A 72089-nucleotide genomic window follows, 5' to 3' on the forward strand; every position below is an offset into this window, starting at 1 on the left:
CATTGAGCAAAAGGAGCTACATATGAAAAGTAAAATAAAACAATATAAAATAATCAAATGAATCAATAAAATAAAGGTTAAGAGGCCCCTTAACAGATGCATTCAGGCCACAAACCCCATGAAAGCAAACCTATAAACATATGTTTTAAACAGGATTTAAAAGAGGATACAGTGGGGGCCCTAACATTTATAATTCATCCTGAGGGAGACATCGATGTTTATATTTCATAACAATCTATCCGATCGTTGTTGAGATGTCTCACTCAAAATATAAAATGTCAACCTCATGATGGCGCGAGAAAAGTCATTATGTTTCATCCTCAGGAGACCCTGGACGTCTGTGAAACAATGTGATGATCTGAAATGCATGCTCATGTTGCTTGAGACTGTTGAGGAAATGAATCCAATTTCCCTCAAGATTCCTATCTCACTTTCTTGTGATGGAAAACAATATTGTTAATGATGATGATGCCATTAGTGTACAGGATGCTCTGAAGACTAAAGAAACAAATACCGTGCTCTTATGGTCCAGTAGGATTGACAACAGGAAGATGCTGATGCTGTGGTCATAAAAGTGTCTGTCAATCATCTTCTAATAAATAAAAGAATGGTGATCATTAAACAACACCAAAATTACCAATCCAAGATGGATACACACAGTCCTGATGAGGACACAGGTTAGCTGAGTTTTTACACTAACATTAATATTTAATGTTAGTGTAAAAATGTTAAAGAAAATGAAAGTTTATATATATATATTTTCTGTAAATTGTATCTCGCTAAATAATGGCCTTATGTTAGTTTCCACACTGCCAGGAATATAATTCTTAATCCCTTTTTATTTATTTCCCACCCAAGGTCTGTAAATGAATTAAAACGGTGTCATTTATATGCATGCATCCTTAAATCCCTGCAGCGCGATGACAGAGACACCGGGCTCTATATAGTTCTAGGGTTCCCACATTTCAAAGAACTAGGCTGTTTTTAAATGTAGCTATAATACATGTAAGGTATTCTAATGGCACTAAATGAATCAGCACTCTCTGCCAGCCTGAAGCTATTTGTACTTGTTCACACTGTAATAAAATGTCCTTCCTTACAGCATGAGAATATATATAATATATAATAGTAGCCTTAACTCTCTTATTGTTTTTGGATATCTGCTTGGGAGGCTTCTTGGGTTCATCTTTATAATTATTGATAAACTACATACAAATTGTGTGGTCTATATTAAATGACTGTAGGTCCTGTAACACATGCTGTCTGGGGGAATGCCACTTTTCAATATGATTTAGGTATATTTCTAAAAAAACTTGGAAATAAATGTTGTGAAATGATAACACAGTTTGCATTCTGGGGCAGTGTAGTTGGCCCAGCTGCAGCAGCCTCGGGGAGGCATGAACTTCAGCAGACAGCGTGAAGGGAGAAAAAAAAGCTCCTTTGACGTCAGCCACGTTAGATTTCAGTAATCCAAGATGGCGGAGGTGAGCGGGTTGCTGAGCAGAAATCACTTCGAGCCCAACTGCAAAAGCCGAGTCGTTGACGAAGGTAAACCGTTGATTGTTTCGAGTAGATATATACGACAAGGGAACAGATCACGGAAGGTGAAGCAGAGGAGCGGGGGGGGGGGATTTAACATTTAAAGTTGTTTTTGTTTCTGTCGTCTTTTGTCTTTGTGAGTGGCAAACTCGCTTTCCGTTAGCCGCTGTTTTCAGTTGGTGTCATGAAAAATGTGGTACCCCCTGCCAGAATGTGTCTCCTCTCGCGCAAACAACGTGTTAACACCGTCCAAACTGTGTGCTCCAGTCACATGCATGTTGTCAGAGTGTGTGTTTTCTCCTCTGTAACTTCTAAAAAGGAACTGTTGTTGACTCTGAGCCGGATACAACGTGTATCCGCGACACCTGTTGGCTCATTTGTCCGGGCCGTCACTTTCACCTGGCCCGCAGCCGGTCTGTGGTCTCGTGTCTGTAAACCTGTCTGGAGCTGCACACGCGCCCTGTTTTGGCTTCACGTGCATCGTTTCTGAACTTTGAAACAGCCCGCTTTATGTTACTTCAGCTTTCTGTTACAGGGGTTTCAGCCTAACTCACTACGTTAATCTTCTCATCCTGCTAATGACTTGGATATTTTTAAATACCCTATTATTAGTCTGTTCAGTTCGCCAGCAGACTTATCCACGTAAATGCCAGGCTAATGTTGTACTCTGAATACAACTAGTTTATACATGAGTGTGTGTGTGTGTGTGTGTGTGTCACACCTGATGCTGATTGTTCCCCAGACTCTGTATGGTGTTAATATTCAATATCATGATGGATATAGTTACTCACAAATGTGTTACCAAGCTTGTATAATTATGTGTAAACTATGTCTTTGCTCAGAGTTCTTAAGCTTCAGTGTTTAAGGTGTTTTTTTTAATCAGATTTAAGACTAAATATACAGTTTGTATTGGTAAATTAGTAACAATACATTTCCCTATCTGTGACAACAGTGCTGTCCTTAAATTGGATTTAAAGCGGTAGGCTGTGTTGTGACAACTGCTTTCTGAGCAAAGAAATAAATCTACTTCTAAGGATAAGTCCTGTGTATAGTTAACCGCAGTACTGACTGAAAATTGGCAAAACCTTTGATCCACAAACGGTTGAAGCAAATATCTTAATTCAAACTGCTTTGCATTTTGTAAAATGAGACCCCTTGGGCTCTCAAAACTTATGACAGCTGTTTTTTTAAAATAATAATACAAGTTGTTTTTCATCAAGCAATTAATTAATTGGAAATGTTTATTTATGTTTCACCTGAAAAGAGAGCAATCCCTGTTCCCCTGCCAAAACAAATCTACTCCTGCACACTATAACAGTTATTGTACCCTTTCTCTAAACCTTGTAAAGACTGGTAAGCAAACACTAAATTGTCAGTCTCCAAGGCTCATCACTGAGATCTGTTCAGGAGTATTTTATCATGATAACCCTTATGTCTACTTTCATAAGGGCCAGCTGACTCTGTGGAAACAACATTCACTATCCGTGGCTGCTCTTAATCTGCACTTTGTCCTCACAGACTCCTGGTTGGTTTGCTTGCTGCAATAGAACATTTGCCCTCCTTGACTCTTGTCCAAGCAGGCCGTGGCAGGTTGTCTATTGGCACTGGTGTGCAGGGAAGTTCATGTACCTGCATCTTAATGGGCTACAGTGGATTCCTCGTCCTTATTTCATAAACTCTGCAGCCTGCCGTCTTGATAATAAACACATGTTCCCTGGTCGGCCAAAGGATTTTTTCCAAATAATTTTAAATGCATAGCCCGTGTGTCACAAGAGAGTGTTGTGCTTGAGAAGCACTGGTAATAATAATTAGTATTGCAACAGTAGAGAGAACCCTTTAGCATCAATTTGAGCTTTCTAAATGGTGCCCGTGTTCACTGATGCGGTCCAAATGTGAAATGTCTTACCAACAACATCAGCACATATTTAACATATTCTTGCGTGCAGAGTATTTGTCACTGACTAAACTGCGGTTGTGCGTTTTCCTTGCATGCTTTAACTGCACTCTCAAAGGTTTGTTTAAGTCTTCATTACTCTCAATCCAGAGAAGCCTCTTTACTAAAGTATGAACTCTCCCATATTTAGACAACGGGTTAAGTTAAGTGGACCATGCCCTTATCAAAGCCTGCCTCAGATATAGTGCAGGAGTCCAGGGAAGGGAGAGCTGATTTGGGACGCAGCGCTGAAATGTAGGCTAGCTTGCGTAGACACACTCTATTCTTGCCATGCAAAGTTAAAGATAGACCCCCACGTGTATGTTGTTTATGTGCAATGTTTCATTCTTTGTGAGCGGGATGTACTGAACAAACCCATCTCATCCCTTGACAACTTCTTTTGTTGGAGTGTGCGCCATGCTGGCAAACATGTAGGCCAGTTAACTTCTGCTCAGTGCCTCCATAAGATAAGAAGCAATGGAGCTAATTTTAGTTCTGCCCTCGTTTTCTGCAAGCCGAGTAGGACAGTGCATTAGCCACTTCATCATGAAGTGTGAGTGTAGCAGTGATCAGCAGAGATAATGGGTTTTCACTGGCTGTTTATGCCTCCTTGCATGCTTATTGTGTTTTGTCTCTCACACACATTCTGCTGCAACACAGACTCCTCGCAGTCCCCAGCAGAATAGTGTCTTTGTGTGGGTCTGCTCTGTGGCCGCAGTCTGTTCCACTTCATCCTGTGAGTGCTGCTCTGGACTAGATGGGAATCTGCACTGCCACAGATGGATGAAATCTGCAGGGCTAATTTGTGTGTAGAGCAGATTACTGTAACTGCTCTGTGCTGGCAGCATTGCTGCTATCCTTTTGGGAATTTATTGCACTTCCAAGTTGATATTTGAATGCCCCATTTGCAGTTGTCCTCTTCAGCAACAATATCACTTAATGTTCTCACAGCTGCGCTCCAACCACTTTGAAATGGTCCGGACAGTGTCGGCTGCTGCCAGTGCAGAGCCGGGGATTCAAGTAAGCCACCACTTTTGAAAAGTGTACATAAAACAAGCATAACATCAACTAAGATGTATAATCTTCTTTGTGACATGGAAGAAAATAACATCATGACGTTGGTTTTACGGTTGCTGCAGTCGATAGGTTTTCTCTACTTGTTAATGATCTGAGTTGTTGTTGTTGTTGTTTCACCCCCGTGTCCCTGGTTCCTTGGTTTAGACCGGCAGATAAACAGCGCCCAGCCCAGGGTTGTTTTCCCCGATAGTAGACCATTTATCATTCATTGAAAACACCCATTTGAAATGTAGTTACCGTGAAAACTGATACGTGTCCTCACTGCTAATGTAACACATGTGCACTCTTACCTGGGGCCATGCACATTTGTAATAAACTTGTTTCTACAGCATAAACTCTCTTTATGCTCTCCCTGTGTCAACACACAAGGCACAACTGTTATTGCTCTCTCAATTTGAAACAGACTTGGAGACATTTGCATCAAGCTGCATGAGAAACAACTCATGACTTCCATATGCAGCTACATCTTCAGTTGTGGATGTGTTGCTGTGTTTTTGGTGTTTTGGACTGTTTGTCGGACAAAAAAAAAGCAAGTTGAAGATGTCACCAAGAAGATAATCAGCAGGTTAATCGATCGTGGAAATCTTTAGTTGCAGCGCTTATCAGCATTTGTGTGGCTCATTGGTGAAGGATAAATTATTGGTGTAACGTGTGTTCATGGCGGTTGGTGTTCACTGTAGACCTCTAATGCGCCATCAGTTTTTACATAGAGGACAAATGATTACCAAGTGCTGTACTAGTTTACTGTTGGACACAGGTGGAGTACCCAGGGTGTGTCTTTTGTTCCGACACTCTTTTCTTTAGGTAATGTCGGCACAACATATTTTGTCTTTCTGTGGACGGTCATGTTGGTTGGTCGAAACCTAATTTATAAGTGGTGAGCGATAACATCTTGGTACAGTTGAGTCATTTGAAAGATTTGAATGAGCAATGCTTGGGGCTTGTTGTCCTACCTGTTCAGTGTCAAGTGGATTATGGGCAAGGGATCTCCACTTGCAGTACAGTGCGTACTTCAGGGAGTGGCATCTCAATCCTGGTCCAGAGATGGTTTCTAGGCTATATCTGGAAAGAAGGGTTACAAATGTTTTTATTTCCTTCTGCCTGTTTTCATTACCATTGAATCTATTGTGTCATTTTCTTTTAAAGAATACGTTTCCTCAACAGTATAAACTGAATATCTTTGACTGTTGTTCAGACGAAACAAGACATTTGAAGACGTCACCTTGGACTTTGGGGAAATTGTGACCGATAGTTTCAGCTCTGACATTTTATAGACCCAACAATAAACTGATTAATCCATAACATCAAAGGTGAGGGAAACCACCCTTAGTAATAAAGCTGCCAAGACTACTTGTCTGCATGCGTTTCAGACTCAGCACATTTGCTTATACTGCAGTTTTGTTACTGTGACAGGAAGGAATCGTGCCGTTTTAGAGGAAACTCGTGCTTTAGATTTGAAGGAAAGACTTTCACAGAAGCATCACAACGGCTGAGAATAAGTGTGAGAGCACTGTCCTCCTAACTTTTGTTTTCATGTGTCCTTCTTGCTAGCCCTTTTGTCATTTTCAGTGCATGGCTATTTTTGAGATTGACCTACATGAGTAGTCCAGAGTGGGTAATGGTATTTAGCCCTGCACAGAATGCTGGAAAGATCTACAATTTGACCACACAGGGCATTTTACTTTCTCTTAAACTTCTCAGAACAAATGACAATGAAACCTATTCTATCATTAGAGAAGTGTTTTTTAATCTTGCTCCATGACCCTGCCTCCACCTTCTTCTCCTTCTCACTTTACGCCCATATGTGTGTACGCTAACATGCAGCATGATGTTATCTCACCCGTGTAATTTAATCTTTCTGTCTCGACTTTGTCCGGCTATCTAAAGGCTTGAGTGGTGTGGAAGATGTCCCCATTTTTCGGGGTGGGAAGAGGCCTCCTTTAGCCCGGCCCGAAGGCCTGGAGGATGAATTGCTCCCCAGGCACCGCAGTCTCAAACTCGGGCAAAAATGCCAGCCTCACCTCCTCACCAGATGAGCAGACTCAGGAAGAAGAGGTGTGTACATGTTGATGTATTTCCTGCCATATATATTCTATTGCCTGTCTTATTTACAAGCATGTGCACCATATGAAACTAAGATTTATCTAGGAGAAAAATGTTTTAGAGTACAAGCTATACATTTTAAGGAAGGAAAAAATGGCCATTTTGTGTATTTCACATTTAAAAGTGTGTCTGTCTTTGCTGTACACCGGGCTCCTGAATGCATTCACCCTAATTTCCCCCAGACGCTTTATTTGCTGATCTGAGCTTTGTAATTTTCAGTTCCCTGTCTCGTCCGTGAAACCAGCCTCATCATCATTGTAATCACTTAAATGCTTTCTCGATGCCAGGGAAAGCCCCTGATTGATACCAAACTCATGTCTTCAGGCTGTGAAGGAGGAAAAGAAGGCCAGGCCCATCCAGATCGTCGTGGCCAATGAGGATGAGCACAGCTTTGAGCTGGACACTGCAGCGCTAGAGAAGATCCTGCTGCAGGATCACGTGAAGGATCTGAACGTGGTGGTCGTGTCCGTGGCCGGGGCCTTCCGCAAGGGCAAGTCCTTCCTGCTGGACTTCATGCTGCGCTACATGCACAGTCCGGTGAGATGAATAATGTGGAGATTTTCATTTGGTTTCTAGACGTCCAAGGTTTTTATTTTTGATAACCTGAACAGTGGTGCGATTTATTTATTGAAGAAGTTGCAAAGAAATGACGAATATAAGATGACATGGTCATGTTCTTTTGAAAGAGACACAACTATGTGTATAGTAGGACTGCAAATAACTCTTTTGGTCAATATAAGTTCACCACACACAGAACAATGTGACGTCTTCAGGTTTCTTGTTTTGTTCAGTCCACATTTCAAAACCAAAAAATATATTTAGTGTTTCTTTTTCTTTAGCAATCAATTATCAAAGTAGTTGCCTGTTAATTGATTCATCATCAACTGCCGCACAATGTCAGTGAGATGAGTAAAATAACTTGTTCACACTTGTACTCGTTGTAAACGCTCCTGCTGATGGTGTGTTAACATGAGCTCATCCTCCCTCTGGGGCTTTATTGTTGTGTAACATTCACAGTTGGTAGAGATTGTGAAAACAGGTGGGCTCGATGAACAAGCACAGCAGATGACATCACAGCCAGTATTGGCATGTGTCACTGTGACGAGCAGAGACGAGACGAGAGGCGCAGTAAGGTGCATGAATAAGACGCGGTGGTTTAACCGGTCTCTGCCTTCTGAGAGGGAATCTCACACACACACACACACACACACACACACACACACACTAGAGTTTCGACTATACAACAACTGTGTGACTTGTACTCTGACACAAGTATCAACAACTACTCCTTCAGAAGGAGCCAGGATCACCTTACACTCACTCGCACATACACTCTCCAACACACACACACACACACACACACACACACACACACACACACACACTCAGAGGAAAGAAGGGGGAATGTTTTTCTCACAGCTGTTAGGCAGCATGAACGTGGGCATTCATGCAAGTCTGACCAGATCTGCACATTTTCCTCCCAAACACCGATGCTATTTGTTCAGACTGTGGTTCTTTATATTCCATTCAGCACGGATCTCATGTTCTAGAAACCAAGAATCAGTGTTCATGCGTGCTTTGCATTGCAAATCAGGTATTTGTTTGTGAGGCTTGTTTACGTATGTGGTCAGTGGATCTCCTCTGTTGTCGGGCGGAAATAAAAACAAGGTCGCATTGTTTTGCTTTAATTTCACCTTTTGTGTTTTTTGTGACGAGGGCCGCTCATAACGACTCTGGGCCTTGTCCTGCAGCGCCACTAGTCTTGTTACCACAGTGGGTCCCAGAGTGATCTGTTCACACCAGTTACTGTGTACACACTATACTTAATGAGAACATGAGGCTGAGGGGATAGCTTGTGTTGACTGTGATGCTACACGGCTGCAAATTAAATACATTTAAAAAGAGGAAATGTCAAGACCAGTTTCACCGAGGTCTAATAATCATCCCAGTGAGCCGTTACCGTCTCAGTCATTATTGTACTTTTACATGAGTTTATTTATAGGCTGGTCCAAGTGTGGCCTCCTGATGGAGGTGTTCTCTGACAGTAACAGACAGACTTACACAGGAGTGAAGAATATTGGTTGTAGTGCTGGACTTGTACTGTTATCTGACCCCCTCCCTGTCTCCTCACTCTAACCCTCTGCAACAGGGTGAGTCGTGGATTGGAGGTGATGATGAGCCCCTCAAAGGGTTCACTTGGAGAGGAGGCTGTGAGAGGGAGACCACAGGAATTCAGATCTGGAGCGAAGTCTTTGTGGTCGACAAGCCTGATAAAAGCAAGGTAGAACGATACGTGGACTTCTGCAGAGTCTGCTAATTATCAGAGTTGTTTTCTCATTGTGATGTTTACAAAAACACGCCCCGCTCGGCCTACAAGCTAAAGCTGGCAGCATATTACATTTGTTTCATCTCGTCCCAACAGGTTGCTGTGCTCCTCGTTGACACTCAGGGAGCATTTGACAGCCAGTCCACCATAAAGGACTGTGCTACTGTGTTCGCCCTCAGCACAATGACCAGCTCTGTGCAGGTGACACTTAAATGCACGTTTTGCCTGGTAGAAAATATGCTGTTGCTTTTAAAATGTTCACATTTATGTGTTTTCTTTCTTCTCAGGTGTACAACCTCTCCCAGAACATACAGGAGGACGACCTGCAGCATCTACAGGTTGGTGTCATGTCTCCTCCGCCTCCCAGCGAGAAGTAGCACCAGAGTTACAGTAACTCCTGCTTCCTGATCATAATTAGTTTTTCTCTCGTATGTAGCTCTTCACAGAATATGGCCGGCTGGCAATGGAAGAGATCTACCAGAAACCTTTCCAGGTACTGACTCTGGTGACTGTACATGCACCTAGTCCATAACATCTACCTACAGTATACAATTAAATATGTATATATTATTATCATCTCGGCTTTAAGTTTTCTTTCCTAAATCCAATATATTGTGTGTTTCAGACCCTGATGTTCCTGATCCGGGACTGGTGTTATCCTTATGAACACAACTACGGACTGGAAGGAGGCAACAGCTTCCTGGATAAAAGACTACAAGTGAGAATCCTTTATATTCGCTCACTGCTCCCGTCAGACACGCCACCTACTTAATGTCGTCTGTTCACTCGTGCGCAAATATGCTCAGCGGGACGTTTGTGTACATATTCCCAAAGTCAATGACGTGAAGGAAAAAAGCAAACACTTTCACTGTCGGACCTAATAGTTTTCTGCTGACTCAGGTGAAACCGAACCAACATGAAGAGCTGCAGAATGTGAGGAAGCACATCCACTCCTGCTTCTCCAACATCGGCTGCTTCCTGCTGCCACATCCGGGCCTCAAGGTGGCCACCAACCCGTACTTTGACGGCAGGCTAAAAGGTGAGAAAACGGGAACACTAATGAACTCGTGATGAAGAGTGATGGCTAAAGCATGCCGGGCTGAAATGTCATGTTTCAGAGGACAATCACGGTACACGTTTGTGTGTTTCAGACATCAATGGTGATTTTAAGAGCTCGCTGTCCAAGCTGGTGCCTCTCCTGCTCGCCCCAGACCGACTGGTGGAGAAGGAGATCGGAGGCAACAAAGTCACCTGCAGAGATCTCCTGGAGTACTTCAAGGTCCTGCAGGATTTTAGTTAAAGTCCAGTAGTTTTCACACGGATAGGTGACATGTTGATAAACGTAAAGCCTCCTGCTTCCTGCTCTGCCTACGTAGAAGTAATCATTTGAAAAATAACAAAGAAAAGCTTCAGGGTGAATAACCGACACGCATGGTTTTGGTCCCGTTTTGGTGTCCCGTAAAGAAGTGACGACACGATGTTAAACCAATGAAACGGTCCTTTTTATTTGGTCAAAGCACACACAGCTTGTGATAATAACACAAGTGTGCTAAGTCTCACTCGCACTGATTTAAGTTTCAGTATTTAATCCCATTTCTTTAGTTTTTTCAACACCACCCATTGTGCAATATTTAACAATGTGTGTGATGATCCGTATTTTACATTCTTGCAGGCTTACATAAAGATCTACCAAGGGGAGGAACTGCCTCACCCAAAGTCCATGCTGCAGGTTAGTTACTGTCTGACGGATCTTAAGGATGGATCTCACTTTTTAGGTTTCATCTTGAGTTTCATTGTCTTCTCCTGTTTGTCAGGCGACAGCAGAAGCCAACAACTTGACTGCTGTGGCAGGAGCCAAAGACATGTACGCCAAGAACATGGAGCTGGTACGGACACGTTTTTCTGTCACTATCATCATGAAGCACAATCGATTTCAATAAGCCACATTTACATAAGACAAGGTGTCTTTAATGGAGAGCGGAGCGTCGAACCACTTCATATGTAATAACAATCCTGCAAAACTCACACTTTCCTCCTTCGTCCCATTTCAGGTCTGTGGCGGGGAAAAGCCATACCTCGCCCCGGCCGACCTGGAGCGCTTCCACGAGGAGTTTCTCGAGCACTCGGTGCATTACTTTCGCTCCGTGAAGAAAATGGGCGGCGAGGAGTTCTGCCAGCGCTACCAGAGCCAGCTGGAGGTTGAGCTGGACGAGGCCTTCTCCAACTTCACCAAGCACAACGACGGCAAAAACATCTTCTACACGGCGCGCACACCCGCCACGCTTTTCGCAGTCATGTTTGTCACGTACGTGGTGTCCGGAGTGACGGGCTTCATCGGCCTGAGCACCTTAGCGGCGCTGGCTAACCTGGTCATGGGCGTGGCGCTGATGTCGCTCTGCGCCTGGGCCTATGTGAAGTATTCTGGAGAGTTTCGGGAGGTGGGAACGCTGATAGATCTGGTGGCTGAGACACTCTGGGAACAGGTGGGTCATCTGTGAGAGGAGGAGTGTGTGTGTGTGTGTTCAGGTTATTATACATGGTGAGAACCAATATTGTGTTGTTATTTTTAAAGATTTGGCTTGAATGGTAAGATTTTCAACAATCGGATGGCTAAAGGTTGTTGTATCGGATACTTCATGATGGAACTGATACACTTCTTCAGGCCAAATGTTTTAGTTGGATCTGGCAGTTGGTAATGTGTTAAATATTCGGCAGATATAAAAATATTTCAGTATCGCCGTATATGTCGAAACTGAAGAAGTAATTTAACCACAGAAAAGCCAAATTAATCTATTTTAATCATACAAAAACAATGTCTATTTAATAGGTTTTTTAGAAATGTTTTATTTACTGCGATATGTAACTGAGAAAAGTAAATATCACATTTTAGAAGCTTGAAAAGGCCAATATTTGGCAACTTGCTTAAAACATTTAAATGATCAATAGTTATAAACAAACGTTGGAAAATATATTTTGTTGCTAGATTAAAGTTGCAGCCCTGCAGCACATAATCTGTCCACCAGAGGGCACGGACACTTTATCTTTCAATACTTCCTGGTAAATAGCCAAATGTATGTGATCCCTCTCAGAAGTGTTTGTAAAACATATCAGTTGTGTATATTATATTCTTACAGTCAAATTAAGTTTTTACATTTTATTGTTTTCCTTTCTCCAGGGATATAACAATATGAAGTGTGTGTGTGTGTTTTATTTACTTGTGTTGAAATTGGTTTAGTTGGAATTTCTTTTTATTTCTAGGTGTTTTTTAAAAGTCTGAGAAACAAGAATCCTTCCATCTCTTATTTCCTTCTGTCCGCTGCATATTTACGATTGTCTTCACATCCTCTCGTCCATCTCTGAATCACCTTTCAGCGCTCCCTCCACACTGAAACTCCATCAGCACCTACATTTATTTGCTCTCATTGCTCCTCCAGGAGCACAAAGATAAAGAGTGTTTGTTTCTTATCCGTTTGGAGTTCACAACAAACGCAGCTCTCGATGTCTCCTCTGACTTCTCCCTCCTTCCTCTGCTTTTGTGTCTCTTCCTCCCTCCCCTGCTTTACAGAAGACGCTCAGAAAGGTGAGAGGTGTCTGTTCCCATTTCTCTGATCCTCTGCCCGCCGTTCCCAACATCCTGCCTCATTTCCTTTTTACTTTCTCCACCTCCTGTTACCGGACCCTGTGTTCTTTTCTTTCCTTTGGTTCAACATCTACAAGTCTTTCATCTCTTTACCTTTTTTTATTATGCCGCTGCCAGTAAACACATTTTAATGACATACTATACCATGAAATGCTATATAGACACACAATACTATAACATGTTTATGGCATTCTATACTATGATATTTTATGACTTGACATTTGCATGCCTTCACGTCGACAGCCGAGTCTAATAAGATAAAACTAAGTTTTGGATAGATATGACTCCCGAGTCTCTTCCCCAAACGTCCGGATCAATCGTCCTCATCTTTTTTTCCCCTCTTCCTGCTCCAGTGTTTTTCTTCCTGTCTGTCTGGTTCCATGTTTTAACTCTCCCGTTCCTCCCCGCTGTCCTCTCAGGTGTTTTCCAAACTTTTGGAGCCTGTCAGGAGCCGCCTGGCTTGGCCCGTGTCTCTCCTCCCTTCGCTCCCCTCAGGAGCGACGCTGGGACTCAGAGCTCTGTCTCCGCTCAACAACAACTACAAGAAGATGAACTAGCTTCCAGATTTACAGACTGTTAAACTTCCTTCTTACATCCAAACTTCCGCAGTGTGCTGGCTTCTTTATTTAAGACACATTTCAGTCCACTGGTGCTGGATCCTTACACGTTGTCTCCTGGACATCCTGAAGGATCTCCGGACCTCAGACAGGAAGTCTTCCCAAACGGTGTTTAATAATCTTGGATGGATGATTCTTTTTTTCTTTTAATGTTTTTTTTCAGTTGAGCTTTTGTTCAGATGTGACTCTTGTGTTGTGTTTCTGTGGTCGCCATGTTGGAGACTACACCCTGTTGTTCCTTTATTTGACCTTAAATGTTTTTCTTCCCTAACCTCCTTTATTTTTAATTTTCTTTGTCCTCTTTATAAACCGTGTTTCACATAACTTGATTTATTCTCACACAAAATACTCTTTTTATTATTTCTTTACAGGTTTTGAAGCCACTAAGTGAACAATATATGGAAGACAACGTCAGACAGACGGTGGTTAACTCTATCAAAGCCAGCTTGACAGAAAAGGGCTCGCAGCACACCAAGTTAAAGACTCACTGACGCTCTTCCTCCTCCTCTCCCCGTCATGTTCCTCGCCCTCCTGCCCACTCGCTCAATGTGTTCAATCCTAGAACTGTGGAACTAGTTCAACACCAAAGCTGACCCTCTTTTAGCCCAAACCCCCCCCCCTCCTCGCTGTCTGCCCTGCTCTTCATCGCCCCCCAGTGCCTCAGAGCAGAAACTGCACGTTCATGAGAGGACCGAGCAGAGAAGTCGGCGGCGTCTCCTCTTGCCAAAACAGGAAGTGGTCTTCTCCAGTGTGCCATGCTGTGATGGCTGCGTCTTGTCTTGTAGGCTCTCACACACACACACACACACACACACACACTTGCTGGTAGCGGACTGCACTCGCTTCAGGATTGAGCTGTAATTCAGGGAACACTGACAACGCCGTGGGCAGCTGTTATCAACAATGGATGCAAACTGAAACACTTTTCTGTGCATTTAATGGTTTTGTCTTACAGGCGCAGTTTACTTTCTCTTCAGCCCGTTAACGTTTCTACAAGCACAAGAGACTAATCGACTAATAATGAGGTGATGTCGTGATTTATTTTTTTTAAGTTTCAGTAAAATCAGGAACAGATTTGATTCTGCTGAAGTGAAAGTAAACTGAAAACCCTGTCGGGGACAAGTTGGAGAGGCTTTTTTAACTGTCAAGTCTGTCTTGGTAAATGTATCTGTCGTCTCCATAAAGCTGAACTCAACAGATGAGTGCTCTTCTGACATGCTACTAGTTCACCTGCCTGCCTCTGTTCATTGCTCACACTACGTTTGGACGATGCGTTAACCAGGAAATATTAAACTCTGGGCTCAGGTTGCTTCTAGACGTCTTTCTGTCTTTCCCTTTAATATTTTGTGATTGTAATCCTGAAGAGAACTGTAGGAAGCTCCGAGCCTCTCAGCTGATTTTTGACGTGTTTTTAATGTAGGACTGACGTGTTTTATCTGGCCTTTAGTGTCTGGTAGCAGACCTGCCGGTGTTTGGCCCTCTGCAGGGTGTTAAGAGCTACTGTGTTGTAGCATTAAGCTAGCTAAGAGCTTTTAGGTAGCCAGGTAGGACTGTCACGTTGAACCATTTTCTCTTCCACCGCCTTTCATGAAAGCTGCACTAGCCCTGGATGTTTCCACCTCAATTATTATTATATTATTATTTTTGGGAGCCGCCTTTTACTTTTGGGTAGTTGGAGATGTACGTCTTTGTTTAGCTCAAACTTTGAAGACAACTTTTTAAAGGAATAGTTTGATATTTGGGAAGAAATGCTTTCTTGAGTTGGATGATAAGATTTTTACCACTTTATAATCTGAAGGATGAACATAAAGCTGCACACAGCGGCTGAGACGCTTAGCTTAGCATAGCTTAGCTTAGCATAAAGACTCGAGGCAGGGGGAAACGTGTAAAAAAGTTAACAAATCTGCACATCTAAGGCTCAATAATTAACGTTACATCTTGTTGTTTAATACTTATACACTAATATATATAGTATACAAACAGTAATGAAACGTTAAGTGAGCTTTACACGGGCTGTTACCAGTCTTTATGCTAAGCTACTTAACTGCAGCTTCATATTTAATCTTCTCCTCTAACTCTTTAAGTGAATCTCCCAAATATTTGTAACTATTTCTTAAAATAACGAGAATCGACTGCCTTTCTGTCCCACTTCCTCTCGAGCCGGATGAATCTAAATCAGGACACTTTCAGGAGCGTGTTATGAAATAGACCTGAACAGCTGCGTCGCTTCTTTCTCGTTGATTCCGTCCACATTATGTCTCACCTCAAGCACCGTCTTTCTCTGTGTTCACATATTACGAATTGGGCATGTATGTTGGATTAAATATTTAAATAAACTTTGTATACATTTTATAGTGAGTCAGTTGACGATGGCTGTTTTTTTTCTTGATTAATTTAACCGGTTTGTTTCAGAATGATAAGTTGCTGCTGTAGGTTTTACATAGTTTATCTCCTTTTCATGAGGACTGCCGTTAATAGAAACGTGTGAATATTTGGATTCTGTTTTGATTGTGACGAGTGGGTTGGAGACCGTCTGTCTTGCCTTTTAAAGATATCTCCGGTAATTTATTTTTGAATAAAATGTTTACCTTAAGAATAAATCAATTCAAATCTTTTGGCTCCTTTTCGTCTGTTCATTTAGGGATTCTTTCTTTCTTTCATGTGAACCAAGTTACCAATATTTTGCATATAAACAAGTTTGAATTGTTATTTCTGAGCAGTTATTTAAAGGTTTACTGTAAAATAATATTATCTGAAAACAGTAGTGTGCTGTTTGAAGGTGTTCCCCTCCCTCAATGAGGACAGGTCAGCCTGTATGTATCCTGAGAGGCGTGGCTGAGGGCACACGACAACAATAAAGGGTTCCTACTTAATATGGAAAGTATAACATTTAATTGAGTAGTTTCCAGGTATGGAAAAGATTATTGTCCTTATTGTTTTCTGAAATAATATTCTGACAGCCAAAAGTGTTACCTGTGAGCAGCACAAGAACTGTTCTCTGGATTTAAAACAATTTAAACATCTAGTATCATGTTGAGTATGCTCTGACAAAGTCTCAAACTCCTGTTAGTTTATTTTAATAAATGTGTAAGTAATGAAGAAAAACTAATTGGGCAAGACTAAAGTTTTCTACTTGTTTCACAATTTTAAATCCTTAAAAGTCAGAGCAGTAATACTGAAGTAGAGCTTTCTGAGCAGTTACTCCGTCGCCTTGTTTCACAAAGGTCACTGAGAAGTTGAAGCTGCACGAACACTGAGGCGTTCTGGACAGTTAACTTCATTATTCAGTCACATGCAGAGGCAGCACAAGGAACATCAGCGGAGGAGCGCAGCCAGTTTATATTGTACATTTAAGTGAATTAAAATGATGTCTTCCTCTAATGCTGACATGTGGAGCAGTGCGTTTCCATAAATGACCAACAGGAGGAGCCAGATTCTTAAAAATACAGTTTTATTTTATCACAGAACTGTTTTAAGCTGCAATATAAGTAACATTTTCATGGTCCTTGACTTCCATACCAACCAAAACACAAAGTACAGAAGAACAGACCGACGTTGTGCTTTTAAACAAACAGGCAGTTAGGATGTATACAGCTGGTGTTATGAATAATAGCGTACAACTAAAGCAGACTTTCTTTAAAAGCATTAAAAAAAAGCCACACAAATATAACACTGATAGGCACCTCCCCCTTTCGTGATAATAAAACTAACTCAGCGAGAGCAAAGTGGTAAAGTTTGAAAAACATACTAAAAACTACTTCTGGTACAAAACGTATCTTACATGAAGTGAAATGAGAAATGTCACAGGCTCGAGAGCTAAAGCATGAGATTAAAGTCTCCTGATCTCACTCACAAATGGCACATTTCACGTCACTGACGGCTTCATATTTTTCCGCGTTCAAAAATACATTGTGGCAAAAGCTGTTTATCAGGAAGACAGTAAAAACTTCATGATGTGGGCTGAAAATCAAGACTCTGTGCTTTAAGATAAACCAAACAGACCCACGCTGGTACTTGTTCATCTAAAACTACAAAGAGACAAAGACGATGAATATTCTGCAGTTAGTGGCTCAGATTGGGGATTAAAACCTTGCTTTAGGATTTAGTCCGTCCTTACATTCTAGGAGAATGTACTGATTCGTCGTGAGGAAGTTTACAAACTTAAGTGACCCGAGGAGACACTGAAAGTAGAGCGAGGGAGCGAAGCGGTTTACACACGACACATTAATTAGCCGCTTGATGGGTCGTGACCTCCCTTCAAAGTTCATCATTTTCCCATGTTGTCTTCATGTATTTGGCTTGATCAGAGTTAAAAAGCTGCAACAGTCCAGAGTGAAGTCGTTGAGGATACTTTACAAACTGATGGGTTCAATTTACTGGTTTATGTAGACGAGCCGAACACCAGAATCTAAGAGCCTCATTCATAGAAATGTGTCGACACTTTATTTACACACCATCATAACGGCATATGATTTCTAAAGAATGTTTCAAAGGAACTAAGAAATGTAATATTTGATCATTTTGTGCAGAAGAACGTTTTAAGAATGAGGCTCTAGGATACTCTGTGTGCAGCTCGTCTTCATCACCAGCTTTGGGATATCTGGGAAAATTAACAAAACACACCTAAAGAGAATTTCTGCTTCCTTCTACACGACGAGTCCACGATCACTGACTTCTCTACACTTTTGGTTTTCAAATGGCACTCTGTCCTTCTTCTTCTCAGAGACACAACCTGTTATATCTATGGCATCGAGTTTGGAGGAAGACAAATATTCAGTAACGTGTTTCAGCTTATATTGTTGGCTGGGTGAGACGAGTCTCTGCTGTACATGTGAGAAGACTGAGGTCCTCTAGTCTTCTAGTCTGCTGTGCCGTCTCAGCTCAGTCGGAGTATTTGAGGGCGGGGTCGTCTAATCTATGTCTACTGAAGGGTCTACTGGAGGTTTTAGACCATTGCTCGGAAAGCAAACGAGATTCCGGCGCCCAGTGCCAAGCCGAGGGACAAGAAGAAGGCCATGATGGCCCCCGCCGTCTCCGCCTCATGCTGTGGCACCTTCCTGTACAGAGACAACAGAGGGACAAAATTCATTAGCAAGGAGCATCATTATGGGAGATATGCTTATTCACTTTGTTTCCAAGAGTTAGATGAAAGGTGTCATTGTTTTAAGTGGACGTGTTTGTTTCTTCTTTAGAACAATCAGACTCTCTTCACATAGTGCCCCCCAGTTTCTCTTGGACATACAGTCATGAGAGTGGTCTCAAAGAGTCAGTCTTAGTGTACACATTCTGTCCAAGTGTAGTTCTTACTTGGGTCCGAAGCACATGCAGAGACTGGCCAGATATCCGTTGGAGAAGGCGAAGAAGATCATGAAGACGATGTACAACGCGTCGTGGCCGAACAGCACAGGGAGGTGGTCACGAGGCTGGACGTTACACAGCATGAAGAGCGGGATGAAGACGATCCGCAGACCCACCAGGACAGGAAGCCACATACTGTCTTTACCCGGCTGGAGAGAGAAACAGGGACTTTAATTATTATTAACACTGTAACATACACTTATGTTAGTATATGTGTTAGGGTTGGGCTGGTTGGTTCATTTGTTCATTTTATTTTGCTAATTTATTGGTCTGCCTCTGAAGAGCAAGTGAGAGCCGCCCAACCATAATATGTGTGCTGGTGCAGATTAGTATTTGTGCTTAAGTGGCAGAAGCGGGGACAAAGTTGTTTGCAGACACGACTGATAAAAGGACACATAACTCTGTAGCCTAGAGAGAGAGAGACACTAGAGACAGAGGCAGAGAGAGAGAGAGAGACGAGAGAGAAGCGAGAGAGAGAGAGAGAGAGAGACACTAGAGACAGGCAGAGAGAGAGAGAGAGAGAGACAGAGAGAGAGACAGAGGCAGAGAGAGAGACGCGAAAGAGACAGAGACGCGAGAGAGAGAGAGAGAGAGACGCGCGAGAGAGAGACAGAGAGAGAGAGAGAGAGAGAGAGACAGAGAGAGAGAGAGAGAGAGAGACGCAAGAGAGAGAGAGAGACAGAGACGCGAGAGAGAGACGCGCAAGAGAGAGAGAGAGAGACGCAAGAGAGAGAGAGACAGAGACGCGAGAGAGAGAGAGACGCGCGAGAGAGAGCGAGAGAGAGAGAGACGCAAGAGAGGAGAGAGAGAGAGAGACGCGAGAGAGGAGAGAGAGAGACGCAAGAGAGAGAGAGAGACGAGAGAGAGAGAGCGATAGAGAGACAGAGAGATAGAGAGAGAAAGAGACAGAGAGAGAGAGAAAGAGAGAGAGCGACAGAGAGAGAGAGAGAGGAGAGAGAGAGAGAGAAAGAGAGAGACAGAGAGAGCGACAGAGAGAGAGAGAGAAAGAGAGAGAGCGACAGAGAGAGAGAGAGAGAGAGAGAGAGAGAGAGAGAGAGAGAGAGAGAGAGAGAGAGAGAGAGAGAGAGAGAGACAGAGAGAGACAGAGAGAGACAGAGAGAGAGACAAAGACCCTCTCTACCATGTGAGCTACCGGGTCCTCCTCCATCAGGTCAAGGAAAAGTGTTTAGGAACAGACTGGAGTCATGGAGACCAACAGGATCCTGATCAGTGTGGTCTAGTGATGGTAAAGAAGCTCACATGGTCCTGGAGCAGCTGACTCGTGTTCTCTGAATGCACTCATTACAAGCTGCATTCCAGTGCAGGTCAGTCAGGGTTAACTAACTGTACTCAGCTTGTACAGAATTAAATAATTCAATTTGATTACGTCCTCTGGGTCGCAGGTAATTACATTTGTTTGTAAATTTGTTATTTTCTGGACAAAGTTTTAAAGAGATCTAATCTAATATCTGACATGGAGGATAAAACACTAGAGAGCTGGAGATATTATGGACCAAACATCATTTGTTAAAGGCTTGTAATAGAAATGCCTTCATGACAACTAACACAACACCCAGATGTGTAGCAGCGCTAAGTGGTCCTTAGCAGTTCAATAACCTCTGAAGTAGTCATTGTTCATCCAGATGTGCACCTAAGAGGGAGCAAACCTTCAAAAACACCACAGTCACTCTTCTCTGACCCCCAAAACCACTTCCTTTACACAACACACACACGCTTTTTGGCCAAAATAAACCTCTGATCTCAGCAACAAAACTTGTCTCCTTTATTTTCAGCCCAAGCTCTCGGTGATTTATTCCTGTGTAAACATTTTGTGCAGCCTGAGGTTTCCATTAAAGTGCGTCTGTTGTCCATAGCGCCATTCGCCAACTAGACAACAGCAGATCACTAAATATTTTGAATGCGGTCATTTAAAATGGACTCTAAAGCAAATGTGTTTATAAACTAGTGCTGTTTCTCAATTGATTTGTTGATGGAGCTGCGTGAGGAAAGCATTGGTCACTGACATACAGCATACATTCAGTAACTCTAGGTCCTCTTGAGAGTACCAGGCAGTGGTGACAAGTTTTGTTGTCTGACTAAACCTGCAGGAAACTTGACAGTTCATTGGGACTGAGCTTGTGATTTTTAAGCCCTGAACCCAAAAAGGAAGTGCAAACCTCCAGAGAAGGTGAGAGAGGCAGAGCCCCAAGTGTTGTTACTGACCCACATACAGACGGCCGTCAGACTCCTGCCAGCCCAGTCCATCAAGTTGAAGAGGAGGAAACATGAGACGGGGATGAAGTAAGTTTCTGAAAAGGGAGCAAAACAAACAAGCTGTTGTCAACCACAAATGTATTTGCTTGAAACAGAACCTCTGTGGGCTTTGCAGTTTGGACTCACAACAGTTACCATGTGTTACAGAGTCACAGCAAAAGATCCAAGTCAATCCAAACTAGTGTTCAATTAAAGCCTTCCAACACATGTACGCCTTATAGATCTTATCTTGGCCTGTTTGCTCCCTCTCTATTAAATACAGCCTAAGTACAGGATACAACTCATTCATTTATTGATCATCTATAAAGCCATTAGTCTCTCTCTCTCACACACACACACACACACACACACACACACACACACACACACACACACACACACACACACACACACACACACACGTATTTGTGTAGGTTTTGGAGGGAAACTTATTCCTAAAATGCTTAAAAACGAATGTTTGAACTGGGACAAAATAACTTGCCAGTGATTGCTCTCAAACGTCAGATTATCGAAGTTTACCGGCTCTGTATAGACGTTAGAAATGACTCACCCCAGGCGCCTCCTTGTGCTACTGTTGACTTGACATCCACCGCTACGGCCGGGAATGTCCCAATGGTGACAGTGAAGATGAAGCACACTGACAGAGCCATCACCCAGATCTGATAAGACAAACATATTCAATATTATGTCACCAGTTGAATCTCTGTCATACAGGTAGAAGCTGGTTATTACTGGTTTAACTGCACATACAATGGGTTTTTGGCATCCATTCATTTGTGTGCATATGTTACAATGCGAGAAAGTCATTTCACCTGTTTGAAGATGTTTATCACAGACACAGTAGGTTTGGGCTCTTCCTCTGTCAGACTCACCACCGGTCGCTTCTCCGCAGGACTATCTGAGGAACAAACAAACAAACAAACAACGCTCTATCATTATGTTGGTCAAGTGACACATGGGAGTTAAAACCATCCTTCCCACATTCGAGTGGGTGTACACACAAGATTTAAATTGTTGTGCAGCATCGGTTTCCCATTCCACTCTCACTCTGTAGTAATTAATGCCAGAGAGTCACACGAGTCACACAAACTGAGAGAAACACTTTCAGTGGGTTTGGCTTCCATGATCAGTGTGTAGTAAACAGCAAACCTTTGGGAGAAAGGGAGACGCTTCATTCATGGATGAATCACATCGCCTGTGTTGTAACTGCATGTACCTTTTTTGAGTAAGTCCATCTTGTTCTCCTCATCAGCCTGACGGTCTGGCTCCATTACTCTCAATGCAGTACTGGAAAAACTCCTGTTAAAAACAACATAATGAGCCAATTGCACTGAGCCAGTAGAGCAAAGATAAAGAACACAGGGAGCACATCATGCTATCATTAACATTAAATATAGCACTTATCTAAAAGCATTCTGCACTTATCAAGTTTACTAAATGTTCTCTAAGAATATACAGATTAATGAGAGCAACACGGGAATGCATTTGAAATATCTCATGATAAAAAGACATAAAACGATGTTTGGTTTGGAGAAGATGAAGATGAAGTCTCACCATCCTGGGCAGAACGAGGTAGGAGAATATGGCCAGGAGAATAACAACGCAGGCTGTGATAAAGTACCCGAAAGCGCTGTCCTGCAGGGCTGATCCGGCTGCAGACAAACACAAGATGCATCGGATCATTAGTGTTGTGAAGACTATTTTAAGTATTGATTAAATATTCCTCTTTTCAAAGTAAGAACATATTTGTTATTTTCATTATCAATTCAAATGAGGAGCTGGAAGCAGCAAATGTTTTCCATTGTCCTTGTTAAATCACCAAAAAGACTCATTGATGAACTAAATAGTTTAACTAGCTCATAATCGACTAATAATTTCAACTCTAGCCTCAAACATTTCCATTAGGTTGAATAAAAACTTATCAAGTCTCAACAATAATAACCACAAACTATTTATTTTGGTGAGAGATTTGTAACAAGTTCGATGTGATAATAACGGCATGAGTGCGTCAGCAGGCAGAGGACGGCAACAATCCTGAGTGCCAGAAGAACTTCCAACATTTGGCTGACCTTCACCCAAAGCAAAATTCATCATTTTAAATGGAACAATGTTCGGGTGTTTGTGTTTCAAACTTTTACTTCAAAGCAGAAATAAACTTATTAGCTACAAAGTTTGAAATGTCTGTCACTAATATGGAAAGTCATATTTCAGCAAACGCCTCCTAAAAATGTAATGTACAGATCTGGTAGATGCGTCGTGTTGTGAGGTGTTTTTGTCCTTTTGTCTAGCTGTAGCTATTTGTCTAATGATAGAAGAAGAAGAAGTGTGTGAGAGACGTACAGGCCAGTGCGCAGATCATGGAGAAAGCAGCGAAGGTGCCGGCCAGCCCCTGTCCACTCATGATGGGCGTGGTGTAGGAGGCAGGCAGTATCCCCGCCAGCCCAAACAGACTGCCCTGAAGAATCGCCCCGAACGCTGGGAACAAGACATGATGTTTCACACGTTAACACACATTAACCCACGGCAACAGAACAAGAGGCCCATAAAATATAAACTGCTGACACCCTGTCTGAAAACAACATGGAGCAAAGGAATTGTTTTACATAACTGTTAAATAACCATTTTCTTTCTCTCACTTTACACTACGTTGTAGCCAATAAGGCTTTTTCATACAAACTTGCGTCACACTGATGGATTACAACCGTTTAAACAAAAACTTTGGAGTTTAATTAGCTGCAGAAATCCTCCAACATGTGTCCACTGAGAGGAATGTGCTGACATCCATATCAAAGCTTTAAGGTCACGAACGACCTCCCCTCAAAAATCAAACACGATGGGCTGTTCCTCATGAGGACCTGGGGTTCAGGACCGGCCCAACGGGGGTAAGGAGGGGGGTGAGCTTATCCCTGCTGCTCAGTGAGTCATTGTAAATAAACAAACACAGCGAGATTACAGACTGTGTTCTGAAGCTCAGTGTGGTACGAGAGAATGTGTGTGTGTGTGTGTGTGTGTGTGTGTGTGTGTGTGTCCATACTAAAAAGGGATTTTCCCCACACAGTGGATGCAGATGACGTTGATCAAAGACGTCGACACATGGAAATAATCATGATGGGGTCATAATGTTCAGTTCGCTGCATTACTTCCTTTTGTTCTGTCGCTGACTGTTGATTACTTTGATGAAGGTCTGAGACTTTGCCTGTCGTGAATACTGAAGGAGGATTATTAGTTTGCTATGTAGAAACTCACAGTTGATGCAGATAATTTTGATCATAGTGATGGTGAAGAAAGGCAGAGGGTCCATGTCCACCTTGACCAACACCGCCGTCAACAGGAACACCACCAGGATGACCACCAGACTGCCAGTGATCCGAAGCTTCTGAGAAATCCTGAGTGACAACCACAGGAAGAAATTAAATGTAAGCTTCATATCATCTAATTCTACACTACTATAACAAGTCAAGAACATTTACCGTTTACACAGTTTCTTATATCACATAAGTGTCAAAAAAAATATAGAGGCAGCCGGAGAAAACAGGATTTATTTTCAAATCTGAGAGAAAAGAATTTAAAAAGTTGTCAGTAGGAATAAAGTAATTATATTGAGGAAGCGAGGGACAGCGGGGGAAAAAGAACAAGAGATAAAGAACAAGATTGGGGGAACTAGAGAACATAAATAGCATTCCTGGGTGTGTTTGTGCAGGGGAAGAGTCGGCTGTGGTCGGGGTCCCCCCCATGTCTCTCTCAATCCCACTCTAATTAAAGCAAACATGGCATACAGACATACACATAACAGGATCATGTTACCTGTAGTGGTGACCAAAGGGTACAGATAAGCAGGAGGGTAGGCACGAAGAGTGGGAAGGAAAGGTGCTGTATTTTTAACCTTAAGAGTTTAACTTTAACTTGTTGTTGAAGAAGTGAACATACTAGACACATGGCTGGCAGTTATATAAAGCTACAGGCTCGTGTGTTTGTTGTATGAGATGTATGAATATGGGGCAGGGTGGAAGTTTGAAAAGTGCTATATAAAAACAATTATTTAATTATTATACCTCTGGTGCAGGAAGGAGTTGAGGCAGGTGAAGATGAGTAGAGGTACCATGGCGCAGAGCGTCATCACGTTGTTAAACTTTGACTCCAGCACGCTGCGACTATCGACCATAGTGCCATTTGCCATCTGAGAGGAGGAGGGGTCAGTGGACGTGTCCTTCAGCCTGCTTGTGAAGAACTAGAGAAAAGGATGGAGGAATGCACATTTAATACCATAATTCAGTGAGGTTGGAGTCACAAGTTTGCATCATATGAATGACAAGGAAGCATCATATAGTTTCACAAAACTAGAACTTTACTTTCTGTAAACATTTCAGGAAACTAGAGCCCTCTACACCTATTATAGTTCACCGAGAGGTGTAAATATAATAATACATAATATATATATATATATAATATATATATATATATATATATATAATATAATATATATATATATATACTATATATATCTATATATTTAATATATATATTATATATATTATATATATTCTATCTCTATCTATTATATTCTATTCTTATCTATTATATCTTTCTCTATCTATTCTCTCTCTATCTTCTTCTCTCCCCTCTTCTTATCTCTCTCTCTAGTAATAGAATATTATTGGGTAATTTATTAGGGGGGGTTAGAGGAATAATATAGATAAAAATAAGTACAGTAGATTATATAGAATATTATATAATTATGTGAAAAAGATAGTTGTATATTGGAATTGTCGGGAAATTTATATATAATGATTATCACTTTAGTTTTTTGAATTAATTTACAGTCATGAGTATAATTTGTTTGATTTATAAAAGTGTGAATAAATATAATGGGAAATGATAGATTAAGGTAAGAAAGAAATATATGAGAATTGTGATGGTAATAATTTATAAGAATAGAGGGTATTGGATAATAATTAAGAATATGATAGGAAGGTTAGATTTAAGAGGCTTTAATGGATAGAGATATTGATAGAGAATAAATTAAAGTAAGATGATAGGGAGGATTAAGAAGATAATTTAGATTGAATTATAAAAGGAGGGTGGAGAAGTTGATGGTTAGTATAAAGTAGAGTATTTTGGGGGGAGGGGAGGGAAAGGGAGATCTCTATATCTTCTATCTATCTATATCCCACAACCCCTCCCAAATCCTACATCACAGAATCCCTCCCTAAATGATGCACCACATTAAGCCTTTTCTAGTCAAAGTAAAGCCGTAGTCTGTCTGGTCCATGTCTTTAAAGTTACATCTTGTTTATCGAAGAACAAACAATGACTATAAGCTATTTGAGCTTTAACCAAACATCCCCCTACGGGTGGGTCCAAATGCAACTCCCCCTGGACAATGAAATTAAAATTCCACATTTTTAAGAAGTTAACCCCTTAAATCTTAGAAAGGATGGCTGGGAATTAGAGAGGCCAGGGGAATCCACCTGGCTGGAGTCAGGTCAGCCGTCCCGAGTGAAACCAGGTGCTTTTGGACAGAAAGCTAAACAAAGTTAGGTGACCTCTTTCTAAGTGGAGTTCAACCTTTTCATTAACTAATGGCTAACCACACGGCCACCAACAGGGCTCCTCCGTTTCACATCCATCCGTCTGATGTTACGAGGATTAAATGCAAATATTAAAATGTTCTTTGATGTACCATAGTTGCCGTCATGAAGAAATTCCACGGTAAGAGGGTTCCCAAGCCCAGGATGAAGAAAATAATCCATACTGCATTGTATCTGGGAAAGAGACAAAAGGAAGTTCACATGAAGTCATTCAACTTAATATCAACAAACAATTTAGAACAATTGGGTCCCATCCAAATCTAATTTTGCACATTTACATGTACAGCAACTAAAAATAGTATATTTACACTAATAAGTTTCCTTCCTTTGAAAAGAGTTTCTCTTACTTGTCCCGAGGTGCGTTGATGGCCGTCATGTTTCTTGTTAGACAGTCAGAGGCACGTGCTCAGTCAGGGTTTGATCAGGGAGGCACCAGGTCTGAAAGGAACAGATAACAAATGCATGTTTCCAACGTGAAAAACATGGCGGCACCGACATTTTTATCACCAGCAGCCATCCGTCTCTCCTTTCTATATTAAGATATTTTAATGAGCCAGGCAATGTGTGGGCCAACTGAACAATTAATAATGGGCTGCAAAATGTAATTGGAAGAGTAAATAATACAATAAACCAACGCAAGTTAAAACTGGTAGTTATAAAGTCAATATATGCCACATAGCAACTCATGTGTTGTGTTGATGTCTGAGACAAACCAGCCACAAGAACAATGAGCACCTAAATGCTCAAGCAAGCAAAAATCTTTCAAAGAAATCTTTCCACTTCATGGTTAACTTAAATAACAGTTGTGAAACTCACAAGACAACTTTCCCATCAGTCAGAAACACATACTTCCCCTCACAAATGTGCACATATTTTCTATCCCCATTAACTTTTAAAGAGAAACATATTTTATAAAAAAGTTACTTACAGCAGAGTTTAATCAGGAACAAGAGACTTCTCTTTCCTCTGGTCACATGCAACAACTAAAGAAAAGGCTGAACAAGCATGTTTCATTTTATACCATGCAGAGGTTTTGTAGGTTGACACCCCACTGTCTTCTCCTCATTGGACCTGCCCCTCTTCACATCTCAGTGTCCATCCCACCCTTTCCCCTTCACCTCAAACTCCCTTTTCTCCTCCACCCTTCCAACATACTTTTACATTCCAAGCATGCGTGGCGCTCTTTGGCATATAAACATCAACTCCTAGATTTCTTTAAATTTCAAGTAATGATTAATATCAGAATTAAATAACTGCAAGTTTGAAGTCTCCTCAAATCAAATCAAATGTATTTATATAGCCCAATATCACAAATTATACATTTGTCTCAGTGTGCTTTACAGACTGTACAGCATACGACACCCTATCTATAATCTAAAACAGCAATGTCTTACATTTTTCCTCCATTTCCCCCCCATGTTTTCTTCTGCCAACTCATTTCTCACCTCCTGTCTTCCACTCTCCTCTCCTGCACTGCTATCATTACAATTTTCACATCTGTTTTATTGTGCAACTCCTATTTTCTTGTCCTTCTTTCTCCAATGCACTTTTAGTACCTCCCATCACTCCTCTATCGTCTTTCATTGGAATCATATTGTACACCCAATTACCTCAACTACATGTATACAATCAGAACCTGGACAGGGTTCTGTCTGCATCATAATGGAAGAGAATAATGTGAACCGGTCCCCTTGGAACCCAAATGTATGTTTGGTTGTTTATTCTGTACACACGTCATCTATTGCACGTCTGTCCGTCGTGGGAGAGGGATCCCTCCTCAGCTGCTCTCCCTGAGGTTTCTTCCATGTTTCCCCCTTTAGTTGAGGGGTTTCTTTTAGGGAGTTTTTCCTTGTGCGATGCGAGGGTGTAAGGACAGAGGGTGTTGTTTGCTGTACAGTCTGTAAAGCTCCCAGAGACAAATGTGTCATTTGTGATATTGGGCTATATAAATACATTTGATTTGATTTGATTTGATTAAAATAAATTGGTGTTTTCCAAAAAAGCTATGAGCAGGACTTTCTTAATTCATTCATTCAGCTTTTTTGTTCAACTCCTGCATGCATACACCTACTAACTCTGCTTATGGGAACACCCGAGTGTAGTCAAACCAGATGACTGTCTTAATCTGATTATGTTTTATTTGTGTGCATGTGTGTAATAAAAGAAATTCTCTATACATTTCACTTAAAACTGTTTTTTCCACTAAAGTCCTTAATTAAATAAGAAAATACTTTTAATTTGTCATGTATATAATATACACAGAAGTATACAAAAAATAGGTTTTACAATGTGGTTATTTCATAAAGACAAGAAAACATGCTTTATTGTGATTTATATCGTTAAAGAAATTAAATGACCTACATTGGGATAGAAGATTTTGGCCATATCGCCCAGCCCTACTCTCATCTCCACCCTTAACTTATCCGACACCACCTCTCCCCTCTGTCCTAGCGTCTTCTCCCCTGGACCTGATGGAAGACATGTGCTCAGATAGCTGTGTGACACTTTCTCCAAACAGAATAACTTTTCTTCAGGACACAAACTCAGAGCAATTTGGCATCAAATCAAGCTAAACAACACAAGCAGTTTCTGAAGGAGACGTTTAGATGTTCTCAGTAAGTGCATTGACTCATGAGCACTAAAACGCAACAGCTGTAAATGAAATGCATCGAATGATCGGCCACCCATTGTAATAGGCTACTAAAAGTTCTATTCTTTTATTTATTACAATGCAGGTTTCATACGTGTAAAGCTTTGCAAGTGGGTTAAGCATGGCCCAGGACAGGAGGGCTCTGCAGTAAATTATTAAAACTGCCCAGAACATCATTGGTACCGATCTACTGAGCGTCAGTAATATTGGGGAGAAGAGATGCCTGCAAAGAGCCCGAAGGATATTAAAAAGGAAATGCCCACCCCGGCCTGATCACCCTGCTGCCGTCTGGCAAGAGTTACAGAAGTACCCGCTGTCGTACCTCCAGACTACAGAGCAGCTTCTTTCCTCAGGCTGTGAGACTCCTGAACTCATCCTCCAAACTCCACCGACAAACTACAACTGCCTTCTGTTGCCCAAATCTGTATTGTACAATGACGATACATGTCCTTGAACCTTGTTTGTTTTCAAGAAAACATTGTACAATGACGATACATGTCCTTGAACCTTGTTTGTTTTCAAGAAAACCTCACAGGGCACCATTAATACAAGGTAGACTCAGACAGATGATTAAGCACTGGACATTGGCAAAAGATTAGATGAGTTCCATGTTTGATCAGGCTGACATGTGGTCTCCCAGTAAGGACAGAGACTACTCTATATGAAGGGGACCACAGACACTATAGCCCATTCAGTATCATGAATCTAAACTATTCTGATGGAGCAGAGTCCCTCTCTGAGAAACAACTGTCTATGAGAACGGTCTGTATGGCATGCGAGAGAAAAACTGAAAAGAGACTGTTGTCAAGTCAATATTGGCTTCCTTACACGAGAATGTACCACAAGACCAGGCATACACTGAATAAAGACTTGAATCTAAATCCAATATATTGACCAATATTGGTGATCTAAGAGTATATATATATATCAGCCACAAAACATTCCAATGTAAAAGTGATAAAAGATATGTTTAAAGGTAAGGACGCACTTGCTTCTCATGGTCGATACCGATAAGATAACCAATGATTGTTTATGCACACCTGAGAATAAGAAAGGCTAAGATTTAGTAAAAACAAAGATGGCTAATTTAATATTCCATAGCTTTGACCTAACCAAATCTATTGTTAATACACACAAAATAAAACAGTTTCATTTATTTTTTCTAGTTAACTACCGGTACATAAAAAAACTGAAATGTCAATATCAATGTTGATCTAAAAAGTCTAAGTTTTAAGCATTCATTTGGTGGTTTTGACACCAGAGCATAAACGTTTCAATTGAGTATAAACTCAAAAGTAGCTGTTAGTATCCAGCTCGTCTCGTGTGCCTTGATAATGCCTAAGACAGTTTTAAATGGCCGTTTGAGAAACACATAGCCAAATAAGTAATTTACTGGTGCAGTCAGCCAGATCCCACAGCTTCGTCCAAACCTTATCATAGCCAAAAGGTACAAACACCACTACAAGTCCGTGTAAAACACACTGGCTCAGCCATGTCCCAGATTCCTGTAGGGTATGCCTCTCTCAACCCAACATGTCATCAAAACGAGCCCGCTGGCATGAGTTGCGTGGTGTTGAAAAGTTGCCCACCACACACACACAGGCACTTTGCAGTCTGTAGGGTGGTACAAAACTCCAGTTTGGCATCAGTCTGACACTTTAACTAGCTGGCCTCTCAGCGACTATAACGATCAGTACTCCAACGGAAAAAGATTTAACAGGAGTGACAGTAATTTATTGTTTCCTCCTCTAATGTCGAGGTAAAATATATGGTTCAAATCTTGCCAAATAGGGCCAGTTCAGACTAGTCTGCTTGCTATGGTCACAATTGAGTGCAACATTTTAAGGATGCAACTTGAAAACCTGGTCACATAATATTATTTGTGAAATGCATCATTCCTGTATGAGGCTTCTTGTTACAAGAAGACAATGATTTCCACAAGCATCTGCTGTTGGTTAGATGATTATTGAACTTTAATCCAACCGTGTGTTATGCAAGTGGAGTGCAAGTGTGTTAATGAATGACTTTAGTTTCTATTTTACTTTTCTTGACACAAATTAAGCCTCGTCTGTAAAGGATGCTATTGCTACCAAGAAAGAAAATTGGGTTATTTACACCTACAGGGTTCTAAAGGCAGTTTATAAACCCCAATATGTTTTGCAGACGACTTGGATGTCAAGTGAATCTACACGCTCATCACAAATGGGAGACGATGGTGTGGACTTCCTGCACAGTAAGTGGTTGGTATGCAATTTGTCATGGAGGTAACATTTCTATCTACAACTCTCCCCAGGACAACAGCCAGGATATCAGTGACAGGGTGCACAAAGAAGTGGACATAACAAATGAGGAGATAACCGTATAGTGCGTCCTATTTCTTTCACACAAGGGTAAATCTTAATGGAAAAGTACAAGAGTGCATTTTTCTAATCTCGCCAGCATACCTCTCATACAGGGTCGCCTTTATTCCCCGGCTGACACACAGAGTAGTTTGATGCTGGTCATATGATGAGGAGAAGGAAACACAACCCCTTTTCTAAAGGGCATTTCCCAGTGGTTAAAGATGACGAGCACTCTTATCAAAGTCATAGCGTTTCCTCTGCCCATGTTTCTCCAAGTCCAGTGTGAATCAGCATCTTGGTCATTTGAGGTTGTCGATTTTTTTATGTTTTCGCCGCGCATTTCTTTCTGCCCTCTACCTGGACGAGGATTATGGAGGCTGTGTTGGCAGTTACATACATTTTGGGTTCAAATTAAGGAGACTAATCTTAATACACCGCATGGAGACCAAAGCAAAAGGTCTTTGTGAATATTATATAAACAGAAATGGTCTTAAATAATACAATTATTATATTGTATAATATTTTTTATATAAGCGGATGGTACACAGAGCCTTGACGTCATATCCATTGGATGATGTCAGTAAATTTGAGTGACATATAGACTTAGTACAAGAAACACAGACGTGGGGGCGGTCATTTCTACATCACATGAGGTTCCCTGGTAATACTAGTCCCGTGCATATAGGTCTTAATTTGAGATTATTTCAAACGCAATTAACTTCAATTAAGTAGCAGAAACAAAACTAGGAACACAACATTTGATTTCTTGACCATCCCTTCAACATGTTCTATATTTATACTCTCATCACACTTCAATTTACAAATTATGCAATGTTCCTCCTTCAGCATTCACATGCAACACAGGCTTGTTTTCTCAAGATGGGACTTCCTAGAAGTAACAGAGGCAGGATGCACCACTACAGTGTAAGCAACAACAAACGAGATAATGATTATTCCTTTGCATGAGAAGCAATCAGTCTCTAGGTTCTGGGTTGGCAACAAGCTCTTGGGACCGTGATCAGAATTAGCATGACTTAACTCCTACTTCCTGTGCACAATTCGTACAACTGTTCACAACTGTACCTGACAGCCAAGTTTCCAATTTTACAGCGTTCCTAGGTCAATGATCAACACGCCTACATAAAACACAGCATACACAATAGCCCGAGGACATCCAAGGATACATCAAAGCTATAAACGTTGCAGAACATTGACTTTTACAGCCTTGATTCACATTTCACACTGCGTTTCCTCCTGCTGCTCTTCTTTCAAGGACAATATTACTGACTCTGTTCTGAAGAGAACAGATTAAATATTTCAGAAAAACTCAAAGTCCAACGACAGACAGTCTGGACCTTTACCTAATCTTAAAATGCAAGCTTCTCTAAAATATTACATCTTTTAGAAAAGCCTGAGTACAATGTCTCTAGAGGTCTGCTTTTAAATAAACAAAAGAGAATAATGAGTGACAGGATCAAATATATAGCTTTATTTATGTTGAGGTGTTCCCACTGTAGAAACCTTTGGTGTAAACCAAACGCAGAACTGCTTTTGTACCGACACATTTCCAGAACATACAACAGAGTTCAGACTAAAGTCTACTCTGCATTGTAATTCAATTTGTATGTTCAAACAACAGCAGCAATCATGCATCTACACCTGCAGGCACAAGTTAACCATCACTGATCTACATAGTACACTAATCAGTTGTTGGTGACTTGGCTAAACCTTTAAATGTAGGTACACCATGTAATGTCGATGTCACTTGTGATGGTATTTGCAGTCAGTTACCCTGGCAACGCCGACAGCAGTCATCCCTTGAAACAGCTTGTTTACCCTGGCCTTTCCTGTCAACCGCTGGCTTTATACTAGGGGCAAAAATAAATCCTAATGACTCTTTAGTCATAAATAAATGAGTAAAACTCAACAGATTAAACTATTTCTTAATGTGAACCAAAACTCACTTCAGGGAAAATAGGCTTTGAAAAGAAGGATCGTGACAGGTGGCCAAATACAACACCACATCCTCTCCACACAGACAAGAGAGGCATTGAGGGGATCCTAATGATTGACAAAGAGACCAATACAATTACCTCAATCAAACCTCTACCAACACCGACAGACCCTCTGGGGGTCAGAAATCCAACTACAGACTATGTTGCAATGGGATCGCTGGTAACCAACACAGAATATTTAGCTCACATACGTTACATGATTCACATCCAGCGATTGTCATGCTTTGTATAACTGGGATGTGATTCGGATGATACAAATAAAAGCAGGAAACATTGGCACAGAGACAGGAAAAGAGACTTTCGTAAAACACTAATGAGAGCGGCATTAAAAAAAGTCAACCCTGGGGGGGAAACTTTGCAAAGAAAACAAAATCTCATCCATGCCAGAAGAGTGAGGAAGCATAAAGGCTCTCCAAATGCATTGTCTTCTTGCAGACCCGCCCCTTTTGGCCCCAAATAATTTCCCGCCACTCAGAGAGAGAGAGAGAGAGAGAGAGAGCAGGAACAAAGCCTCTATCCAGCTGCCTGTCTCTTAAATTGGTTCAAGTGGTTTGGTTAAGTAGCTGACGGGTGAACAGGCAATAGCAAATCCACTCATCATCATGACTACTGTACAGTCAGCACGGATAGGACCAAATGAGTAAGACAAGAAGGGCAACGGTTTCCCTTGAGGAGTCAAATTTGACTACTCTTATCTTCACACGAGGTGTTACGATCCGCCAAAAGTGCTTTATTCTGCCAGCATGGACAATAATGAACGACATTTGTTTCCTGCTTTGCCATTCAACTCAGGAAACAGATGGGGAAACTTAACTCCCACTCCTAAAAAACACAGATGCTTGTGTGCACCCAGAGGTGGGTAGATACTGCTGTCCCATCAGCTGTTTGTTGGAAAACAAAGCCACCATTCTGGTGTGCTCTTCTTCTTGCTTCAGGGTCAACAGATTCACAAATAGCACAGACACGTGTGATATGGAGCAAAGCCAGGAAACACTCAGTCAGAGAGATTCGTGGTAATTTTGAGGAGTTATAATAATCCTATAATTCATTTAACTATCGCCTAAATTCATTAAAACATCATCCAACCAAAAGCCACTATTGAGTACCACAGGAACATTTTAAGCAACTAAAAGAATATTACAGTGACCTTCATACACAGGTGTCAAACCCACAGACATGCTTAGAAAGCTTACAATGAACCCTTTCTTAACTTGTTGTTCTGTCAGGTCCTGTGATACAATATCTTCCCACGTGCACATTTACCGATGCAGATTTCATTACAAGTCACACACGTGCTTTCCCACAGGCAGCATGCCACATGATTTATCATCGCGGTGAATTGAGACTTTTGAATATGGTCTTTACTCATTCAATTTAGGCACAAAGGTTCAACATGTAGAGCTCTACTTACATTATCATCACATTTCAATTGAACAGCAGGGATTCTGTGTAACACGTTAACTGATGTTTTCTTGGGGAACACATTTAAACATAATGATTAATACATTTAAGATATTTCAGCACCTGTTTGCCAGTGGAAATACAATTTAGGAACACTATTGTATTAATGGTATAAGCTGCTATACAACATGGTCGCTAACTGTAGTAAATATAGCCATCTAACCAACATTAATTAACTAAACTGCCCGTCCATGCGTGATGTTGGCGCTAAATTTGATTCCCAGTGTCAGTCAACAAAGGAGGCATGCGTCCAGCATCAAAACACTGGTACATATGTCTTAATCTGAGTCTCCCGGGGACAGTTTAAATACACCAAAACCAGCAACGGAATTGTACAAAATTAGCAAAACACACCTGAAAGAAGGCTAAATTCAAAATGAAACGAGTAACGGTTAACGGTTAACGGTTAACCGTTAACGTTGTTTTAACAGAAAAGTCGCCTGTTTTGAATTAAACCAGCCGCCATTCTTCACGGATAAAGGTTATAAATATATATATATATATATATATGTCTGTCACGTTTAGTTAACTTGTATTAAGCACACTGAGATGTCCTACCTTATCATCACAGTCTGTGGAGGCTTGTTGTGTCTGATCCAGTCTGTGTCCTCACATATCAGGGGAGCCTTTGGAGACCCTCGTCACGTTCAAGTGCTCCTCGTAAAAGTCATATTCGCAAATACGTACAATAAAATATGGATCCTGTCACAAAATAAAAAATCTTGTAATGAGTAATAAAACATTTCAGACAATCCTTAATTTTCCTTTTATATATTTATGTACGTTCCTTTTGAATATAGCACTATACAACGTGTAATAAAAAGAATTCCCGATTGTTCCTGAAGCCATCAGCAGACCCGTCACGAGAGGAGGCGGAGAAAATTCATAGTTTGATGCGGGGTGTCATCTGCTACCCGTGACTTTGTAGGTGGGTAGCAGTCTGCCAACTCTATTTATTAACACATCTGAACACTGACAATGTAATACATCAAGGAAGCAGCAAACTATGACTTGCAGTAAGTCAATTATATATAAATAAATATTATAAATAAATATATAAATGTTCACTTTGCCACTATATTGTCACTTTACCTTTGTATACTTAATTACTTAATATTTACAATTTATTTATAACTTCTCATTACGCATATACATATTATCGGTTTATTAATTTATAACTACAGTCTGCCATTTGTTATATTTTATACCTATATTTATTTGCTCTATTTTATGTCTTAGATTTTTACTTGCTTTTCTTTCATGCATATTAAATGAGCATTGTTAAAGATGACTGAGCACTGCGACGACCAATGACTGCTTCTCTGTAATTTTTGTTTATATGACAATAAATAACTTCAAACTAAATAACTAAATACCACCAAATGCAGTGATTGTGGTGATATGTAGTGTAGTGTAGCAGCTGGACACCAAATTGTCCTAAATAATGGCTTACTTCTTATTATATTCTCAAAAAACCACAATGGAAATAAACTCCAAAGTTGCATGACTCAACCCGTGATGAATAACTGATTGATTCACTGAAAATGACAGTTAAACACTTGTTTGTGCTTGTGTATAGGAAGAACTAGTGCGTAAAAAAGTACAAAGGGAGAAGTTTTCAAATGAATCATCTCACTAGCATTATTCACACTTAACTACACTGTTTTTCCAAATGCAAAAACAGTACTTGTACCCAGACTGAAGCTCAATGCGGTCAGTGTTTAACAATCTGAGGCATTTAGTCAAGGACAAAACAACACATGTAAAGGATAAAAGAAAGTCAGAGCTGTGTTTGAGGGAGCTTGTGTCATGTTTATGACATGACAACTTACAATCAGCAATTACAAAAATCTAATCAGTTTCCTTTAAATGAGACGGAACAATTGACTTACTTCAGCAAACATGTGCAATCAATTGATGCTATTATGCAACACAATGCCCAGCTGTGGATCTGTCTGAAAAGGACAAAGTAAACACATCACGATCCTCTCTGCTATTGCTTTTAGAGTACAGCTTGTTTTCGTAAGTGTCTGCGAGAACTGACACCGATGTATAATTTCTGTCTGAACCACCGTGCCGGGGCGTGTTTACTGTTGTTTTTTGTGAGTCTGGACACTCTTAGTTTGACTCCGCTGTTTGCTCATACAGTCGTTGTAGGTATACAGTCATCCACACCCTGTCTCCCACCCTCGTCTAAAAAAAGCCCTGTGGTTATGGACAGAAACCATGTGTGAAGGAGTGCTTGTCTGGCTACGTCCTTGCAAATCCGAACAAACCCAATAAGAGGACTGAGGGACTACTGTCTCTCTCTGCTGGTGTGAAGACACAAAACTACACTTTATTCCCATCAATGGCCATTTGAATATTTTTATTTCCTGTAGTTGAATATCTCTCCTAACTGCTCTCCCCAAGCTCTCGCCGTTCCTCTGACTATTTCTCTGGTTTGTATAGCCATAGGGCGAACGTTGTCAGCAGCGTCTCAGTGCACCAGGCCACAGCCATGACTGGGTTTTTCCATGGAGAGGAGACAGACACAGAAAAAAAGAGAAAAACATGGTGGCAGTGAAACACAAGACAAGAAAAGTGTTTTACGAGACACTTCCGTCATCAGACAAACACTGAGCATCGCGGCAGAAATTAGACATTTGGATGGGAATGTAGGAAAGACGACAGCAGATGACGAATGAACCGCCAACAGTGAAAACAGTCTCAACTGTAGCTCAACAGGTGCATGTGTGGTTGAGGTCTTTGCCACTAACTGATTTCTATAAGGCACCTGTGTAACAATGTATTCACAGGTAACCAGTGGAGACGTTTTTAGCCTGCAAAAGATGAAAAATAAGCCAAATCAACCTGATCAACGTATTCATACGACAGTACAAAAAGTACTTTTGTTTCTATGTAGCTTATCTACGTGGCATCAGCTATGTGACAAAGGTAAGTTAAAATAAGTCAACGTTCCTGGGTGAAAGTCCTGTGTTTGATTGACCCATTCCTCCACCCCGACTTCCTCCATTCGCTGACGATTATGTGGGTTATATACAAATTATTGTGCTTTACTGTTCGTAGATATAAGCACGGACAATGATTGGGAACAGCCTGACCTGATCAGAATCCCATTCCCTCGCAGTAGCTTGTAACACGTTGTCAAGAAGAATCTGCAGGAACATTCAATGGCCTCCTTTATGTTGCATCTGAATCTTCTGTCATTGAACTCCTTCACTTCCTGCTGACCCCAGACAGTTCCCTCTATTGCCATTTATAGAACACAGGTTTATGAGCAAATAAACATCATACATGTCTAATTCAAGGACATCCTGTGAAGTCTGTGGCATAAGAGGCGAGCTCGGGGAGAGGAGGAGGAGGGCATGACATGAATGGGCTGGAAGTGGCTTTCTGACCACATACTGAGATTTAAGAGGACAGAGGTAGAAAAAGGAATTCCAATGGATGGCCTCTTCAACCCCTCAGTGGCTCAGGAGACACAGAGGGAGAGAAGTAAATCCCATTTGGGATTAAGAATTTAGAGGCCTGGCTCCTCGGGGAGGTCTGGAGAGTGAAATCCCTCCTCAACCTTTACACAAAAGTGTGAGTGGTCTGCAAGGGTCAGGCTCTAGTATGAAATCCCTGTCACGATGGATGATCCACATATCTGCTACTGCACAGACAATGAATTCAGTGGTGCATTTAGGGACAAGAGCTACATTTGAAGCGGTCTATTATAGGATTTATCTCTTCAGTTGATGTCCAGCAATTTCAAAATTGGCATTAGCCCTGAAATTCTGCACTTGTGGTGGGAGGCAACGACAGAAATCACCCAAAATCCACAAAAACATCACACCCATCAACAGTTTGGTATGTGGCAAACGTTGACATAGGTTTAGATTGTGGGTGCAATCTTATCTAAAGAAAACGAAGCCACGTTGCCAAATATATTTTAGATTTAGTGTCTTTTACTTGTTTAGGTTCTAGGTTCTTGTTTCTCAATAACATCTATTGTGTTTCCTCATCAAAAACCTCCTTATTCATTTTATCAAGAACAAAACAAGTGGGATCATTCATATGATGTAAATGAGAGAAACTGAAACAGTTGAGTGTTCAATCTTCTTCCACTGAGTGCTCATAAAATGTAGGAATTATATAAAGTTCAGATTCTGTTATATGAGGAGGACGATTGTGTGCGCGTGCATTCCTTTCATTTCCACATGAGTTGTGGTGAAAAGTGTTGAGCTCTGTAGAAAGAGTTGGTGTCAAAGGTTTAATCCACACTTTCTCACAGGGGTTGAACATGTCGATGTTTAACCCCTGCAATCAGTGTTATCACAAGGTGTTTTGCATCATTAAATAAAGGGATAGTTTGGCTGTTTTGAAGTGGCGTTATATGAGGTTCTTATCTACAGTCAGTGTTTTACCTGCAGTAGATGATGGTCGGGATCATCAGCTTACATTGAGCCTAAGGTCAGAGTATTAACACAGAACGTTTAGAGTTTTATATTTGGAGAGCAGTACGGAGCCTTTGTTGCATATTGCAATTTAATATCGTGGCCAGTGAAATTGTTTCCACTGTTTTTCATCACGGTACAGTCTGTACCAGCATCTGAGTTCAGGGGTTTCATGTGTGTGTTTTTGTGCATATACATTATCTTCCCTACGTACATAAAGTCTGTTAAAGCACTTGCTGCTGATTGTCCCAGCTGGTAAAATAATCCAGTGATTTCTCTCTTTGTAAAGATCCTTATCAGTTATCCTCCTCCTGGCCCATCCCTTTATCTTATCGGAGGCCGTCAGCCATCCTGTGGGCCTGTCCTGATTTGGAAAATAAGCAAACAGGGGTAACTGAGTGCAAGCTCTTATTTTTTTAAGATTTTGGAGTGCTCCCCATACGATGTTTTCTACGGTGTGGTTATGTCCATTAAACATCCTGTTTGCCCATTTGAAATCCATTATTCAATTGTTCTCCATCTATTGTTGCGTGAGACGGCACCGGCTCATTAAACCTGGATTGTTTGCGACCCGCTCCTCTTGTTTGCCTGATTCTCTGGACCCTGGAGGCCATCTGGTGAAGCCATCATATCCACAAAGACGTACTCCAGGTTGTCATCGTTTAAGGAAACGTGTAAAGAAGTTAATAAAATAAGGAATTAGGTGATATTTTATTACAAGTCTTAAATTATTGTGTACTCGCCACTTTACTTCACATGTTCTTTTGCTGTAACAAAGTACATTTCCCCGATTAATAAAGGATTTCTGATTCTGATACTGAAAGTCCCGGTCTTCTGATATGCTGAGATCAGGTAATTTCAGACGCTGTCACCAGCTGCATGTAGACTGCACGGTAGTCTGACACCCATATGATTAAGTGCGATGCATCTGCCGCATGCGTGTCCCAACAACTGCGCGTGAAATGTGTCACAAGCCACAAACCCCAGTGAGCGTCACAAAATCTCTCAGTGAAGGGTTCAGTTCCATATTTCTAGTCAGCAAGATCCACTGGTACATTATCATATTACTACTAAAGTAAAACAACAATTTACTGAACACATTTCTTTCATATATAAATATATATATATACATATATCCATATATAAGATAAAACTTGACAATGTTTATATACAAATTCTAATTCCAATTGCTATTAAACACTTTGACTTCCTACACAAACAAGTTTACGAGCTGATTTAAAGGCAAATGTTTTCACATTGCAGTTTTTAGTTGTGCTCTGTGTCCCCATATGGCTCCTTCATTATACAACACAATGAAAGGTGAAACCTCAGTTTACACATGGAGACCTGACACTGGTTGGTATTTCAACACAACAATAAACAGAATAGCAAAGTAGCCTAACATTAGGCAGAAGCATGTCTGGTAAATGTATTTCTGTATAGTTTACGTGACACTTCTTTGAGTGCGGTCTAACAATTCAAGTCTGTCGACACTGTGGAGATCTTTGATCATTAGTGGAGCAAACATACTGTGTGTATTGATCCAGTGCTTCTTAGTGAACACTTGTTTAATCAACTCTTTATTTGTAAGTGAATGAAGACACAGTCCAATGTCTTTAAACTAAACGGACCTTCAGAAAGACTCCAGACCCTCCATCTTTTAGTCGGTTACCATGTGAGACAACGTGACAACAAACTCAGCATCAGGACACACCACACAGACACGCAAGCAATTAAATATTAGTGCTGTCTAGCACACATTTCCCAATAACATCTCAATATCAAAATAGTCCCTGAGCATTATTTTATTTCTTTTGAAACCCCCTCCAAAGTCATCAACACGTAGTCTGAGCTGGAAACACAACCAACCTCTGACAACAGTCATAGCCAGGAGAAGAAACAACAGCTCCAGCTCTGGGAATAACAATCATGATTTATGTCCAAAGACAATGTTCAGCACCAGTGCAGGAAATATTATGACCTTTATGCGGCGAGGTGGAAAGTAAGGGTGGATGTCAGGGTGGTGGCTGCGTCACAGGCAGGATATAACCACGGTCGTTCCCTAAGCTTAACCGTATGCCATGCACAGATGTTATAGAAAGGGTTTTGTTGAAATTGGCATCAATTAATTAAAGTTCTGTCCAAACTGATCCCAGATAAAGAGCATCTAAAAGTCCATTGCATTTAACCAAACGGAAATAATGCATCATTTTCTGCAGCTAAACTGTCTTCACAATCATTTATCAATTCTTATATCTCACCATATTCCCACAGGAGCTCAACAGACGCCCAGCTGTCTCCTACCAAACACATGCAGACACAATTAAGAGCCTCTTTACTAATCTGTGAAAGTGGAATATTGATTCTCCTGAGGAACTATTTTTAAACACTTTGTATGGCGTCACCCTGGATTAGCAGAGTAATTGGTTTGCTTCTCTATAGTGCTGTGTGTGTGAAAAGCTCTTTACTTCAGTGAGTGTAGGCGGTTCACTTTGACGCAGCAATAAAAACAAAGCCACTGGCAAAAATCAGGATTTTCCAATGTTATTTAAAAGTTTTAAATGGCTAACATGTGTTTTACATTAATCCTAAGAGTTCCCCTGAGCCAACATGGGGAAGTTATGTAATCTCATCCCTGATGAACCCTTTCAATCTTCATGTAGAAACATTATGACTTTACGGGGAAATAAACTGCATTAACTTCACCAGTGTGTGAAAATGTGTTGGTAAAAGCCAAACTGACCTAAATGCGCCTCCTTTATGTGTGTGTGTGTGTGTGTGTGTGTGTGTGTGTGTGTGTGTAAGATGTTTTATCCAACATGTAAAAACAAACCTAAGCTTATTTACTTATAGTAAGTGAATGAAGCCACAGTCCAATGTCTTTAAACTAAACGGACCTTCAGAAAGACTTACTTTCACAACAAACGTGCTGAAAGTATTTTATCTTGGGGATTTTTTAAATCAGTATTTTCTTTCAGATACTATACGAGCTCTCTCAATTCAACCCTAACCCTGTTTTCTATCTCCCCTCCATCTTTTAGGCCTCAGGTCGGTTACCATGTGAGACAACGTGACACTGCCGACAAACTCAGCATCAGGACAGACCACACAGACACGCAAGCAATGAAATATTAGCACTGGATTAATTATTCCATTAGTTTAGCATGTTAGCAACATTAGCACTAAACACAACGTACAGGTGAGGCTGCCTTTAGTTTTGCAGGTATCTGGTCATAAACCAAACTTTTGCACTAATTTAAATGTTGACCCTAAAAATAAACGTTAATGGCTGACCAACGTTATTACAAATCCTCCTGAGGGAGAATGTTTGTATACAATGTCATGTCCGTCTATACAACAACTGCTGGTATATTTATATCATAACTATAAAAGACCAAAGTCATCGGGACACATCATGGGAACCAATGGATGTTTGTAGAGAAAGTTCAAGTATTTGTTGAGATAGTTCAATCTTGACCTTGAGAGCTTTGATGCTAGAATGCCAAAAAAACAAAACAAATGTTTGTTTGTTCCACTTAGATGTGAGGATTGGCTGCTTTATGCTCCTTTATATTATTGTTAATGGAATATTCTTGATCTTTGGATCTCTTGGTCAGACAAAAGTCGTCATGAGCTCTAGGAAACTGTTAGTTTAATTCACTAAACAATTAATCAAATAACTGATTTTTTCAAATCAACAGATTCATTGATAGTCTACTTTCCCGCTCTTTCTGTGCCCTCACTAAATCTCCCTGATTCATCAGTTTTCATGACCTTGTGTGTCAGAGGGCGTCCGGTTGTAAACACAATCACGCTTTGGATTATCCAATCTTGGTCACCTGGTTTCACTCGACTGCATCACAATACTCTGCTACACAGTTATGTGCTGATACCACCGTCTGCTTTTCCTACAGACCTTTCTATTTATGGTGGTCAGAATGTCTCGGGACACTTGGTTCTGCGAGGAGTTCAGGGAACAGCACGACTGGGTTGAGGTTAAGATTGAGTTGAAGGTGGATTACAAGGCTGGTAGGGCCTTCAATGTCTTGCTCCCAATCCCAATGGATTAAATTTATAATGACAGAATGACAGTAAGGCTCATACTAACGATTAATCTGCCGATTATTTTCTTGATTAATCGTTTGGTCTATAAAATGTCAGAAAATAGTGGAAAATGTCCATCCCACTTTCTAAAAGTCTAAGCTGATGTCTTTAAACGTCTTGTTTTGTCAGTGCCAAACTCAAAGATATTCAGTTTAATATGCGATAAAACAGAAAAGCAGGAAATCTCCATATTTGAGGCTGAAAACCGCCTTTACTTCCATTTTTGCATGAAGAGTTAATTATCAATAGATTATCAAAATAATATATTTCTGTGGATCGATTTAATCAAAAGTTCAAAGCCCAGCGACACCAGCATCTTGAACCTTCTTCTCTTTACGTGCTCAACGCTGCTCACTGCATGTGACACATGACATCAACAGAACAGCTTATCACTGTGAGAACAGCAGCTTTCTAAAAGCTCCAGGACCGCTGCTAAGTTATCAAACAATTCACCACCAACATTGTATCAAGCACACTGAGGTGTGTGTGTGTGTGTGTGTGTGTGTGTGTGTGTGTGTGTGTGTGTGTGTGTGTGTGTGTGTGTGTGTGTGTGTGTGCTGAAAACATAGTACAACATAGTATCAAGTGTTTACATGGTACAGTAGTGGTTTTTGGCTCAATGGGGTCTATTCTCGGAGCTCTTTCATGCGGTCCCCCGCTGTGAGGTGTGTGTGATTGTGTGTGTGAGGAGGATCTATATTCTCACACTGTCACCTGCTGTGATGCCTCAACTCAGACTGTGTACAAGTCTCAACCTCTGACCCACAACAACTTTGAGTCTAAAGTCAGGTCAGCTTTCAACTTCCTCTGCAGCTACAACAACATGCGCACTGGATTATTGACAGAGAGAGATATTCCAGGTCTTAATATAGAGCAGTAAATCAACAGTTTACATACGTGTACACTTCTGATATCACATATCGAAATAGCTATCAGCAAATGCCCTTGATCTCACATCAACTGGCGCACTTTCAGCAGCGCACGCTGTTGGAGACGTGATGCGTCTGTCACGTCCAAAGCAGCGCACTGCGACTTTGTGACCATTTGACCTTGTCACCGTTTCATCTGGAGCTCCAGTAGCTCTACAGAATCGCCTTGAACTAAACATCTGCATTAGCCTAGCAGAGAATAGCAACGTGCACTTTGTGGACATCCCATACACTCGCTATCCCCGCCCCCCCCCCCGGGCTCAGTATTTTTAGCAGGCTGTGTCAGCAGTCTGAACACCGTCCTTTACTTTCTATCGCCGTCTCATGAGAAGCACACACTTACCCTCATACAACCGGCATGCGATGCCCTCACATTGAGCAGCACGTCGCTTCGTAGGCAGAACGGCTCATGCATTCATTCGTCTGTTTTTCTCGCGTCTCATTCAGCAGCAAAACTCAAATCAACGCTCTGCAGTCATGCAGCTGGCACAGAGAGACGGGCTGCAGGGCTGCATGGGGGAGGCATGGGGGGGGGGGGGGGCTCTCTGACTGGCCCAGATTTCGACAAATAGCAGGTCAGCTGGTTCTTTTGGATTTTTACAAATAAAGCACCAGATTATATACATTTTACAACATGCGTCAGAGCAGCTATACTGGGTCAGAGAGAGAGAGGCACAGTTATCCTGTCATCGGATCGTTATTCATACACCTGATACTCACTGGCTCTGTAGCGCCAATATTAAATACAGCCTAAGTACAGGATATGTAACATACCAAGGGCACAGCTTGTCAGTAGCTATGAGGGTCCTGATGCAGCAAAAGGGGAATCTGGGTCACCAACATGTGCTACCACCACAACTCATTAATTTATTGATCATCTACAAAGCCATTGGAGCATCTATTCTCTCTCTCTCTCTCTCTCTCTCTCTCTCTCTGTCTCTCTCTCTGTCTCTCTGTCTGTCTCTCTCTTTCTCTCTCTCTCTCTCTCTCTCTCTCTCTCTCTCTCTCTCTCTCTCTCTGTCTCTGTCTCTCTCTCTCTGTCTCTCTGTCTGTCTCTCTCTCTCTCTCTCTCTCTCTCTGTCTGTCTCTCTCTGTCTCTCTCTCTGTCTCTGTCTCTGTCTCTCTCTCTCTCTCTCTGTCTCTCTCTCTCTCTCTCTCTCTCTCTCTCTCTCTCTCTCTCTCTCTCTCTCTCTCTAGTTTAGGCAGAAAAACATTTTGGTATTATAAAAAGAGAAGACATTGGGTCTCATGATTCAAGTCACTGATTTGACTTTTTCAATATTAAACCAACAGATGACCTTTCCCTAACCTTAAACAAGTGCTATGAGGGCCTAAACATAACTGTGAAAACAGTGTTATCATGCTGTAGTTGCTATGAGCAGATACTATGAGCAGAAAAACTAATGAAAAATGTTGTCAGATATGTTCTGTATAAGCAACTGTATAAGGCCTATTTACTTCTCCAATATGAGACATTCATGTTCCCGGGTAAAATCCTTTAGTAAACCACACCGCATGAATAACGTAACAGTTGACAAGTGAAGTTGATCCTGTCAGCAGATATACAAGGACAAGTGTGCAGGGGATATGTGAGGAAACAACTGTGTTGGAAATCCTCCCACAGCAACAACTGCAGCAGCAGCAGCGTCCGTCATTCACAAAGCTTTTAATAGCAGTCCTCCATGTGATTTATGATTACTGGGATTAGCAATAGAAAGTAAACAATAAGGCAAATGTATCATCTGGCCTTCCTCAAGGTTTTCCACAACATGGATGATCTAACATCCTCAGATGCATTATTATTATTATTATCTGCATATTCTTCATTTCGTACTGCGCTCCTCCTGAACTCCTGCTTGTCTATACTTTAATAACTTGTACCTGTACAGACCATATCTCCATATATTCATATGTTCTCATGCATACTTCTCTGATAATATGTTGGCTTTGATTCAAATCAGTACAAGTTATGAAATGATTTCCTTCAACACTTTTTTCAGTGTCCATCTAATAAACTTGAAGAATGTAATCACAGTGCCTCCTCTCATCAACTCCCACATGTATTTCTGTTGCTTAATACCGTGCTTGTTGGTGTGCATGTTTCAGTCTCCACAAGATGTGCACCAGATGTTTGCTATCATCCCCCTCAACAAACCCAACCCATGAGGATGATCCTGTCAGATCTCCTCCTCCATCAATCTCCTTTGCACCAGAAACTTGCGTCACCTCCATCCGCACCTTGGTGTGTATCTAGATTCCCCTCAAATACTTTGGCTCCATTGCAAAGACTTCCCCTGAGGGGGGTTGGTGAGTAACTCAATGACCCAGTTATGCAAGTCCAGAGGAATTCCTGATAATTACTGGCTGCCAGGGAAATTCTTCGCAACAACCTGCGAGTGAACAATGTCACTTTTGCATGTAACCCCTCTTCTCATGCGTTAATCTATAGCCTGACCCAAATAAAGGAAAATCCCCCCCCCCAGTTCCCTCGAGTATGTTTCACATAATTGAACTTCACAGAAGATTAATCTCTTGCCCTCGTTTTTTTTTCAGAAAAGTATGGGTGAATTTCCTCCAACAGCCACAGTCTGGGTCAAATACCGCTGCGGGTACATATAGAACAACAGCTAGTTTGATCCATTATGGCTACACATGAGCTAACATGTGGGGAACTGTTCCCAGGGGTGTTTGCTGGTGATCCTGTGTCTTTAGGGGGAGTTTCATAGCCAGATTAGGGAAGTTGGTTTTAGGTTTGAGGGTCACTGAGGCCTGATTAGCTCTTTAGCTTCACAATCTAAGATCTGAATCGCCTGAAGCAGCTTCCCAAACACAGAGATTCCTGAATGAGCTCCTGTTCTGTGTGAGATTTTGAAGCCACCTGGGAGCAATCCAAGTTGAGCTTTTCAGGCCTTTATGGTGCTTTAATTAGACCAGAAAGTCATGGATGAATGACTCAGAAGCTGGTGTGAATGTAAATTCTGCTTTTATATGAAAGTGAGAAGTAATTAGCAGTTCAAATGAAATCTTTGAACCACACTTGACCTGCTCCTTTAGGAATTCAGAGTTTTTGGACAAAAGCTACAGAGTGTGTGGTTACAATTTGAAATGGTACATTTAATAACAATTTGACTTGCAACCAACTTCCCTTGGCTGCCATTGATCGGAGTTGGCGCTCAGATTGTGAAAAAATGTCACGATAATAACGTTGCACTTTCTGAATAACCTAGAAATACAGTTAAGAGCAAAATAACTTTAATTTCACCTCAAGTAAGAACAACTGCAGTAGTTTGTGTAAACTCTGATGAGCTCTCTCTGAATACAAGATCCTGCAGCGCCATCTACAGGTGAACCATATATTCCTACGTTCAGCATCACATGCAGCACATGCAGCTGACCACCAAATGTGCCTTTTCAAAGTGCTTTCTCACCCCGAAAGAAAGCCCCTATCTGGCTGCAACTTGCTCAGTTTATAGTACACATCCACTACTCTCACCCCCCAGTGAAAGATCCCCAAAGTCGGCATGAATTCCAACGTTATGGCCCTCCAAAGTGCCAAAAAAAGCCAAAAATGCAGTTGCTGCTGGCATTTGCTTGGAAATATATAGGATAGATATATATATATATATATATATATATATATATATATATATATATATATATATATATATATATATATATATATCCCTCCTTTGAATAAGTGCATTATGGTGCATAAACAGGTAATGAGTGCTAAATAAAACACAGTTGTAATAATATAGAATATTTTTAATCAGAGAAGTTATAACTGTTGACAAATTTTAGCTGCGTACAACATCGTGTTATAAATAATTTATTAAATAATTATTTAGTGATTATAAATGCTAAATAGGAAGGTTAAAGTAAAGTGTTCCTTTGGTTAATCTCACGTCTCAGTGTCAAAAAGGATCATTACCACTATTATCTGTTCTTATTTAAACTGCGGATTTGTTCTCACTCTTTATTTATTCAGTAATGTCAGATACTTTTATAAATTAAATTATCTTCCACATGTTGTAAATGTGGATGGCATATATTCTACTCAATACATTTTCAACTGGTGAGCATGAATGTTAACATGATGGCATGAGAAGGTTTTGAGTTTTATGTTATAAAATATCAGAATTCCCTATTATTAGTATCAAATGACAGGAAAGTCCCTAAAATTATTATTAGCACATTAAAAATAAAGCGTAACCTGGAATAGAATAGATGACCAAACCAATTCCTTTACACTTCGCTGTAGGAGAAGTAATGAGTTGATAAATGTCTCTAAGTGCACAGATAAACACAGAACCAGGTGGAAGAAGTCAACATTTCTGCGTGTGAGTCCCTAAGTGGTATTTGAGGTGTGCGCTCTGTAGAAATCCTCTGCCGCAGACGTCACAGCGGTGCGGTCTCTCTCCTGTGTGGCTTCTCATGTGCTTCTTCAGATGTCCACTGTGGGTGAAACTTTTATCACAGTAAGAGCAGCAGAAAGGCTTCTCGCCCGTGTGAATCCTCATATGAATCTTTAAATCTCCTTTCCGGCTGCACTCCTTCCCACAAACATGACAGCGATGCAGTTTGACCCCGGCGTGGCCGGCTATGTGTTCGGTCATTGCGGTGGTACTGTTGCACTGTTTGCCACAAACGTGACAACATTTTGAGCCCTTGTGTGATTTGAGGTGCAGGTTAAGGCTTTCGTTGGACTCCAGGTTCTTTCCACACACGGCGCAGAGGACATCTGCCATCTTTGAATGCATGCGAAAAGCATGATTTGTCAAGTGATGATTGGAGGAAAAGAATTTATCGCACAAACAGCAACGATAGTCAGGTGCAGCTGAACTCCAATGAGATAAGTCAGTGGATTCTCTGGAAGTGAAGAGAGAAGTTTGGTCAGTCTGTGTTTTGTTTGACGTTAAACTTGCAGCAGGTCTTTCATTTTCCCTACCATCTTGGACTCCTTCATTTTGGATGAGAGTTTGTGAAGACAGAGTTGAGGCGTGAGGTAACATTAAGCGTACAGTTTCAGTTTCCTCCTGAAACGGCTCCTCACTTTCACTGTTTTGAGTCTGAGGTTGAAAAGGAGGTTTTGTGTCCCCCTGCTCGTTTTTCTCCCAGAGGGATGAATGAGGTAGATACGGGACGTCAGCATCCTCAAACTCTTGCTCTTCTTCCTGTTGCTGACCGGCCCACAGTTCATGATCTTCCTCTTTAATGTGACGAAGCTCTGGGTCGACGCTGAGGCTCGGCTCCTGCTCACAGTGCTGCTGCTCAGGGGGAGTTTCCTCTTTACAGATGGACGACTGAGAAAAGTCTGGAAAAAAAGAGTAAACAATTTATTTTATTGATAATTTCCCACCGCTGAAGGTGACATCTTTAAATGTCTTGTTTTGGTTGACTAACTAAAGATGTTTAGTTTGCTATCATGGACGACAAAGAAAAGCATCAAATCGAATGTGAAATACAAAAAAATATTACTTGATTATCAAAATATTTGCAGATTAATTTTCTGTCTATTTAATAATTTATATATCAACTAATGGTTGCAGCTCTAATTGCAATATTCATAAAGTATTCAAAATCTCATGGTAAAATTATAAAAAAATTCATGTTCATTTAATTAAAACAAATAGTTCCATGTTGCCTATAGTTAACTTTATTTATTAAGTATTATACTAGTCTAGTCTGACACTGACAGCTGTGAAAATAAATAATAAACAGACCTGCTTTGTGGTTTGACACAAACTCCAGCAGCAGACCTCTGAGCCGCTCAATCTCCTGTTTGGAGCTGGAAGCTTCTTCTTCATATTTTGCGATTGTTCCCTCAAAACAATGAAATATTTCCTCCGCAGCAGCTGTCAGTCGGTCGTTCACGAAAGCCCTGAGAAGTAGAGTAGACATTTTAAAGATAACTGTTTAATATGAAAGTGAATGACCCCAAGAAGAGATGTTTACAGAGCCGATTTCCTGTGGTGTTAGCCTACAAGCTACGGAAGTTAGCATTAACCACAGAAGAAGAGTGTTGACGCTGCTGTGTTGACGCTGCTGCCCCCTGCAGGACAACTGTGTCACTACTTCTTATTTAACAGTGGTGGATATAGAGAAGTGCATTTACTCAAGTAGGTTACTGTGTTAAACCTCCTATAATGTTTGGGTTCAATTATACCCGATTCAATGTTTAACGTCTCTTTTTTTTTGCTTCTGACTTTTCTTAATTAAATGGGGAAAAATGTGTAAATATAAAATTAACATGAATGATATATTTTCAATGTCGTGTTGCAGTTTGTACTGTTGTTTTTCTTCATTGTCTTTTATATGTCTCTTAATTGTGCAGTGTTTTTTCTGTTTCTATGGCTGTTTAGCTTTATAAAAATGACATGACATTTTAAACACATTTGTTAGTGTATGTTAATAGAAAGCCCTCTTTAAGAGGATCCTGAGTCGTGACCTACCTGCTCCCACTGCTCTCTCTTGTTCACCCACTTGACCATCTGTCCCACGCTGAGCTCAAAGGAGATGAAAGAAAAGTCGTGATGTGAGCTGAACCTGACACTGTGCATCTCCATCTGTAGCACGTACAAACAGGCACGAAGCAAAAAAAGGAAGCAAAGAAGAAAAACGTTTGAGGATGACTGAGAATTAATGAATGATCAGCTTTTACTTTCTGTCGTTTTGTATCCCACACTCATGTTATCAAGTCTTTCAGAAAATGTTTTGTTTTTTTACCTCATCCTTAAGGAAGGAGTGTAATCATGTTGGCTGGCTCAAGTTTAGGTGAAGCACCATGTGAACATAATGCTCCACACTGTGCGCAATTGGGCAATTATATTCATTTCTAATCACCACCAGAGGGAGCCAAATAATTTAAGATTTGCTATATGTTCAAATGCTTGCTGCACATTGAGAGAAAGGGAAGCACTAATACAAACCAGTCTCACTTTGAAAAATCTACTGTGGGTTATGTTATCACGTTATGCAAGTGTGGAAAATGTGTGACAACTTAAAATACTTTTATGTTATTTCACTCGGAAAACATGTGGCTTGTTTTGGCTTTTCTTGTTTTATTGATCAATGTGATTTTATGTTGAATAAAATTACTGAAATGCTCTTTCTGAATATAAACAACCTGCCAAAACATGTGCAACACATTTAAGGATGCATAAAGATAAATGCTTATGTGCTTCTCTAGTCACTCAGTCTGTAATCCCATTCACTCCCACTGAAAACAGCTTCTGAGCTGAGACTGCAGTTAACTGTCAAGTACATTTATCAGAGGAAGGCGTTCTTCACATTTACAAACTAAGCCTCCTCTTCTCTGTAAATGTGCACACAGAACTATAGTTTATTTACTATATGTACTGTAGTAATGTGATAAACCATTGTGGAGAGACTGCAATGAATGCTTTAATGCATCTGTGCAGCCTCTCTGATTTATTAGAGCTGTCAGTTGAGTTATTCGAAATCTGAATTTGTAACATCCAGACCTTTTCATGCTTTTTCACTGAAATTGGAAAATGTGTTTGTTTACAGCAGGAGTCGTATAGTCAAGTTTCAAATGTTTTTAAAGGTTGATCAGTAATAAACAATCAGGTGGCTATTTATTATGTTTGTATAATTGTGTCGTTCTGTGTTATACTGTTGGGATGTGTGTATTTTATATCTCGTTTTCAACACCCGGCCCATCTAAGGCGAGATATGCTGTGGTATGTGGCACTGGGCCATGCTCTGCACTTGGCCCTATGAAAGTTAACATTAAATAAATAAATACATAACAAATGTTAGGTTAAACAGATTAAACAAAGCGGTTAAGGTTCGGCAATGCAGGTATTCAATCCACGCTACACTTAATTTGGAAAAGTGCACTGCAATAAATATAATTCTGAGAGGGAGACATGAGGAAATATTGTAAATAAAACAGGGAAGGAGTGGAGTTTAAAATCACTATTAAGCACAGGACAGGACAGGTTATATAATACAGGTAGGATTAAGAAAATAAATTCATTTTGATTTAATTTAATCCCTTTTCTTTCTTTCCAATCAGTATTAAGATAAAATAATGACACACTCCGATACAGCAGGTGGCGGTATGCACCTTGAAAGTTGGTTTACGACCCGCCAATAAACCCAAAGAAGAAGAAGAAGAAGTATCTTTGGTGCAGCAGCACTGTGCGTGCGAAAAGGGCGCACAAGTGTAGTCAGCCAGCGACCCAGCAGACATGTCGGAAAGTGGGAGTCAGGAATCCTCAGGGGCCGCGAACGGCAGCGACGACAGTCCGACAGAAAGTGCTCTCAGGCCGGCCGTCGGCAACAGAGTGAGCGTGGTGCTTGGAGCTCAGTGGGGCGACGAGGGGAAAGGAAAAGTTGTGGATCTCCTGGCACAAGACGCGGATATGGTGTGCAGATGTCAGGTTGGTTACCCCCCCCCTCCCCTCCCTCTCTACTCCTCCATGCTGCATTCACTTGTTATGCGTCCGTTCTCCGGTTAAGCTAGTTACCGGAAACCCCGGACGGTGTTTCCCTTCGTTGTAGAGCAAGATAATATTTTGCGAGCTAACCAACAGCGTGTTCTCAGTGTTTAGCTAATGTCACCTTGAATTCATGCTAGCTGCTTTTAGCTCCTTAGACACCTTTTTTAATGTCTGCGATGAATTGAGTCCTGTCGCGTGCACATGAGGAAGCTGCAGACACCTTTTGGACAGGTATAGTGTCCACGAGCATCGCTCCAGTCTGGGCTTCATGGCCACCAGTGGTGCGTTAAAGCTAGCCAGTTAGCTAGCAAGATGACTTAATGTTAATGCTATACTGTGTCACCTGGGACTGTGGTTATTGCAGTATCCTGGTCTTATCTTGGGGCTGAATATTGCAGTCATTAAAGTTATAAAACGTGTGACTTCATTAGACTATTATAGCGGATGGAAATGACATTTGGATTGGACAGGGAAACTCCAAAATGTCCAGTGTCAATTCAGCGGCTTCGCCTGTTTTTTGTGTTGTCTTGGTCAAGTGTCAGAAACAATCGAGGTCAAATGCAAAAGTGCCCCTAAATTCAAAGTTCCCTATTAAACTCAACTTCGGCGCAATGTAAATGCCTCCAGATTAAAAAAATCGGGGGCTAAAATGGCCAAACATGGCCCCATAAATTGTTTTTGCGTTGCTTTTTTTCCTACCCTGTAAGGCTGCACTTGAACGCATCCATATTTAAACACAATGTCCTGTTTTTGGACGGGCCCATACATGCATCATTTTGGACAGGCTGCAAAACAACATGATGTGTTGATAACATAATCGTAACTGTCAGGATTTTAAGGGTTGTGTACAGTGTGGCTTCCTCTTAAACTGAGGTGTATGTACAAAGAGATGTGTTCTTCAGTGTTTCAACATATGACATTATTGTGATTGTTGTTGTTTTATCTTATCAAGCTGTATGTTTTGGTGACATCCATGTGACCCCTCCACTTACTCTTTATCTGGAGGCGGTCAGCACGTTGGCTCAGTGTGGTTGAACTCCTGGCACGTTCTAGTTTTATTTTAAATTTACATGCACTCTAGTTTTCTCATGCAAAACTGATGGGACTCTGAAAGGAGTTGATGACACGGTCAGGGCGTCCTCAACTCTTGTCCTTAATCTCCCTGAACAGAAAGTGAGTGAAAGCAGTCGAGGGAGGACTGAACCCCTCTTCTGTGATGATGATTGAGCCACATACTTAAAGGGATAGTTCAGATTGTGTCGTATGAGGTACTTTTAAACCACTCCAAGACAGCTGAAGTCCGGCCAGCTTGTAAAAGAGTCTGGTGGTCACACTTGGGTCTACCCGTCTCTGATGTACTGGTGTGTGTACTGTATTCGGTCAACCTGGCTCGACTCAATGATAATCTCACTTTATGTTCTGGCAGTAGTGATCGTCTGGGCAACAAAACGTGTGAATAACTCAGATGAGTTCAGTTTGGCTGCGTGTTAACAACAATGTGGAGTACTTCCTTTTGTTGAATAGACTTCAAACCCTCTCAGTAGTTTCTGTTGACACTTGCAATAAAGTCTGTGTTTATACTAAAGTGCGAGACTCTGCAAACTGTCGATAAAGTCAGAATTGCAAGCTCACTGTAGGTTGCCATAATGCAATGGTTTTCCTCTTTTTCTTTTACCACAAATGATGTTGTCTATTATTAATATTCGGCCAGTTAATTTAGTCCGTGCTCTTTGGTGCACACACTATGTAATAGAGACAGTTTCTAAATTATCTTTGCAATTGGCTTGGCTGACGAACGCTGATACCGAAATATCTACGCGAACCTAACATCCTATCTACCTACTTAACCATGTTCCTCAGCCTTCTTATTAACACAATCTTGCTTATCTTCTGACTGCTCGTAACTCTGCGCACTATTAGTTGTCTCTGTTGATAACAAGTTGACATAACAAGGATTCTCCGGAGCTTCGCAGCGTACTTGTTCCTGCAGTCCTGTCGAGGCAGAGACGTGTAAAAATAAACCGCTTTCTGGCAGTCGTCCTACACAGTGTCCCCTCCACACATCATGGTGCGTGTGTGTGTGTGTGTGTGTGTTTATGTTTGTTGGGGGCTGCTGGAGCAGATAGTGTTGACCTTTTTATAAAATAAGCTTTGCAAGCAGTCTTACTCGGTGTTCCTTACAGTCCAGACCTCTAAGATCCTAGAAGTCACAGTTTAGATTACAAGAAAGGAGAGAGAGGGTTGTGCTACCGACCTAAAAGCATCTCTGGAGACAGTCAGCAGTCGTTATTGTGGAATATCATATATCCATATCATGCTTCATCATGTAAATGGTGCAGATATTTATTTATATTTTATGAATAATACGCATCAGGGCTCAGTACTGGTACCAGGGTGGTACTGGTACCAGGGTGGTACTGGTGTGACAGTCTGACAGTGACATACCATGCGACACTTTGTGCAGCACGTTATCTTCCTGCACCACATGTGAGGGACTTAAAGTTAGGATAGATCGCCCTCAGGCAGCGTTCGACTCCGTCAACACGACAGGCGCTCTTCACATTTCCCCGTCAGTCTTTGTCAATGACGGAAGATATTCGGTTAACGCGACCTCTGCATAGAAGTGCGTAGATCCACTGACAGCTGGGAACCTGAAGATCAGCGTCAAGTTGTACTCATAAATCTGTAATAAATATTCATTCATAAATTAAAATATATTGTGTAGAAGGGCTTAGAATATTAATATTGAAGAATATGCTGACCATTCCCATGTGCTATTAAGTCTTCTATGTTGCAACTCATTTATCTGCCGGGACAGCAGACGTGTATACGATATCAGCTCTGCCTCATGCACCTCCGCCGGCTGCTACAGAGCTGTTTACTGAAACCAAGGCTTGTTCGGCAAACAGAAACTATTGTCTGAGATCTCTCGGCACTTATAATCGTTGGTGAAAAGGTCACATTAAATGTACAGGAGTCAAACCTGTCGAGCAGAACTTACTGCACACCTGTGGGATTGAAACGAGTACCTTCGGTTTCATGTTCAAACCAACGCCGGTGGTTGCTAACATCAACTTTGAACTTGAGACCTTGAATGCAGGAGATGGTTTGTGTTCTCACTTTGGCGCCCTGCTGCTCAGAGACAGTTTGTATAGATATACCTATTTTATCCACATACTTCATAATAGTCTATTCTTTACCTTCTTGCTCTTAGCTTTTATGTCTTTCTGTGCACGTTGCGAACACGTACTTGATCCATAAAGATGATTCTCATTCTATAAATCTCCGTGGAGCTGAAGGCGCTGCAGGGTTAGTTAATAATTATCTGTGTCACTACGAGCAACACCTAACACATGCCATCCATTGTTAATGTAAGAAGAGTGATTACAGCTGCTTTGATAGATGACGGAGTCTCGATTCCTTTTCTTACTAATTCTAATGACGAAGACATTTGAGCCGCCGCAGTGACCCGTGTCAGCCCTTTCGTACTGAAGGGTGCGGGATCTGTTTTTATCCCTGGTTTAGGAGCAGGGTCACAGGTCCAGATCAGGTGACACGTCTTTATCCTTTAACACCAACAGGAAACTCGGGCTTTATTACGAGCGAGGTAAAAGAGAAACGTTCAGATGTTATACCTGATGAGCTGCTGTATTGTAAGATTCTTCTCCCACGATGGACAGAATAAACCAACATAGTAAAATTACAATATGGACAATCAGGATGTGAAAATGTATCCCAACAGCACTGGTGTTCCCGGACACCACTCGGTTACATCGAGTCCTCTGGACCTCTTGTTGTAATCTCTCTGAGTGGGTAATCAGCCCACAGACACCGTACAGGAGCAGGTGTGTAATAAAATTTGAGTTTCTCGTGATGGGACTAAGAGGCTGGTCACAGGACCAGAGTTAGGTTCTGTGGGGGATGGGATGGATCGTAAAAGTAGAGGCATCTCCCCCTCTCATCAGTCCCCCCCCCCCCCCCCCCCCTCCACCTCCAGGGCAGTGCTGGGGACAGGAATAACCCCGTGTGGTCGAAGCACATGCTGGGCTTGATTTACATCCACAGGCCACAGCGTTGGGCACATGTCCCGGTCACAGGACTGTAGTGTTGGTATCAGATTCTATTAGAATTATTAGAACTTATTTACTTACAATACTTTCCTTCATTCATCCCTTCCTGTCCGACTATTGTTGAGCTTTGCTTGAGTTCCTTTCACTGCTAATATCATCCTTTGATCCTTTGATCATCCGTGAGTCCGTGAGCTGCAGAGTGTATCTCCTCTGACTGTGAAACGTAAAGCAGGTCAGATTGGGCCGTCCTAGGACTCGCTGTTCTCCTTTTATTCACTTAAGTGATATGCACTTGTTTAATTTAGCTCGGGGTGAGAGTCTTTATTGCTTTTGCGATCATTTCTCTCCTCTCCCGTGTTTCACCGAGGGTGGGGCTTTGCAGATGGAGCATTCAAACCTCTCGGCAGTCCGCTACCAATTTTAGCTCTCCTGCTTCAACCATGTTGGGCTGGAAAACAGACTGAACTTAAACCAAGTGGGAGTAGAAGAGCTATGAGGAGAAGGAGTGGTCCGGCCTGTTGCACGATATTAGTCAACGGCCGCTTTGCTTTAGATGGATGTTTAGTTGCATCTTACTTAATGTCAAACTGTTCTCTCTTCTTCTTTATTTCTGTCTCTGCTCTGATGGAGCAGAACAGGGAAAGTTGTATGTAGATAACACTAATGATGAAATCCCCTCCTCATCGGGCTGAAACGAGCGATTTTACGAAAGGTTTGGTGAATTTAGCACGCAACACACGCATGAGCAAGCCTCACAAAGTAAGAGAGGGTTAGGATACAAGTACGGTATGTCTCTTGCGTGTGGCCGAAGTGACTGTCAAAGTCTCGGTTTGTGTTTGGCCTTGGCGTTTATCGTTGCACTTGGTGTTTGCCAAAGAAGGCAGGGCACCTTGTGGGAGGGTTGCAAAACAACACCCGATTCCTCCATGAACGTGTCTGCATTGGAGTAGGATGCCAGCTTGTGGTTGACGTTTGAGACTGAACAGCAGTTTGGTTTCTGATGTACGAGTCGGGAGCGGCAAGTCTTGACAGGACGTCCCAGAACATTATTACATAACGTTTAATCAATATTACCAACAGTCCATTTGACTTGTCCCTGAAATGTTTGTGAGCAAGTTTACACTTTAGTGGGACCTTCACTTGACAGCTGAGTGCATAGTGTTCTCTCAGGCAACATCACGCACACACTAACGGACAATAGCCAGAGGTCAATGTATGATGCTTGTTGCTGCTCGCCAAACTATTCAGCGAGCCTTCCAGCTCAGCCAAACAAAATAGCAGAGCCTCCATTAGGCCTCTCTGTGTTTCTGTTTTGCTCTCCTCATCGCTCTCTGTCTCCTCTCTGCAGGGCGGCAACAACGCAGGACACACAGTGGTGGTCGACTCGGTGGAGTACGACTTTCACCTCCTCCCCAGCGGCATCATCAACCCCAAGGTCACCGCCTTCATTGGTGTGTAATGCACACAAATGCACTCAACGTTTGTGCGCTATACACACACACACTCACTGAAGCGCGCACACACACCATTTGCTCACACACAATTATGCACAGTCTCTCGTTCCAAGGCCGTCTTTCCTCGCTATTTTCTTGATGAATTGATGGACTCCTTTTAGCCCGGCGCTCGCAGCAGGAGCAGCCTGCCACAGTGATTGTGATCAGCTTGACTCGGAGCCAGACTGCAGCCTACATCACATCCACTCATCTGCAGTAACTTCATTAGCTAATGGTGTCTTATGTCTTTTCTTTCTGGCTTCCAACCCGCCCCTAACATCTGTCTTTTAACATGTGCAACTGTACGATCTGTCAATACTTAATCACATTTCTGCTTTTACTTCTATTATATATGAAACATTAATGCTTCTGCTGGCTCTCAGCGTGGTGTCAGGTGGGACATTCAGAGCATGTTGCACCAACAGAAATAAGGATAAATATTTAAATTTAGTTTACTTACTTAAAGGAAGTCCACTTTGTATCAGCAGGTTCTTGTGTACACATGTTGTCTGCACATTTAGAGGCTAAAACTGTCAAATGCACCGACTGAGCAGACGTCATTATTTGTGAGTTCCTCTGTCGATTCTTTTTAACGGACAGCAGGCTCATCCACGGTTGGCATTGTCTTCTCACTGCTGTCCATTAAAAGCTGTGAAAGGATTATTTCACACTAAATGGGAGAGCCCATTGGAAACGTACAGATTTAGCATCTCTTCCTTGATTATGCTGCTCTTTGTGCATCTGGGTATTTATAGCCACAGCTAGCAGCGTCTTTGGCCCGGACATGAAATATCTCAACAGCTGCTGCATTGGATTACCATGAAATTAGCTTCAGACATTCGTAGTCCCCAGATGATGAGTCCTAATGATTTTGATCGACGATCCCCTGACGTGTCTTGTAGCGCAACCGTGAGGATCTAATTTGTGAATGTCTCGATAACTGTTGAATGGATCGTCCTGCATTTCATTCACGGCCCCGTCAGGATGAGTCTTAAACATTTTGTTAAACCCCCCCGGACTTTTAATTTAGCACCATCGTTAGTTTAAAGTTAGCCAATACTTTGGTTTATGAACAAAGGCCTGCAGAACTAATGACATTCCCATAAGCGTTGTGTTTTGCACAAAGTAGAGTATTAAAACAGGGGTTTTGCATCTGGCAGCAGAGCATTTAGTATTATTGGTGTTGCATGGTAGTGCTTGCAGACAGAAACATTGTTCACATGGTCACACAGAAGAACAGACTAACAGTTGATCATTTATAATTGTTTCATTGTCTCCGAGTGGAAACATTTTACTCCCCCAGTGTAAAAGTACATTCATGACCTCCGGCACTGAGAGCAAATCTGTGTTCAGGTCTTTCGTGTTCTTGAGCGGCAAATGTTTTTTTATCTCTTGCTTTTATTCCCAGTGTGTCACTAAAAGAGTGCCTGTTTCCACATTTCTTACATTTAATTTGGTAAAAGTAATTACCTCACCTCCTGCACTTAATGCAGCCCAATTAAAAAGATGATTAGGGCCAGCTGGTTGAATACTCTCTGCCAGCGCTGTCTGACAGAAAGACATCCCTCAACATCACAGTTAAGTCCGGTTACCGTCGGTGCACACCTGGGTCCTGTACTACGACGCCAGTTCAACATCTTATGCAGCATATGACTAAATCACAAACGTGGACGAGTCTGCTGTCACGACAAACCAAAATATTAGACGAATGCTAAGAAGTTAAACGCTTAATCCAGGCTAACAAAACTAAAGTTACAGCTGCCACATGCAGGAAGGACAGCGGGCAAAAAACCAACGACTGGAAAAAGAACAGGTTTATAATCATCTAGGTCAGGGATGTCAAACATGCGGCCCGGGGGCCAAAACCGGCCCGCCAGAGGGTCCAGTCCAGCCTGTGGGATGACTTTGCAAAGTGTGTGTGTGTGTGTGTGTCTCTATTGGATGAATGTGTTGCTTGGATGAACTCTTATGGGATAAGAAACTGACATAAAAACATAATTTAAAGCGGTAAACAGGCTTACCTTCATGTATTATAATCACCTACAGCGTACATTAGTCTGTGCGACTGTTTATTATAGTAGATAATAGTAGATATAGTATATTAGAGTCGTGTCAGTATTGCAGACTGAATGCATGACTTTGCGACGGATACTTTTATGTACGCTGGTATTATAACATGCTTACCATTTTGAATTTCCCAAGTCTGTTGGACACTGCCGGGGTTGTTAAGTTAAGGATAAAATATCGCATTAATAATAAAGTATATTTTCTATTCTTATTCCATAAGAGTATATCTAAGTAATTACAGTAACATGTGTCGTGATATTGTATGCGTGCCTACAGCAGGTGCTTTATTGCCGGTCGTCCTTCCTGCGTTTGGCAGTTTGAACTGTTGGATTATGACTTCTTTGTTGTCGTTTGACAGTTATCAGTCATCTCATAACCTGCTCCGGAGCAGGTTTTGTGTTCAGCATAAGTTACCATGACAATCTACCCCGGTAAGAAGTTAACCACCATCGTAGGGTTTAACCTGAAGTGACCTCACTAACTCCAACTCCTGCGTCGCAGTGCAGAGCCCCGGGGCTGCTTCCACAATCACAGACATTAACTCTGGCTTAGATGTAACTTATCATTCGACCTCAGATAGAGGATTAAAGGTGTCTTTAGACAAGCATGTGTGTTTATTGCTTGTAAACCTGTACTTGGAAGCAAATATTGTACTTTGCATGCGAGACGAGCTAAGTTAAGAGGTCACAGTGACACAGGTCGGGTATGAAAATCGTCTTTGTGACGGTGATGTGTTGCTTTTATGGGAGAATTGTTTCTCATGCATTAAACCTGACGAGAGGTTGTAAGTAGACGTGCACATCAGTTTGAGTTGATACACTGCTGCAGTCATCGTGAATGTATATGAAACGGGTGTATCTTTGTTAAAACAGTTTGCTGAACATCTGAGGAGACTGAAAACTAATCTATTTCTTCATCTCAGGCAACGGTGTCGTGATCCACCTGCCAGGCCTGTTTGAAGAGGCTGAAAAGAATGAACGCAAAGGAAAAGGTGAGTTTTAAACAAATAAAGTAACAACAAGAGTGTGCTTTAATGTGTGGAGACTCAATGTGTGTGTGTGTGTGTGTGTGTGTGTGTGTGTGTGTAGGTCTAAAAGACTGGGAGAAAAGGTTGGTCATCTCAGACAGAGCACACATTGGTAAGTTCCCCATGTGTCTATGTATGTATGCATTTAAAAAAGGTGTTTGTGGATGTGTGAGCCCTGCTTCCTCTGAGGTGTGTGTGTGTGTGTGTCTCCTCTTCTCCACCTCTGCAGTGTTTGACTTCCACCAAGCGGTTGATACTGTTCAGGAACAGCAGAGACAAGAGCAAGCAGGCAAGAAGTAAGAAACCTGTTGCTTTAAATACACACACACACACACACACACAGCTGGTGAACATAGTGGAGCATTCAGCAGGTATATTCATATATCCGCGTGGTGAATGCTAACGTTGCTCCGTAACTGCTTGATGTGTAAACACATGTTCCATATCAATTTGAAAGGCGATATGTTAATGTTGTGTTAACATCATATTGTTGCTGCTCAGTTATTGCAGGTTTAAAACCGGTTATAAAAACTCCTCCAGTAGGTGTTTCTGTATTTCAGGATTCTGTTTTCTTCCACACCATTTTAAAACAATTGTATTCTAATAATAAATTAGCCCGGGCAGTGAACCACGCTGACGTATGTGGGGAATGTTAAGCTGAGTCTGCGGAGCATTCACAACATTAAGCTCAAGAGAGATCCAGTGTGTTCCTGTTCAAAGCTGCGTGGTCTTAACCAGCTCAGCGACCAAAGCCCCAAACACCCAGCCAGCTACTGTGTGCGTGTGTGTATGTGTGTGACCGTGTGTGTGAGATAGTAAATGAATGTTCACAAGGGTGCCTTAATGGCACGGTCATTATAAGCTTTCAGCAGATTGCTATGACAGGCTGGTGGATTTCCAGCATGTCCAGGCGTCCTGCGAGCGGCTGCTGGACGTCGCAGCAGAATGAAGTCAGAGTCTGAACACGAGAGTTTTGTGTAGCAGGACATTTTAGGCTCCAAACTAGAAACGGGCAAAACCGAAAATAAGAAAACACACAGGACTCGCAGAACAGGAAGTCATGTAAGTATCTTTTAGAAACATCTGCACAAAGAAAAGCAGATGTAGAATTTCCTTCGTTACAAATGCTTTAACAACACAACACACTCCGATCTGATCCTAATGTAGAATATATTCATCTGACTAAAGACATAGTTGGTTGATTTAATCTTTGGCCGAAGATCAGCGTCACATCTGCTACGAAAATGTGCATTAATTTAAGAGATAGTGTGTGTGTGTACGCTTCATTCTGTACGTGTGTGTGGAGCCATCGTTTGTGTCACTGTGTTTCATCAGAGGTGTAATATAAGTAGGAGCCTGCAGTGGTGGAAAGGGACTAAGTACATTTACTTTGAGGTACTTGTATCATGCCTGAGTCTTTCCACTTCATGCCAATGTATACTTCATTTAAATAACTGTTTTCAAGAGGTGGAACTATCCAATATTTAATAAAAAGCAAAGACTAGAAAGAAATCACTACACATGTATGTAGCAGAACTTTCCCTCTCTTCAAAACCATTCATCTCACAACCCTCCAGATTTATCCTGTGAACCTCATGAACTGAACTACACAAGTTATGCATTGACCATTAATATTAACGATCTGATAATGTATATATGTACTTTAGCCTTCCTTTCAATAGGCCGAGTTACAAGAAGTGCATGCTGAGTGCATGTCTGATGCTCTGGTGTCTGTCATTGGGACATGGTCTGCATCTCTACAGACTTGAGCAGCGCCTCGTCTGCCGAGTATCAGCGTTGCAATAATAATTTCCTACAACTTTCTGGCGCCGGATGTGTTAAAAACGTCACAATAATAGCGATGAAAGTTATGTTTTAGATTGAGATCACATGCTAACCCCCCCCCCTCCTTCCTGTCTTTGCCCTGCGCAGCCTCGGGACAACAAAGAAGGGGATTGGTCCAGTGTACTCGGCCAAGGCGGCACGTAGCGGCCTCAGGATATGTGACCTGTTGGCTGACTTCACTAAGTTCTCTGAAAGGTCTGCAAATATTACACGCTTTATATCTTTGTCTGCATCGAAGTGTTTGCTCAGTGTGTCGACGACAACGCTCTAGAAAGCGATTGTGCGATAAGTCTGTGAGCAGAAACGTTTCTAATCTTATTGCAAACTCGTGTAGAAGAGTATCAGTTGAAAAGGTAATCACAATGATGTCTGGTGTCACAGGTATAAAGTGTTGGCCCAGCAGTACAAGGCGATGTACCCCACTCTGGAGATTGACATAGAGGGAGAGCTCATCAAATTACAGGTAATGAAGATTAAAAAGAAAGAAACAGGAATGTGTCCCTCTTGCAGTAACACCTTGTGTGATTTGTCTTTTTAGAACTATGTGGAGCGGATCAAGCCCATGGTGAGAGACGGCGTGCACTACATGTACGAGGCTCTTCACGGTCCTCCGAAGACGATCCTGGTGGAAGGAGCCAACGCAGCTCTGCTGGACATCGATTTCGGTCAGTACACGGCTGTGTGCGAGCGTGCATGTGCAGCACAATTGAGCACGCCGTACTCTTAACGTGTATTTTCTAATTACCCTTTTGAAAGTAAGCCAATGTCTTTGCGCTAACCTTTTTTCTCTGAAAAATAAATGTCATTTCTAATTGCCGAGCGCTGCTCAGGGCGTCTACAGTGACCCGCTGATGTTGCCCTGAAACACTTAAGCTTTGTGCTGCTCTTTACAAAAGCCTGCTCGGAGCTCAGACTAGGGACGATGGTAAGTTTACTAACTTGTCACAGACGTGCTCTGGCATCCAGCCTTGACGTGCACGCTCCTCACAGTTAATCCACTTAATGCCACCTGACTGTGCATGAGCACGCAGGCATCTGTATCAGCAGTCTGTCAGTCGCTCGATCACGATCACAGAGGAATCATTAAATCCACATCTTCTCTCTCTCTCTTGTACTTTTGCCTTCAGATAATAACGCCACAGCTTTAACATGTAATCTTCCAGATTTGTGTCACTGTAACAGCAGACTTGTGATTACCGAGAGCTGTGACGCCTCCGGGCAGATTAAATTACAGTCGAGGTTCAACTTTGGTTATTATCAAAACACCCTGCTCATAATAACTCTGGTATCAGAGCGCAGTGTCCTGCACACGCGTTCTCTCTCACTGGCTTTATCTATGCTTCATTAGAACATGTGGCAAATGTCCCAGCAGCATCCAGCCTTCACTTTATCTTCTCATGAAGCTTACGCGTTCGACTCTAATCAAGACATGGCGCATGCAGGACGTCAGTGTTTTTAGCCAAAGAGCATTTTGACAGGACCGATGACTGCTGATGGACACACGAGCTGCTCAACCTGTTCGTCTTTAAGTACACAACAGTGTCTCTGAGCTCTGGGGCGATCTATTCTGCACGTGGTCAGCGTCCAGCATTAAGGTGTTTATCTAAAGAGGTGTGATGTACCTGTGCCGGCAGCGTCTCAACGCTAAATCCATTTTGTATTGCATCAGTGATAAGAAACGTGATTAACATAATGTTAGTGGTGAGCTGGAGTCGCTACTTCCTCATTCATGGGCTCTCTGTCTCATTATGTTCCACAGCCCGCCAACCCTTACACAACCCTAATGGTGTCCCGTGACTTGAAGGAGGAACAAGGCAGCCCCGCTATATGACGAGTCTGTGATGTAAAGAAATAAATTGATTAATTTAAAGATGAATGAATCAAGAGGAGAACACAAAAAGTGCTCTCAGTAAATTTCAATCAACGTTTGGAGCCACAGCTGTGGATGTGACTCGCAGCTCGGAGGCACTGAAGGTGGTTTTAAAGTAGCTTGATCTTTATTCCTCCAGAAGTCGCCTGAGAATCCCGACACTTTTAAGTTTTCTTCGGTAAAAACAGCTGTTTGTGTTTTTGTGGGCGCACACTGTCACCTTTTGAAAACCCCCGGCTCTACCACTTTCAGTTTCTCAGTTGCATGTTTGTTCAGCCTGTACCTACAGTATAAATGTAAAGTGTGATCAGCCGTCACTCCTCGTGTCGTTGCAGGGACGTACCCGTTTGTGACATCGTCCAACTGCACGGTGGGCGGAGTGTGTACGGGTCTCGGCATGCCGCCACAGAACGTCGGGGAGGTTTACGGGGTCGTCAAGGCGTACACCACCAGAGTGGGCATCGGAGCGTTCCCCTCAGAGCAGACCAACGTAAGAGCGCACACACACACGCATACACACACACACACACACGCAGTAACTCACACCACCCATCAATATGCAAACATGACAAAAGTGAAGTCCTTCTTAATCGTGTTTTAACGCGTTCTTTAACAGAGGAATGTTTTTGATGTATGTTCAGCGTTTTAATTTGATCACTCGAGTCCTGTAACACCATCAGAAGGTCTTTAAACATTTACACAAATCCTCGAGCAGCCTGAGACTGATGGACGTCTGCGCTCATCTTGTTGTGTTTAGGAGATCGGAGAGCGACTCCAGACTCGAGGGAAGGAGGTGGGCGTGACCACAGGCAGGAAGAGGCGATGTGGTTGGCTGGATCTGGTGCTCATCAAATATGCACACATGATTAATGGCTTCAGTGCGTGAGTTCAGTGTGTGTGTGTGTGTGTGTGTGTGTGTTTGTATTGATTCATGTAGTTTTATGTTTGATAGTATAATATATAAGACATTTAGTAGACAATCGAATCTTCTTCTCAGAATGATTAGTATTGGTTATAAGTTGCTTAGCAGAGCAACCTATGTATTCAGTAAACCGCTTTTCTGTCTCGCCCCCCCCCCCCCCCCCCCCCCCCCCCCCCCCCGCAGGTTAGCGCTCACCAAACTGGACATACTTGATGTGTTCGCAGAGATCAAAGTGGGCGTAGCGTACAAAGTCAACAACCAAACTATACCTCACTTTCCAGGTGAGCGTTTGTATGTTTTAGCACTGAGATGTGCGTAAGTGTGATCTTAAAGGTTAAATGCAGCTTCTGTTTCCACCTAAAGAACAAAACCCAAATAAGAAAACATTCGATGAGATGGGGGCAGAATATTAGTACACGGCAGGTGTGATCAGTCTCTAAGCAGTTTGAAGACAAACGCACCTTTTCCCCTCGCATAACATCTGAAGTGAGCAAAGTGTTGACATGCAGTTGTTTTCCACGCTCCGTCTGGATCACGCTGTTGCTGACCTTTGACATCAGGTCTAAAGTGATGTCATCGGTGTAGAAGTGGAGTCGATGCATCTCAGAGGATTTGATCTAAGCGCTCCTCTTCCCGTCTATACTGTTATTTATAGCGAGCTCCATTTCAAGGCAGAAGCATTGATCTGTTATCGTAGCTGTTTGATTGCGGTCTCCTGTAAAGCTAATGGTGTGATATTACTCCCCCCTCCACCCCCTCTCCACCCCTCTCAACCTTTCCTCATTGATTGTGTGCCAGCCAATCAGGAAGTGTTGCAGCATGTGGAGGTCCAGTATGAGACGCTGCCGGGCTGGAACAGCGACACCTCGGCTGCGAGACACTTTGATGAGCTGCCGGAGAACGCCCAGAAATATGTCCACTTCATTGAGGAGCATGTTGCAGTGCCTGGTACGCCCCCACACATGCGTCATCTAAACTTACTTCCTGTATTTGCGTGTTAACTATTTTTCTTTTAATGTCAGAAAACTGTGAAGTATTTGTTGGTAACTTTGCCATATACCTCGTAGAACCCAAAATACTTCCACACGCTGCTTCTTGGATGCTTTAGTGTTGTGATTATGTGTCATTTTTATTTATTATCTTAGTTCACTGACGTGTCAATAGGCGTGCAACAGGTCAAACTGATAACTGATAATAAGAACTCAATACTGACCTGCTGCACACGAGGGGTCACGACTCTCCACATACGTAGAGTATGGAGGTTATATAAGAGTGATATAACCTCCATAGTTTAGTGGGAACGTACCACGCTGAGGCCATATGGTCACATTTAAGTAATTGATTTAAAACGTGTCACAGTACCTCTAGTGTCGTGGATCACCTGCGTAACTTGGTTTCTCGAGACCCCGTGAACGCACTGATGGACCTGTGGTAACACAACAGAACCCATCGACACCTCTGCTTCTGTTTCCTCAGTCAAGTGGATCGGAGTGGGCAAGTCTCGGGAGTCCATGATCCAGCTGTTCTAGACGAAGGGAATGAGAAACGCAAGCAACCAGGATGCACTGCAGCTGATCAACTGTACCCTTATTCCCACGCGCACGCACACACACACACACACACTCACACACACACAGCCTACCTACCTGTTCTTAATTCTTTACCACTGTATCATCCGACTGACCCACGTCACACACCGGACCTCTCTGGATCAGACTGACCTCCCTGTATGAACCCGTGTCCATCTGGTTTTTTAAACTTCTTAGGACGACAGTTCATCTGTCAAGTCCCTTTTTTTTTTAATTTAATTTGTCCCCGTTTATATTGTAGCTGTTTATTTCAGACGTGCAACACCAGCTGCCGTAAGGTCTGAAAGAGGACACGAGGGAACGGCCTCGACACACACGGAGGAACTGTCCACATGCGTTTGGTCGGTCGAGCTTTTGTTCGAGTGTATGTTTGTTGATCGATGCTGTGTTTTAATGTGCCAGTCTGGTGTAAATCAGTTTTTAACCTCTGCACTTTAGATGCTTTGGACTCCATCTGCTTTATGTTTTATTCTGCCAGGTGTACGCCACATCCTGACACGATGAAGGGATCCTTTAATATTTGTAATGTGTCTTTTTGTGTTGGGTTATTCGTCCGACAAAGACTTCTCACATTGCCTTGTCATTCAACCAAAAAATGTGCTTTTAAATTTCTTGTAGCTAGCGACGGCTTCCACTGGAAGCTGTTGACGAAGTGTTGACTCGCATCGTCCCGTGCTGTGACGACTCGTGTCTTTCTGAACCAGTATAGAGATATAACTTGTAACTTTTTTTTCAAATGGAAATCATCTACCCGCTCACATTCTTGTGATTGTTCTTATTATTATCATCGCTTTCTTTGCACGTTCAGTACAATGCTCTGTTAAATGTGGAGGAAGGCAGCGGGAACAACTTCTACACAAAGAAACGTGTAAATATGGATTGATAAAAACTGCATACGACAGGTGGTCATCGTTCTCCTTTTGTTTTGTCCAGTCTTCTGCCATTTATACACACAAATAAGTCTTCAGAAGAAAGCAGGTGCTCGTCACTGCTTCACCGACTAAACCCAGCCAGTTACCTGCTGCAGGTAAAATACATATGAATGTGTCTGACGCTGCTTTCACACAGGAAAACTTCCCACTTATTTAAAAAGCCTTAATTAGCTGCAGGGTTTCGTACTTGGAGCAGTTTGTTAACCAAGATGCAAACTATAGCTCCCTTTTTATCAACTAATTGTATTTTATTTGGAGGTGAGCGACAGCGACGTGTCCGGCTTCTTATGATATGGTCTAAAGATATTTGGATTATGTTAAAGGGGTATTTTTTCCATAAAGCTAAAAGGAAACATTTCTTTTAAAATTGTCAAAATTGACGCAAAACATCTGGAGTTTTTGTCCCCAGTTTGGGTTCAAGTTCCTCAAGTGATCGTACATTTTAGATATACTTGGATATGAAACGACAGAAGACATGCAACTGTTCACGGCCTCCGCGTGATGTAAAACTGATAGCATGCTCCTTTAATGAACACCTTTTGATTAGTACACGTAGAACTGGAAACTCCTGGTAAAGCTGGAGTTTTTGATGCTTATTAGACACGCAGCTGTCTCAAGTGTCATTTCCACTTTCAAAACATATTGTGCAAGTTTGAAAGCAGCAACAGATTCCTCAAATATTCTAATTTGCAGATGCTGTTGAATGTGTTTTTTGTTTTTTATGTCTGATATTAGAAACCAGAGGCAGCGTTACACATTTTAAAAGAAGCAGTGATTCCAGTACATTTAGCTGCGAAAGCATTTAGTCAAATGTATTGATTTGTAACTTTGGAATAAAAATCAGTTTGGCTCTGGAGACTTAAAACACTTGTTCTCACGATATTTGATTACAACTCTTTGTGCTGGTTGTGTTTAGAGATTGTGTGTACAGTAAGTATTGAAACCAGTGGGACAAAACCCTCATGCATCATCTCAACAACTCTGGATTCCTGAAAAGCAGGTTTGCAAAGCTGCTCCTATTGATAAAGAAAGTATGTCACAAACTAATGCTGATTTAAGTGACACTGTTGCTCTTGTCTGCCCCCTAGTGGGAGTTAAAGGGACCGTCAGCTGTACTGACAGGTTATCTGTGACCCTGTAATGCATCTCTGATCCTCACAGCAGCACGACGGTTTTCTTTCTTTTACTGTTATAATGAACATCTATCCCTTTATGTGCTCACACTGCCAACTTCTTACAACCTGAAAATCTGCATTGTCCGTTTCTAACTTATCTTGAGTTAAAACTAAATTGATGTTTCAGGCTACGTACGCAAAATACACACACACACACACACACCGAAACTGCTTTTATTTAACCCCCTTTAAATGCATTTTCCACCTTTTTTTTTTTGTTTTATTTCCAGTCAAGTAATTTTCAGGTTGAAAAGAAGAAGAAGAAATATCTCATCACATTTCCTGAAAATGTATCTTTGTTGTCTTTGGAAACTTTGGGATCTCCACTAGAGTTTGAAATAAAGATCTGTGGGTTTAACAATGTTTGGCTTCATGAGTTTGTACGATCTGTGAGGGTCAATATGTAACAGTATTACATTACTTTGTGTTTCATAACTCCAGATTTCAAATGCAATTCTTTAAACATACCAGAACTGAAGGTTTTCACACCTCCAGGTTCTTAATTCATCAACCAGATGTGTGCATACTATCCGGGTAGTATGCAAATATCTTTATTGGTCATTAGATGTAATGTTAATTATTATATTTTAAGGGGTTGAATCGTGAACATATCTTCTGCAGGAATGATTTATACAAAACAAAACAGAATCCTATGAATGCTGTTACCCTGATAACATGCAGCACCTTCTTAAATATGTTATTTCTTTGATAACCTTTTGGACTTGTCATAGCAGGAGAAGCACAGGTGTTAGTGATAACATTAACGATGGCTCTGGTCAAGCGCTCCAGTAATCCATGACAGTGCAGCCGTCATTAGTTTTATGATGTACACCTGCTGGGACATGTCAAAATGTCTCTGCTTTAACCAGGAGTGTGTTGCAGAGCTCTGAGCGTTCACACAGCTTTAACTCTTTAAACTCATTTAATCTCACTGTGAGGAAATTGAAGTTTTGATGTTTGTCACACGAAGAGAGATGTTAAGAGGAGACTGGAAGTGTGAAGGCTTTACAAATACATGTTAAAACAAATCTTCATTTGTTTATCAAATTTGAGGGCAGATTAATTCCATCTGGCACACAAACAAAACATGTGGTCGACGGTATGTTTGAAGCTGAAGAGTTTATATTTGGTCTCATGTCTCGAATGAATTAGCATTATTTATAACGTGGACCTTTTTACCTTCTGCACAGTTCTCTACAGTGCGTGTGTTTTAAATAGATATATCCTGCTTCAATGTTACAGTAAATGTGCTTTGATAGTGCATCATGTGTACGATGGCACACGTGCATGTGAAGTGTGTCCTTAGGGTGCAAAGTAACCACTAAGTGTTTTGGATGGAGAGATTATTTGGTGCTCGCTTTATGAATTATTTTCTACAAATTACAAAGCTTTTCAATCATCATATATCTATGAATTACTAGTAAAACAGTCACATGTATGTTGAGATCAGAGATTGTTTTGAGGGACGTGACGGCAGCGTCTTAGATCTGTTTACCTCGCGAACACTAGAGGGAGGCATTTGACTGTAAATGAAAGCTAAACACTTGTTAATGAACTAACAACATGACTTGTTCTCTCCTCAGGAATCTTTTAGTAGAAGTATAAATCATGAAATGAAGACAGAAGGGTACACATGATGTTATATCCACTGAAATACGAGCAAACCATTCACGGCTCAAGTCTCCTGTCTGTGAGTGTTTACTATTAATACTTGTGACTTTGACCACAGCCTCACCTGCAGCTCATTTCCCTGCCTTCACCGAGCTTCCTCTCTTTATTTGACTACATCTGAATGCACCAACAACCTCTAAGAACCCACAGACATGCAGACGTCACTCAGATGCTTCCAGCTTCCAGTAAAGGGAGAGTACAACAACATCATGATTTCTTCCCCATAAAGTGGACACTCATTGCCTGGTGTACCAATTTCCACAGCTCACCAAAGTGAGGTCATCCTATTGAATAAACTGTGTCACCTTGACGCACACACACACACACGCACAGTGGCATCTGGCATGACGCCTGGTCTTCCTCGGTATTGTGTGACGATGTTGATGAGTGGCTGGACGGCGTCACCGCAGGCCGAAGGGCACCGCTGCCCCACGATTTGGGTCGGGGCTGCGCTAATTTTGTGACCAAGCGCCGCCCCTCCTTCCTCTTTACCCCTCATCATCTATCACCTCCTCCCCCCCTTCTTGTACCACTCATTCAAACCCTCTCAACCTCCGTACCC

At 41.7% G+C, this 72089-nt stretch overlaps 4 protein-coding genes across 5 annotated transcripts; 2 read left to right on the plus strand and 2 right to left on the minus strand.

Annotated features, from left to right (window-relative positions):
• Positions 1-1393: 1393 nt before the first annotated feature.
• On the plus strand, positions 1394-15850 carry LOC115019714 (atlastin-2-like). The gene is given in 15 exon segments (XM_029449239.1): positions 1394-1548; positions 6437-6531; positions 6533-6604; positions 6977-7189; positions 8802-8933; positions 9075-9179; positions 9266-9316; positions 9415-9471; positions 9604-9696; positions 9879-10017; positions 10130-10257; positions 10651-10707; positions 10793-10864; positions 11030-11461; positions 13607-15850. Coding segments are annotated over 15 exon segments (1839 nt in total). The 5' UTR covers positions 1394-1475; the 3' UTR covers positions 13727-15850.
• Positions 15851-16669: 819 nt separating this feature from the next.
• Positions 16670-35548, minus strand: LOC115019715 (equilibrative nucleoside transporter 1-like). The gene is given in 14 exon segments (XM_029449240.1): positions 16670-18292; positions 18543-18742; positions 20817-20902; positions 21418-21526; positions 21680-21765; positions 22084-22118; positions 22120-22166; positions 22422-22519; positions 23208-23342; positions 24114-24253; positions 24920-25095; positions 26548-26629; positions 26803-26893; positions 35482-35548. Coding segments are annotated over 13 exon segments (1335 nt in total). The 5' UTR covers positions 26832-26893; positions 35482-35548; the 3' UTR covers positions 16670-18180.
• A 12597-nt stretch (positions 35549-48145) lies between these two features.
• Positions 48146-50964, minus strand: LOC115020295 (gastrula zinc finger protein xFG20-1-like). The gene is made up of 4 exons (XM_029450247.1): positions 50882-50964; positions 50383-50475; positions 50122-50279; positions 48146-49712 (listed from the first exon to the last, which is right to left on the minus strand). The coding sequence occupies exons 1-4, from the start codon at positions 50962-50964 to the stop codon at positions 48724-48726; spliced, it is 1323 nt and encodes a 440-aa protein (XP_029306107.1). The 3' UTR covers positions 48146-48723.
• Positions 50965-52528: 1564 nt separating this feature from the next.
• adss2 (adenylosuccinate synthase 2) lies at positions 52529-68654 on the plus strand. Of its 2 annotated transcripts, XM_029449261.1 has the most exons (13): positions 52529-52806; positions 58285-58387; positions 61419-61487; positions 61585-61635; positions 61753-61819; positions 63456-63563; positions 63750-63831; positions 63907-64033; positions 65574-65728; positions 65996-66120; positions 66344-66441; positions 66959-67108; positions 67637-68654. In XM_029449261.1, exons 1-13 carry the CDS (start codon positions 52615-52617, stop codon positions 67687-67689), a joined length of 1380 nt encoding a protein of 459 aa, XP_029305121.1. In that variant the 5' UTR covers positions 52529-52614; the 3' UTR covers positions 67690-68654. The 2 variants fall into 2 exon arrangements, with proteins under 2 accessions (XP_029305121.1, XP_029305122.1); XM_029449262.1 differs by lacking the exon at positions 58285-58387 and having other exon boundaries at positions 52725-52806.
• The last annotated feature ends 3435 nt before the right edge of the window (positions 68655-72089 follow it).

The sequence above is a fragment of the Cottoperca gobio genome, chromosome 15 (genome assembly GCF_900634415.1).
Source record: "Cottoperca gobio chromosome 15, fCotGob3.1, whole genome shotgun sequence".
Classification (NCBI taxonomy): domain Eukaryota; kingdom Metazoa; phylum Chordata; class Actinopteri; order Perciformes; family Bovichtidae; genus Cottoperca; species Cottoperca gobio.

Coding starts and splice junctions, on each gene's coding strand:
- adss2 (XM_029449261.1), top strand. CDS start 52,615: ATGTCGGAAAGTGGGAGTCAGGAATCCTCAGGGGCCGCGAACGGCAGC. Junction 52,807..58,284: donor ATATGGTGTGCAGATGTCAG/GTTGGTTACCCC, acceptor TCCTCTCTGCAG/GGCGGCAACAACGCAGGACA. Junction 66,121..66,343: donor ATGATTAATGGCTTCAGTGC/GTGAGTTCAGTG, acceptor CCCCCCCCGCAG/GTTAGCGCTCACCAAACTGG.
- LOC115020295 (XM_029450247.1), bottom strand. CDS start 50,964: ATGGAGATGCACAGTGTCAGGTTCAGCTCACATCACGACTTTTCTTTC. Junction 50,280..50,382: donor AATGCTAACTTCCGTAGCTT/GTAGGCTAACAC, acceptor TCTACTTCTCAG/GGCTTTCGTGAACGACCGAC. Junction 49,713..50,121: donor TGTGTCAAACCACAAAGCAG/GTCTGTTTATTA, acceptor CTTTTTTTCCAG/ACTTTTCTCAGTCGTCCATC.